Source organism: Fringilla coelebs, assembly GCF_963513975.1.
Source record: "Fringilla coelebs genome assembly, chromosome: 6".
Classification (NCBI taxonomy): domain Eukaryota; kingdom Metazoa; phylum Chordata; class Aves; order Passeriformes; family Fringillidae; genus Fringilla; species Fringilla coelebs.
This window is the reverse complement of record NC_140034.1, coordinates 6,431,236-6,503,324: the sequence shown is the minus strand read 5'-3', so window position 1 is coordinate 6,503,324 and position 72,089 is coordinate 6,431,236. Positions and strand designations below refer to the sequence as shown.

The 72,089-nt window shown below is 45.9% G+C and overlaps 1 protein-coding gene across 1 annotated transcript; it reads right to left on the bottom strand.

Annotated features, from left to right (window-relative positions):
• Window positions 1-31,646: 31,646 nt before the first annotated feature.
• SYT16 (synaptotagmin 16) lies at window positions 31,647-71,184 on the bottom strand (the record flags this gene model as incomplete). Its single annotated transcript, XM_084207882.1, has 6 exons — window positions 31,647-31,844; window positions 33,148-33,263; window positions 44,115-44,304; window positions 45,369-45,812; window positions 49,675-49,931; window positions 70,626-71,184. 6 exons carry the CDS (start codon window positions 71,182-71,184, stop codon window positions 31,647-31,649), a joined length of 1,764 nt encoding a protein of 587 aa, XP_084064008.1.
• Between the last annotated feature and the right edge of the window lie 905 nt (window positions 71,185-72,089).

Genomic DNA, 72,089 nt, shown 5'->3' with positions numbered 1-72,089 from the left:
TCTGAGCCTCCTGGCAGGGGTCCCAGCAACTCCAGACTCCCAAAGGATGTCCTGAGTTCTGACAGTTTGCTGCTTCTTCAGGTGCTTCAAGAAGTGAAGGGAGAGAAAGAGCCCAAAAAGAGACAACCAGAGGAGAGGGTTTACACCAATCTAGCAAGATCTGGACCCTCTCTGGGGCCAAAAGCTACGGGAAAACTCAGGATGATGCTGCAAAGAGACAGCCTTGTTTGGGGGTGACCTGTCCGGGGTCCTTTGAGCCCCGACCCAGCCGGAGCCACCGCTGCTCCCTCACCTGAGCTCCCCTCACCTGCTCGGCCCGCCTGCTTTCCACGCAGCTCCACCACGGCAATTTTCCAGCAATCCTCCAATGTAGCAGTGCCATCTTCAGGCCCAAAATCCACCCTGCACCGCTGGGAACAGCGACCTGCCCGGGGAGGAAGGGACAAGGTGTCCCGGAGGGCAGGCTCAGTCCCCAGCGTTTGATTTACCGCAGCCCTGTGCTGTCTGCAGCTTGCCCTCACTTTCCAGGGGATCCCAGCCTTGAGAACGGCAAATGCAAGATCCCCGCGGGCTTTTCCAGCCTCATGACAAGCCTCCCTTCCACCACTGATTTTTTTATCCCATGTGGAAACAGAGGAGACACCTCTGAGCCAGTCCATCAGCCCCAGGTCATGTCTTCACTCAGACCCACCTCCCAGAACACAAACTGCCAGGTAAAACAACCCCAGGAGAAGAGGAACTCCTTGGTAGGAAGTGCAAGACTTTTGGGAATTGAGAACTTCCAGACCAGGTTTTTTTTGTCCTATTTCAGGTGCTCCCAAACCTCTGCATTCTGCAAAGCACCTGTCTGAGCAGCAGCCAGACAATCTCTGGCTCTCCTCCAGGGCAGACTTGTCTTCACCACAGCTATCTGCAGCTAAATCTGTGCTCCTAAAGGGTGCTGAGGTGCCCCTTAGCCTTACACACAAACTTTTGCAGGGAAAAAAATAAAGCTGTTTACACTAATGCTGTAAGCCAGTGACCCATCTCATTGGGATCATCAGGGACAGCACCCTGATTCCATTATCAAAGGGTGGGATATCCCATGGTGGGATAGCTTTGTGGGGTATCACACTCTACACCTGGCCATGCAGGACCTTATGGCACTGCCACACTGGGTGCATTCAGAGTCCCACCCTGCAGTTCCATCTACATACCAAATCCCAATGTTTCCCAGGATAACACCACATTGAGATCCCACCCCTGCCTTCACCAGAGAGCTCTTGGAGAGACCCTGTCTGCCTGGGGCATGGTGCATCCAGCCCTTTGGAAGGCTGTCTGGGTGTGGGACTGATGAGCCCAGAACTCCTGTGGCTCCCCCCAGCACGGGCTGTGGGCTCATCAGGTGCCCAGACTGTGCTGGGCTGCCCTGCCCTGGCACTGCCAGCCCAGATTCACAGAGCAGCTGGCACAGAACCCAGGGAACCCTGCAAGGGGAAGGTCTCAGCCCCCCTGAAATGTCTGCATGGCCCTGAGCCTCAAACACAGGAGGGCAATTACAGCCTCCCCACCAGGAACAGGGGATTCTGGCACCTTACAGGGAAAAGCCACCTTTTCCTTTCCAGCCATCCTCCCCCTCCCCTGGCAGCAGATGTTACACACAAACCTCCTCGCAGCAAATTGGCATTGATTTCCACTGAGCAGTTTATGTCACAAAAAAAGACTCCTTCAACCAGTAAGAGCTACAATTTGGCAGCACTCAGCCTAACTGGGGACAATTTCCCATCCAGCAGCACATCAGCTGTGGGCAGCAAGGCAGAGCAGAGCCCCCCACTGGACCAGGAGAGCTGGGAGGCTGCAGGGCTCTGCTCAAAGCATCACCTGGTGTGGCCACTAGCACTGCTTATCCTGGGGCCTGGATTAATTAAGCCCTGAAATGCAGCCAGGGTGGGATGCAATGATGAGTTCCAGCTCTCAGCTGGGTTCCCTGGGTCCTGTGCCAGCTGCTCCATGGATCTGGGCTGGCAGTGCCAGGGTAGGGCAGCCCAGCAGCAACTTCAATTCTAAGTGGCTGTAAAGAGCTAAAAAGAAAATACAGCTGAGTGCAGAGCAAGCCCACAATGGTCTAGCCATGGTGTTTTCATCAGCTCCTTAAACAGCAGAGGAATTGGCATAGAGGACCCTACCCTAAATCTGCAGCTGAATTTGCTTTGTGGCAGGATGAGCTACATGACCCTGAAAAGATCCATAGGGGAAAAGAGTTTGCCTGTGTTGGACAAGCCAGTGCCTCTGTTCTGGGAGGTGGGAAGGTGCTCCAATGCCTTTGGTTTCCACACCAAGGCAGCTCTCCCCACAGCTGGGCCAAGGAAGCCTCAGCACAGCTTACCTGAGTGGTGAATCCTCAGAGGTGGCAGCTCCTACCAAGGTGCCCAGGTGTCACAGTTGAGACAGCCACAATGCACAGAGTATCACCCTGCAATTTCAGAAAGCTTCAACCCACACAGGACAACACCACATCACTTCAGAAGCCTTCAAGCACCTCCTCCTCTTGCTCTTCAGCCCATCCTTCTATCCCCTCCTGTTGATGCCCTGCCCCTGTGTGCCCTCTGTTCCCTTTGGTGTTGCTCAGTGCCCTGGGCACTCCCTGGCTCATTGCTGTCAGTGCTGCTCACCTGCTGCTCACAGCTGTGCCCATGGGGATGGGGCTGGGCCAGCCACACTCCCAACCACCACAAACTGTGTGCCTACACCCAGGAGGAATTTTGGACATTGGAATATACTTCTCTATGCCAGAGACTCTTGGTCAGTCACACAAAAGCAGGTTCAAACTGCAGACGTGCAGCAAGCCCACTCCTCTAAGTCATGCAAATCCCCAGGCCAAGGTCTAGGTATTGATTTTGGTTAAAAAGAAGAGTGGTTCACAGGTAAAGGGCTGTGTCTGATAAGGAGCACCCCAGGATGTGAGTGGTGGCTGTGATCCTGGCAATGCCACATTCACATGAGGCACGTAGGGGGCTCAGGATCAGTGGTTTCAGAGCTGCCCTCATGTTGAAACATCCAGCTCTTGTCTCCTGATGCAGCAGCTTCAGAGGAGGGGACTGGTGTGCTGCTGTGCCTGTGGCCCCTGGTTGGGATGTTCAGTCTTTACAAAACTTGGATCTGCAGCCCAGGTGGTACCCAAGTCCTGGCTGGACATGGGGGCTGAAGCACCTGGCCCTAGAAGATGTTTTCTTGTGGCTGCCTCAAGAGGCTCCTGCCCACAGGGGAAAGCCCATCCTTTGAAATATTTCTCCTTTTCAGTATCTCTTCAATATGTTCAGTGTTTCACTTCAGCTTCTTCAAGAAAAGAATCCTAAAGAAAATTCCCGAGGATAGGGAAGATGGTGATCTTTCCATCATAATCAGGATTTTTAGTAAAAAATCCCATTTTTCTGAAAGGCTTCAGAAGCTATTTTAACTTTGACCCTTTGGCAGCATCTGGAACATGCTCTGCAGAAAGGAATCATTAGGAAAATGGTTCCTTGCAGATTTTGAAATAAAATACATAAACAAGGAAAAGAAGAAGGGTCTTGCAAGTCCAGAGGCAAGCTGGGATGCAAATAATAGGACCAGGGCAAGACAAGTGAATGACAAGGAGTTATCCCAGGTTTACTCTCTGATCCAGGTCCTTCAAAGAATCTGTGGTTATAAGTTTTTTAGGGGGTTGATTGACTTAGAAATTTTTCTTTAGAAACATTTCATGTTACCTTGTAAACCAAACAACATACAATCAACAAGAGTCCATCTGGTTCAATAGAAATAGATCTTTATTAATAACATGCACATCATACGTATATTTAAAATACATATACATTTTTTCTACTATTCACTTTAGAAAACAATTTCATAAAAACCTTCAGTCAGGTCCAAGGTAATTTTAAACATTAAAAAGTTTTATTTTTTTGTTACAGAACCAGTAGGTATTATTCCAATTATTTGGTGTATAATCACCATGTATTTAACATAATGCAGGCTCATGCATTTCAATAGAAATAGGTGTTCCCTTCCCTGCTTTGTCAGTCGTGTCAAATATATTATGATATACTTGACAACACCTGCCACAGTTGCTATGTGCAGCTGTGATTCCCTCCTGGGAGCATTCCACAGGTGGTGTTTAAAATCTGGAGACAACTTTTTTACAACTTTCTGAGTTCCTACGAGGGGCTCCTGGTGCTGCAGGCGGCCCAGAGCCCAGCTGTGGCAGAAACCAGAAAAACAGAATTTCATCAATGTCGGAGAGGAAAGCAATCTGAAAAAAGAAAAGAGGGAATTGGCAAATCCCCTCTGTGCTCATGGCAAACTGAGGTCAGGGTTGGGTTTCCCAAGGTCCTGCCAAGTACCAAATCAGATCTGGAGAGAGCGCACAGAGATACCAGCGACGGACGCTTTGCAGATTTACAGAACATTTACAGAGGCTCGTACGAGGATGGGACTTTAAGGCACAATAGTCCAAATACTCAACACATTCATTGGAAAACAGAAGTTCAATTTACAGTGCAAGAGAGATGTGTTGGAGAGCTGAAGCAGCAGCTCGGGGGTCACCGATAACGCGGCGATCGAGGCGGGTCTGGCAGCCCCAGCCCCGCACAAGCTCATGCACATGCTGAGCATCAAGCACACAAGGAGCCTCTCAGGCTCCAGCAACAGGCTCTCAGTGAGGAAACTGGGTGATAACCCAAGCATTTACAGGATCAGGGCCCTAATGTCACAGGATCATGCAATCATGGAATGGTTGGAGTTGGAAGAGACCTTAGAGACCGTCTGGTTCCAACCCTCCTGCCCTGGGTGGGGACACCTGCACTGGAGCAGGCTGCTCAAACTCAGTGTTGGGGCTCTGCACCAGACCCCACCATGTCCAGCCAGAAAAGCAGCACAAAGAAAACTCAACTCCTAGAAACACCAATTACAGCCGAGCGTGCTGCTGCTCGAATGAAATGTCCTAAGCCAGTCATTTTCAAAATGATCAGCTCTCCTCATCAAGTCTGTCCTTGTTACCCAGCTCATCTATATTCTCTCTGATGAATATTCTATCTCCAAGGCAACTGAGTCAAAGGGAAGCAAGGACTTTCTTTACATCCAGTGCAAACATAGCCCATATGTAGGAGTTCCTAATGCAGTCATAATACAACATATATATATATATATAAAATCTATGTCACTGAAAGTTGACCACCTACAGACAGATTCTCACATCAGAAGCCAGAAGAGCTGAACTGTAGCTACAAACCCAAAAAAGAAAAATCACTGTATGTAGCTGTATTAAAATGCTGGTACCCAGTAACTTGGCAACTAAATGTTAAAATCAATATAAGTATATAATTCAAAAGGTGTCAAATATTTCGGGAGTCACTCGCAATGTTATTGCACATTTGTACTTCTTTATCACCCCATAAACTATTTTTAAGCGCTCAAATCAAAATTTTCAGACCCACTTTTCAGCAGCACCAATCACTGGGCAAAGCAGAAGGCAGTAAAAACTGAAGCAGACTTAAAGGATATAGAATAGTGAACCTTTGATTCAATTCCATATCAAAAAGTCAACTATAAAAAACTCAATTTGTTCTCCAGAAAGAAATAATCCATTTTAACAGCTCCTGGAGCAAGTGAAAATTAAAAAAAAAAAAGACAATGTGTTTTCTTCAAGAAAACAGCACATGAGAAAAACATGACTAAATCATCATCCTCTTTCCTAGGTAGCCCAAGGAGTTTTGTGACCTGATGCAGATTTTTGTCTGTTATATCTGTTCAGTTATCACAATGCCTTCACAGAGAAGCTTTCAATAGGCAAGAAAGTATCTGCCTCTTTCAGCAGGCAAAGAACCTCTTCAAAGGTGAATCTGACAGGGCCAATGTTTTTTTGTTCAGGTGAGGTTAAAGACTTTGATCCTACTGAGCTTTTTCATTCCATGGAAACGTTTCTAATTTTAAGTTAAAAGAGTTGTTTATTCAAGCCAGAGCCATCCTGTGACTATAAAAAGTCAGTCAGCAAGAGAAAAGAAGCGTTTAAGCATTTTCCTGTACATGCTAGATTGTTATGAAATCAAGTGAAAATGGACACGAAGAGAAAAAAAAAAATGCATAAGTCAAACCACTTCAGAGTGGAAAATTACATGGTTTGAAAAATCAGAAGACAGGAGCAATTTTCCTTCGCCATTCCCCCAGCCCTGGGGTGGCACGAAGCGTTCCTGGAGGCCAGAGAGCTCCTGGGGGACAATGGCACCTCTGACAAGAGCAAAGGGGCTTCTCTGCCAGCCCTTACTGGTCATACTGGGGCTGTCCTACAGCCCTGATCAGCAGCCTGGGCTCCCCCAGCTCCCTGTTGAAGTGGGCATGGACCTTTTCCCCTGGAAATTTCTCAATCCACAATGAAACCATTTCTCAAATCGTGCAACTGGACCAGCTGCGTGATTTTGGGGGGCTGGTGCAAGCCCAGGGACAGCAGGAATCAAACCATGCACAGCCAGGAAGCTCTGAGGCTGAACTGCACTGGCTGAGGAGTGAAAGACAGCCTTTTCCAGGAGATAAGTAAATAAGACTTGTCTCAAAGCAAAACCAGAGATCTGAACATTCATCATGACTAGCAGCTCCTCCCAAACAGTACTGCCCTGTTTTTTCAGCCTTCCCACAGTATCTGAGATGTTTATATTCTCCAGTTTGCAGGTTATCCTTGTTTTGAATTACACTGCTGACTTTTTTTTTTTAATGAAAAAAAAAAATCTGGATTTTACTGCTTTCTTCTGTCTCCTAAACCTGTACTGACTTCTAACTACTGATACCAGAGTTAACTTTGTTCTTCACACCTTTCTGCTTTTGCCTTTTCTCCAGCACTAACACGTGCCTGGGAGCTGTGATGATATGTGTGACACACGACCAGGGTGCTCTGAGCAGGGTGACAGGAGGAATCTGACACAAAAAGCACATTCCTGGCAAGCCACAGTATTTGTTCACACTACATAATGCTTCAGAAATAGCATCAGCCACATCTGCAAGAGTAAAGCCTTTCAAAACAAATAGAAAATTTGGTTCTTAGATATATATGTATATATATGTGTGTGTGTGTGTGTATATATATATATATATATATATCTGCCTCCAGCTGAGTGTGCACGATTATTTACTTTGCTTTAAAGCTTTAAAGTGGTGATAGCCAGTGAGGCAAAGCCAACAGACCTGTAGGACTTTGACAGGCTTTGAACCATCTTGTGTATTTGTTCAGCAGGTCTGGGATGCAGGTCCCTGACAGCTAATTTACAGCTCATTAATCACATTCCCCCAGATTATAGTGCAATCTCTGCTTCTGACCCCATTGCTGGAGCTTCATCTTTTCCCTAATGTTACTCTTTGGTATTCTCATGACGTAGCTTTGGCAGCTATGAAACTTTCCACTTGTAGTCATCCCATTTGCTGAACATCCCACATGCCATAGCTTGTGAAATATATATATTTACATATTTTAAAGTTAATTCCCAGATTGAAGTTAGACATTTCACTTAACCTGAAACATTATTACTAATGCTGAGCAGTTTTATCAGGAGAGCCTCTGAGGTCTTACCATCATCTGTCAGATACATTCATTCTCTATCTCTGAGAGTTATCATTGTTTTTCTGCCTTTTATAGTCCGCATAAAAAGAAATTGCTGTCTATTCCCTAGCACCAGTGTGAACCTCGGGCCAAACAGCAAATTAGCATGCAAAGAAGGATTCAGGGAAACAGCTAGGGAAAGAGGCAAATGAAGTTAAGGGAACACTGATGATGGGCTGAAGAAACAATCTTTCCTGTGAGTCATTCTGGTTTGTATTAAAATAGCAAAGTAGATACCAGCTAAGAGATAATATAAGTAAAAAGTGAATGCAATTTTTTTTAAAAAAAAAACCAACCCACAAACCCTAGCAAATCTCAGTATAGAGCGTCTGTAAGTAGCGAGCGAGTTCAGTCTCTGAAAATCCTACGCTAAAGACTGATTCCTTTGGCACTGACTCCTTCATGGTCCAAGCAATTCTCAAAGAAACTTTCTGTCTATACCTTTACAGCAGATAACTTGTGTTCTACTCCTCACTGCTGGACTACTCCACTGCTTCGGGGGCTCCCCTTGCACCGGGGATGGCGGAATTTAACTGCGAAAGGGATTCGGAGCATCCGTATCTACACACAGGTGACTTCAAGCGCAGCTTTGTTTCTACAAACCGCCTTGCACGCAGTCTCTGCAGGTTTAGGACCTCTGCATTGCACCTCTCTGTGTGTACAGCAAGGTGCTTCACACCGGGGGGGGTTAACAGAGCATTATCCAAAGCACCTTCCACTCGGCTCCCTCTCCGCCTCCCGATGGCAAACACATCTGCAATATTAGTGCCTCACCTCAACAAGCAGTCCAAGCATTCAGAAACAAACATCAGTGGGTCTAACAGCTACTTTTTAATTCATTTTATAAATAAGCAACTGAGAATTTTGCTCCAGGTGGCTGCCCGTGTAGCCCATGCCGTAGACGGCGCTCTCTGCGGAGTAAGGCACGATGCGATACGAGTGCAGCTCTTCATAATAGAGCGACTGGGAACAGCACTCCTGCACCATCAGCTTCAGCCGTTTTCGTGCGTCAGAGTAGGCAGTCCTATAGCACGGAGCCTCCTTAAAGTATTCATAGCTCTCCCTCTCTGTCTCTAGGTGGATCTTCCTCAACAGATTGTTAATTAATACAGACCTACGGAGATAGGCTTCGGGGTCGTCCAGGAAGCGGAGTTTCTGGAGAGACAGTTTTAGGATACAAGTCCGGTCCTCCGGTAGTATCAGGTGCTGGGGAGTAAATGGGTGGGTCTTTAGCATGAAGGAATGAAATTAGGGGGAGGGTGGGGGTCTGGAGTGAGGGAGATACTCCCTTTTGGACAATACTCATGGTAATCTTTCAAGGAATGAAATTTAGGGGAAGGGTTGGGGTCTGGAGTGAGGGAGATACTTTTAGCAATACCCATGGAAATCTTTCAAGGAGTGAATTTAGGGGAAGGGTTGGGGTCTGGAGTGAGGGAGATACTCCCTTTTGGACAATTCTCATTGTAATCTTTCAAGGAATTAATTTAGGGGAAGGGTTGGGGTCTGGAGGAGACACTCACTTTCGGACAATATTCATTGTAATCTTTCAAGGAATTAATTTAGGGGAAGGGTTGGGGTCTGGAGTGAGGGAGATACTCCCTTTTGGACAATACTTATTGTCATCTTTCAAGGAATTAATTTAGGGGAAGGGTTGGGGTCTGGAGTGAGGGAGATACTCACTTTTGGACAATACTCATGGTAATCTTGATGTAAATGTTCTTCTTCTGCATATTTTCTCTTAAAGTAAGCTACTTTCGACGTCGTTAATGTCTTTGGTAAGCCCCGATCAGATCAGCTCTGCACAAAAGAGGAAGAGGAAGGTCAGTAATGGCCAGGGGGGCTGCAGCATCACAGTCTGGGGTGTGTAGGGCAAGGAGGGATCCAGAGGGGGTCAACACTCAGCCTCAGCCTGCAGCCCTCAACCTGCTGGAAAAACAGATGAGAGGCTGGCAAATGTGAAGCTGTCTCTGAAACAGCCACCCTGAGGCTTGCCAGCACAGCCAGCCCCTCTCCCCTCTCTGGAGTGACCACCACAGCCCTGGGCACAGGCAGGGTCTGCTGGTCCTACAGCTGAGTGGGGTGTGGGGGCCAGCCACAGCCCCACAGAGCAGACAGGAGATGCCTGAGATGGGAATGTCACCGCCCAGGATGGGGCCACCTGTGTGCAGGACAAGGCACCCTGTGCCCTGCTGGGGGGTGTGGGCCGAGGATTGGGGTTTGATTTCCACCCAGCGCACACGGAGCTCCGCGGCTTCCCTGGAAAACCAACGCAGAGTGCATGCACTAGGTGGTGGTGTTGTCTCAGAAGAGCCCCAGGTCAGTGGGAGGGTGATGGAGTGGGTTTGTTCTCCGGGTGGCTTCACTTTCGCAGGGCACAGAGTACGGAGCCTCAAGATTTGGGATAAGAAAAGGAATTATTGGGCTTTTGTCCTGTGGCAAGAGCCCAGGGGAGGTCTGTTCCTCCAGAGCTGAGCCCTGCAGAGGACCAGGGCTCTCTCTGGGCTGCCTCATTTGAGCTTGCTCATCTCCCTGGAAAGGTGACATGGTGCTAATTCAGCATCTTAATGAGGTCCATAATTCTAGTGGTGCTCAGCCTGGAGAGCACTGGGTCCCTGTGAGAGCCAGGACTGGGCTTTGCTTGGCTATTCACCAGAAAACACGAGGAGCCCTGTGCATTTCTGGGATGCACAATCTCCTCCCAAGCCCTCCTTTTTATAAGAAATGTCTGTTATTTGCTTTTAAAACAACTTTATTACACTGATATCTAAAGGCAACCCAGGAGAAGAAAGTATCCAGAGACACTTCACACAATAACCCAAAGTCAGGTCCTATGGAAAATATTTTCTTCCCAAGATTGGGATCTCTTTATGGGAGCATTTGAAACCTAAATTTTCTGAAGAAATAAAGGGTTTGGTTCCCTGACACAATAGAAAAGCAAAAATGTATTATTGCACAGCCAGAACACAGATGTTGCTGGAAGGATCCTTCCATGGGGCATGAGGGGCTCCTTGATTCTCAGCTGCTGCTGGGGGTGCTGAGATACCCCCACAACCATTCCAAGCACTGACAGCTTCTCTCCTTCCCTGGCAGGAAGGAGCAATGTGTCCTTCCTTCCTTCCTCTGCATCAAAAACCCCAAGAAGGGGCTGAAGAAGAAACCCCTTCAGTGAGAGGATTCTTGTGTTTTCTCACTGAATTTTAGGTCTGTGAGGATGGAGGTTTTGCATGAAGGATTCTGCAGGTCTGTGCAGAAAGCTGACTGGTGGAGTAACACCCTGTTTGGAGTCCAAGCCCCTCAGCCCTGCTCTGGGACCCATCAGGACATGGGCTGCACTTCAGAGCAGCATTTCTCCAGGAGAGGGACTATTGCTCTCACAGTGGGACCACACTGCCAAGGTTCTATCTGCCCTGGACCATCACACCCATCAGAGATGCTCCCAGCACCCACCTCAGCTCTCAAGGGCAAGGGCATGGCTGTGGTCTTCACCACTCCCCTGGCATTGAGTTGCTGCAAGCACAGGTTTAAATTCAGGTGCAGCAACCTTCTCTGCTGGCAGGTTTCCTTCCAATATTTGAATTACACCAGAGCCTGGGCAGCCTGGATATTTAATTACTCTGATATCATGTTCTCCTAGGTGAAACCCCACTGTGCTGTGTTATCTGAGCACAACAACAAATGCATTTATCTCCCAGTGCCACGGGATGGGAGAACATTACAGCTTTCCTCACACTGCTCTGAGGAAGACAAAGGTGCAGACACATGAAGTGACATTCCCACAGCCACCCAGGCTGTCAGGGCTGGGAAAGGAGCCAAAGCCAGCACACAGGTAGGTCCCTTCCCTCAAACCAAACCTCTAAATGCTAAAACACGCTCCCTAGTGCTTTTCAGGGAAAAGGCTGGAAGCACAGCCCTATGTGCAGAGGAAGCAAAAAATCACCCTGAGTACAGACAACCACAGCATGCTGAGCATCCCAGCTGAGTTCTGCAGCTCCCCCAGCTCCATGCAAAACTCTCCCTTGCTGCTCCAGGCCACGGGAATTCTGCTCCCTGCCCCAGAGATGGAGGGTGACTGAAATTCAGCATCCCCTGAGCACAGCTGGGAGCTGGGACAAGGGAAGGAGCTCTGGCAGCCTGTGGCTGGGAGGGAAGGAGGGCTGTGGGTTTGCACATGCCACAGGCTGGAGGCTGGTTCTGGCTGGCAGGAGCAGACAGAAAAATTGTATTTGGCTGAGGGACACACATGACCATCCTGGCTGAGGGTTCATTGAGCACCCAGCTGGCATCCCCTTTCTGGGGTTAGGTTCAGCCCCAGCCTGGGACACACCCTTGGTTGGCTGAATTTAAATTCCTAAAGACCTTACGTCGGCTAAAGCAGCAAAGTTGTCACGACCCCCTCACTCCGACACCCACAACTTAGTTTAGAAGCAAGGAAGGGAAACAACAACCAAGCAAACACCAAGAGCATCCCTAGGCTGTAAGTTTGAGTTGAAATGCGTTCCCAGTTTTAAATGAAAGACTACATTTGAGGAGCAAAGTCGCCCCAAGCTGCTCAACACCACACCATCTGTCAGCAAATCCCAGCAGCTCCAAATCTGCAGAGCTTGGAGCACCCACTTCCCCAGCTCAGCAGCTCCCAGGGGCTGTCACAGGTGGCTCAGCTCCCCGGGAGGGAAGGGGTGCTGCCTGCACACCTGCAGGGTGAGACAGCGAGCTGGAGGCACTCAAATCCCACCCCAGGGCTGCTCAAGAGAAGTTCAGGGTCTGCTCTTGTGATCAGTGCAGCTGCCATCCCCCCACCACCCATTTCATCACCATCATCTTTTCTGGCTGCTGCTGGTGCCCACACATCTGTCTGCAGGTGAGAGCACCCGCTGTGCCCTCAGCACCAGCAGCGATGCTAAAGCCCTCGAGGGAGCCCTCTCCATGCAGGAGTCTCTCAAGGACCCAGCCTTTCTCTAACCCTCGCTGGGAGTCAGCTCTCCGCGGCTCTGTGCGTGCCTGGGAGCCGCTTGGCTGGGGTTACAGCCACCCGAGGCTGTAGTAATGCCGCAGTGAATCAGACCCTTCGTGTTTTGTTTAAATATAAACATATTGAATCAGTGCTTTTTGTGTAGAAGGCTATTCCCGCGAGCCAAGTGTTTTGACAGCTCCGGCAAGGTGCTATGAGTCACTGCCTCTGCCTCACTCAAGCTCAGAGACAGATACATCTTAATCACATTACGTTTTCTCCAGCGCTACACCACAAGTCAAGGCACGGGGCCAAACCTCCCCGCGGGGACCAACCAGCACAGCGCTGAGCCCGAGCTTTGTCCTTCCAGCCTGGATGAGCGTCGGGAAAGCGCATCCAGCATCCCGGCAGCGCTCAGCCCCGAGCCCTCCGCTGCTCCCCGGGGGCTCGGTGCAATCTGCACCGGCGGGCGGTGCTGGGGGGCTCGGCAGCCCCCGGTGCCGCTGCCCGGTGTTTGCATCCCGCCGGTGCCTGCTCGGAATGCGCAGCGCATCGGCTGGAGCTGCCATTAGCGCTAATGGAAGTTCGGAATAGAAATCCCACGCGTGGCAGTGGGGGAATAGACGCCTCTTTCTCAGGCTGGGAGCTCTCAGGGTCAGCTTTGCGAGGGTTTTAATTGTTTTTTCAACAGAGCAAAATGTGTCCGTTGCTGTTTATTTCTCCGGGAATAATTGTGGCGCTCTGTGGTGTGGTACTCGCAGAGTTATTAGGCGTGTTTGGACAGAGGGCTGTCTTATCTAAATTGGATTGGAAATAGATTTATATCATGGCAACTTCCCATTTGAACTGCAAATTGCAGCAAAGTCACTTCACCTGCGCTCCTGCATCGCCCCAGTGACAGCAGCCCCTCCTCGGCATGAATTAATGCCGGGCGATTTCCACGGGGCTGCAGCCTAGCCGAGACAGGAGCTAAGAGGGAGTTTAAAAAATGATTGAACATCCAGGGAAAAAAACACCTGAGCTTGTGCTTTCGCATCTCAAACAACAGAGAGGGATCCGCAAGCCCCGGCTCTGCGCAGCAGCCCCGTCACAGAACTTGTTACGTGAGCCCTCGGGAGCATCCTCTCACCTGCCTGCTCCCGCACCTCCCCTGCCTTTCCTCGGGAAGAAAATTCCCCCCTGCCTGCTCAGCGCTGCGGAGAAAGGGCTCGTCCGAATCGATGCTGTCTGGTTGTTGATGCAGACATCTGCAGGGGGTGAGCACGGAGCCGGCTGGCCGAGCCGGCCCCGCCGAGCCGCGCACCGAGCTGGTGACTCAAATGTGCCGCTGCCCTGCAGGGCTCCTATCGCAGCCTGAAGGAGAGCGATCAATATGCGAGCTACAGCTGCCTGAGACGGAGACCTTCGCTGAGCATCCCTTGCGTGCTCAAACACAAAACCTGAGGCTTCTGAGCGCACAGACACCGGCCTTTATCATCAGCGGGAGACGTGACTTTGACATGGCAGGACGTATCATCCTGTCCTTGCTTCTGCTGTCAAAGTGCGGTGATAAACTCCCCCGTCTCAACCTTCAGAGCACTCGCAATTAGGGGGTGCTCAGCTGAAACGTGCTCCTGGTTTCACATGCTCTGCTGATGCTTTTCTCCTCTCCTAGGGCAGCATCAGCAGCTGGTCCCACTGTGGGATTCCCAGCTGATAATGCAAAGCTACCAGACCACAGGCAGATGAACATGTGGATCGAAAACACATGCCAGCCCCAGGATTTCACGCGGCTGCCAATCGATGGCAGCCCTTCTAGCAGATCGAGCCTCATCAGCCAGAGCAAGCCCCCTCTCACTGCCTCACGGGGAGGTGGGGACCCCAGCCGCACTCCTGGCTGCTGGCTTTGCACTTTAAAACCGCCTTTTAGTTTGCTGATTGCTCTGCAGACCTCCCTAATTGCACATTCTCCCTGGGCACACATGTGTACAAGGCACAAGCATCTGAATAGCTCTCGTGAGGGCATGAAGGCATGAGATTAATGGCTGAGCGACTATTCCTGTCTCCCTCCTCAGAGTCCCACTGCTTTCCCCAATGGAATAAAATAGCAATTCCAGGTTCGCCCCCTTTTGACATTAATCCCGGTAATTTCCCTCACTCAGCCCAACCAGCTGAAGTTTGCAAACTTGTTAGTTACCTGAGGATGCGGAGTCAGTCTGCAAAGGGTCGTTCTGGGGTAATCTCAGCAGTTCTGGTAAGATTTCCCCCTCGCACGGGCTCAGCGAGCATTTCTGGCAGCACGGCACTGCTGAACGGTCACCTGCCGTGGTGGATCAAGGAGAAACACACATGGCTCAGGTGGCAAAATCAGGACAAACACGGCGAGCAGCTGGAGCACAAGAGGACAAAGTGCTATTTCAGCATCCCCACAGGGCTTGCTAACAGGGATAAATAAGAGTTCTGATGTTACACCCAATTCTCTAACTTTGACCTTGCTTTCTGGAGTCCCTTTCACACATCAGGAAAGCAGATAAAACATTAAGGAAAAAAAAAACAAAACCAAAACATTTCAGTCTCTCAGTGGTGTAGCTCTAATCCACTCAGAGCAAATGCTGCAAAAATACAGCGTGCTCCTCTAAATATCTGGATGTTTCTGGAGCTAGAACATTAATTCTGCCCCAATCACCTCTTAAAATGGCACATTATTTTCTCCATTAATTCTTGTCAACCTCAGAGAAAAGCTAAAGGGCTACTATTAAAACCATGCCATTATTTTGAGTAGCAGCATTAATTTTCTATCATAGACACTCACACTGCCTGCAGAGCAGTACAGGTCTGGGGAAAGTCAGATTCCCGTTTCTCTTTAACAGGGTGCACATTTCAGAGTTTGCCTGACATACATTTTCCAGGCTGATGCCTTGCCTTCCGGGTGAAATATTTGGCACACTGTAGTAAGAACATCTCCCACTCTCGTGGGGGAAAAAAACCATCACAGATACTTGTGAATACCTAAACTCTTCACTTTTACACATGTGTGCCAGAGACACTCAGACTTTTTGAGTACATGAACGAAATTAGACATGTCTAAATCCTGCAAGAGAGAAAGGAGAGGAGAGCTGCTATGTGTGTGTACTCGTGTCTCGCAGCTATAAGACAACTATATTTAGACAGTTGTGTCATCCCAGAGGATGACAGCATTAACAGGCGATGGAAAGAGGAGCTGTGGTTACTTTTCAGAGTCCAGCTCTGACCCTAAAAAGAGGACCCTGACCGAAATGACCTTTTCTAGAGTCCGGCAGAGCAGCAGCACCTCTGCCCGTGGCACTGCGGGACGCGCCGAGCCTCCCTCTCAGCCCTTCCCTCTCCCACGCTGCAGCAAAGCCACGAGAGCTCCCAAACAAACGCAAAACTTACTCCACGCCAGCAGCCACCTGCTAAACCCTTTGGAGCAGATCCCACCAGCAAAGCCCCGCACCGGCTCGCTGACACGGGCAACCCCGCAGCTCGCTGCCCGCGGGCAGCGCCGGCTCAGTGGCACTCACCCAGCGAGCCCCGGCTCCAGAGGGAGGGCTGCTCCGTCCTTCCCTCGCTGCTCCTGGAGGAGGTGGCGGCGGTGCTGCTGGCGGCGGCGGCGGCGGTGGTGGCAGCTCCTGCGGGTCCCTGCAGCCACTGAGGAGCGCATCACCTCCCGGCCGCAGCCCGCGGAGGTGGGTGCCCAGATGTTCCCCGCGCGGATTGGTCCAGCGGGAGCAGATGTTGCCCGGTTGCTAGGAGCGTTGCTAGGAGCGCTGCTAGGAGACGGTGACGCTCTCTCCATCACTGGCGCGACTCGAGGCCGCGGGGAGGGAGGGAGGGAGAGGAAGGGAGGAGGAAGAGGGGAGGAGGGAGGAGCGGGTCCCGCCACCGGGATGCTCCGAGCCGGGCCGTGCCGGGCCAGGCTGCGGGGTGAGCCGGAGGATGGAGCGGGTGCCGCGGCTCAGAGCTGGACAGGCGGTGAGGACCTGCAGAGGATGGGGATGTGAAAGGCCAGAACCGGGAGGGGGGAGCAGCCCGGGGAGGGGGCGGGCGAGGGGAACCATGAAATCTCCCGTCAGGGCGGGCTGAGGGACGCGCGGAGCGGGCCGGCAGCCGCGGAGGTGCCCGGCGCTCGTTGCGGCACTGAGAGGGAGAGAGCTCTGCTCGCTTCTGGGCAAGACCGGGAGAAATACAACCCAGTGCCTGGAAGGGCTGGAGGGAGAGGAGTCCAATTTGGTTCTTCTGGCAGAGAGCCGAGCTCTTCTGCTCTCTTACTGGGTCATGTTTCTCCTCCCTCCTGATTTATGATTCTCCCTTTTCCCTTCATCAGATCCTGGCCCACTTTTTCCCCTGAGCTTTTGGGATGTTCCACCACGGCGCCCTGGGTCCCACCCTGGCACTTACACCCATGATCCCATGGCCAGAAATTGGATTGCTGTAGGAAAAAAAGCTGCACAGCAATACAACCCAGACTTCTTCTCAAATAAAAGAGCAGGTCACTGTGAGGTAGGACAGCTCCTGCATCTCAGACAGATTTTACTGCTGAGCACACTCCTCGGGGCAGTGGGTGGGATACCAGGCTCAGTCTATCCTCACAACCAAGGGTCCACCCAGAAAAGGATTAAGAGGAGTCAGTAAATCTTACCTGTATAATACAGCGTGCAGAAAGAGGGGAAATCCCTTCTCCTGAAAGCCCAACTCTGTATGTAAATACTGGCAGATAGGAAAGTAAAAAAAAGTATTTTTTTAAAAAAATACACCAGCTATGTGTAGGGACCCTCCCTGGGAGAAGTGGGTCACTCCCAGAGTGAAAAGGAGTTGCACAAGATGAGCTTTTCTGGACAGCCAGATTGGTACCAGTGGCTGCACTGGAGTTACTGGTACAAGACTGGCTTAGATCAGCCCCAGCACCACGCCTGGGCTTTGATCAGGACTTTTCTGCAAGAAGAAACATCTCTAGACAATAAATTTTCTTCTACACCTGTCAGCTGTGTCTATTTCCTCACAACTACCACGGAGGACACTGCTGCTCCTGACAGACTCACGTTCATGCCACAGCCTCCCTATCCAAGCAGCCCAGAGAATCTCAGAATGGTTTGGGTTGGAAGAGACCTTAAAGATCCTCTTGTTCCACCCCCTGCCATGGGCAGGGACACTTCCCACTACAGCATGGTGCTCAAAGCCCCATCCAGCCTTACCTTGAACACTTCCAAAACAACTACTGCCACCTCCCATCCTGGTACTAAAGGTGACTCAAAGGCCCAGACAGTGTCAAAAACAAAGCAAGGTGCAATGGGAATATATTCATTTTGACAGCCTTTGGAGCTCCTGGGCAATTCCCTGTTCCCCTGTGATCTGTAAGATGTCTAATGCAGATTCTATCAGGTCATATCACTGCTGGAAGGACACAGGAGTTCCCCTCCCTCTGGTTGCTCCATGAAGGTTGTGCAGAGGATTTTGCACCTCTTCCATCTTAGACACTGGGAATGGAGGCACACTGCATTTGGCATCCACCTGGATCAGTACCTCACCCAAACTTTAACAAACTGGGTCTTGGCAAGGCTGAGACTCAGCTAGCACATGTCAGTGCAGCAGCCTCAGATCAGTTATTCCCTTGACTTGGATGCCCTGGCTGCATTTGGTACTCAGTGTGCACAAACATGGGCACACACGGCTCCCCTGGTCTTTGCAGCTTGAGGAAAGATCACTCAGGGGCACATATTTACTTCAAATTATCTCTGAAGCTCTGCTTCTTTCATTGAGTAGTCAAATGAAACTCCAAGTAATTTCAAATTTGAATTTTCTAGGACAATAGGAAGGCACTAGAATTTAATTGATTTTGATTACCTGCCTTATTATTATGCTGTCAGTAGCAGTAGTTCAGGTTGGTGTAATGTTAAATTTACTGTGAGGTGAATCTGACATTTCTCTACTGCTGAATCGAGGACTTGAGCAATTCTTCAGCTCTTCACAGAGATGTTGTAATTAATTCAGTAACATCCCTTCTGTAAGCAGAGATAGAAAAGGAAGACACAGAAGCACCTACTCCATGCCTAAGAGCTGAATGAGCGACAGCATCACTCACTCCAATCTCTGTGGAATTTACTGTGTTTTTTTCTAACAATCAAGACAATTTCTACTGCAAAGACACATCTTCCCCTCTCCTGTCAGCACAAAAGCAGGACTTGCTAGCAGGCAATAATCATACAGCCAAAAGGTCAGCTGTGTTTCCTCAGCTGGATCCAAGGGGTGTTTCCATCCCCTGATCAGCCCTGAGGAAATTCTTCCACAATCCAAGTGTAGCTGCTTTTCTTTGCCCACTTTCCAAGGGGGCAGAGAGTGCAGGGAAGCAGATCCCCTGCCAGTGGGAACCAGCTCTGTCCTGCTGCCTCAAAGGGACTTCCATCAGGAAGAAGAGAAGATGCTCCATGTCACCACATCCCATCTCCTTCCTCCTGCCATGGAAGCTCAAGAAATCACCTCCCTCCTTGTCTGGAGAGTTTTCCCCTCTGCCAGGGGTGCCTGGTCAGGAATCACTGCCCAGCTGACTCACACAGTGTTTTAGTGCAGCAGAAATTAAACAGACCCATGAACTGGGACCAAAGTCTCTATTGACAGGGATATTATTGGAGAAGATAAGATTTTAAATGTGTACTGCACAAGATAAATCCTGGACAGGCAGAAAATAGAAGAGCAGATTTTTCCTTTCATTTTAGTTTTTCGAAAGCAGGATTGCCTGACATATTCAGTGCTGTAACAAATAGATGTTTTTAAATGGTTTAGAGCAATTGGAAATATAAAACCCTAGGACATTTGCATTTACTTTAACTGTCTCACAGAATTAGAAAAAAAAAATCAGTTCCTTCATTTCAAAGCAGTTATGTCTTCTCAAGTCAAGTGTTTAAAAAACTGAATTAAATTAATGTGCCCTTTTGAATTCAAGCACCAACCATTCAAAAGATGTGTGTATAAAAGCACCAGCCCTCCCAGGCTGCACATCCCTACACAGGTGCTGCATTTCTAAACACAGCATGCAGAAGGTACTTTCAAAAGATAAAATGCACCCAAAATGTTCTGTATTTCTACCTGAGAAGTTTCAGATGTGAGGAGCTGCGGTTTTATCCTTGGCCTGGCCCACTCAGACACAGACCCTCAAAAGCTCTCCCAGCCATTGGCTTGTCACAGCAAATGAAGATGAGTAGCTCCAGTTTCTGGACCCTGTTCAAGCCTCCCAGTGGCTGGCCAGCCTCAGAAGGACCAGATGCCTTCAGAGGCTAATCCTGTCTCCATCTAAAATGCAGACAGCCCTTTCTTTCTGTTCTTTCTGTACTAGAACACTATTTTTCACCACTCTCTTCCAAATCATTGTACAAGTAAATTTGTTGTTATTTTAATTTTTTTTTCTTTTACCTTTCTACATTTGAGAAAAAACTTTTTAAAACCTTCTGAAACAAGCTGGGGAAGAGCAGGAAAAGGGAAATTCATTTTCTGACATATCTGTGTTCTTTACCCCCTGTACTCTCCCCACATCCCCAACCAAATTCCACCACATTCCCTTGGACACCCCCAGCTCGACCAGAGGCAGCACATGCTGGAGCTGTCACAAGGAGCCAGCTCACTGACCCTTGGCCATCAAACCCACTCCTTTCTGCCTCTCTGGAAATGATCCTCTGCCAGCTGACAAAATCTGTGGAAGCATAACTGCCTTTGAGACGGTTACCCTGCTCCCAAATGTGATTGAAATTGGCCAACCTGTTAAAAAGTGATGGTGGTGGAAGAGAGACTGGCGAGGAGACAGATGGCAGACAGCTCAGCTTTAGCCTCCACTGAGCTGATTGAGAAGTGGGAATGCTTTCACCCTCTCGTGAAAAATGATATCACTCTTTCGCTGAAATTCAAAACTTAGTTTCCTGACATTAAAAATGTGACTTTTCCAAGTGGTCAAAATTAGGATGAAAAGAAAAAAAAAGGATGTCTTGACAAAACAGCGCTTGGTGCTTTGCCAAGGGATGAAGTCATTCTAAAGAATTAAAATGCAGCTGGAGGAAGGACAGGATAATCAGAACGATAAAACACAACTCAGCCGGGGCCCGCACGTGCTCGTGCTGAGCAGCGCTGTCCCAGCAGGAGCAGCAAGTGGAGTGCTGAGCCCTTGCATTTGCAGAGTGGTGCTGTACACAGAGCACAAACCCGGGGTTTTACTCCCAGATTCATGGGCAGCCTCATTTGGGCCAAGCTGACCAAGGGCTGGCACCAAGAGCTCTGGCCCAGCCGCCCCTCCCCGAGCTCAGTGCCAGCAGCTCCATCCTGGTGTGTGCTGGGCTCACACGGGGTCACAGGCAAGTCTGCCTGCAGGAATGAACCCAGCCCTGGGCTGGTCAGCCCTGAACTGGGAATCAGCCTGGGAAAACCCTCCCGAGGCTGAGGACACTCCACAAGGACAGGGTGAGGCTGTAGGAACAGCAGTGAGAGCGTGGTGTTCCCAGCAGTGCCCAAAGCCACCACCTGCATCCCTCAGCACTGGGGAGTGGGATTCACATTCTCTGAGCCTGAGAGGAGCAGGGAAAAGAATGATCAAAACAATTCTTACCTAGAATGATCAAAACAATTCTTACCTCATTTGCTGCTCCTGTGTTTTGGAACATGTGGAATGTGTTGGTTATTTACCTGAAGGAATTTGGTAATTGGATTCTGGTGTGAGTGTTTTGTTTTCTTGACCAATCTCTGCAAACTGTGTCCTGATGGTCAGTCAGGAGAAAGATCTGGTTGAGTGCTTGTGCATTTTCAGTTTAGATGCAGTGTAATATAATATAGAATAATAAAGTATGATAATTAAATTAATTAGCTTTCTGATATCAATGGAGTCAAATGCATCATTTCTCCCTGCCACGGGGGTCACCTTGAGTCCCATACTGGGGTTACTGGGGAGGAAGGAGTAGGGTGAGATGCTGGGAGAGCTGAGGCTGGTTGATTGGGCAGGGAGAATTTTAAGTGGTTTTCAGAACATGCTTTGGGTGAAGCAGTGCTAGCATAACCAAGCCAGGAAAACACTGTCCTGGTACTGGCTCAGACCCTGGCAGCAGCACCCACCTGAGCTCCCACAGCCCTGAGCAACCTGCAGACAGTGCCTGGCTCTGCTGATCCCCCTCTGTGCCTGGAGGAGCTGCTGGGGGACTGCTGCTACCCAGAGCAGACCCCAGCCCACCCTGCAGCCCTCACCAGCCCTCCCAGCTGAGCCTGGTCACCCACAAACATCAATGCATTTCATCCCCAGCTCACACCAAGGAGGGTGAGTTTTTCCAAACTCCCTAGTTTCTCTCTGAGCCTCCCAGCATATCCCATTTCTCTACTGTCTTTAAGTCTTTAAGATGAAGGGCCCTGGGCTGGGTTTTGTGTGTCCTCAGACATGTCTTGTATCAGCTGCCTTTGCTAAGGTTTCCAAGCACTGAAGCTACCAACTGTTGCCAGAAAAAGAAACTCTATTTCGGGGCTGGTCCTGGAAAGCCAGCCCTGTGGGTGCCAGCAGGGCTGCAGAAATCGTGGTTTCTCATGTCTCCCTGAAATCTGGCACTGCTATTCTGAGAGGAACAAACTAACCCCAGTTCAAAGTCACCAATCTGGGAATTTTTAAGTTTGTATCTCTCTCCATCCTAATGTGGGCAGGGATTACAACTGCACCCTGCCAGAAGTAAACCACTCACTAACACATCCTGACCAAAGGTAGATGCAAACAAAAGCAGCCACCAGACACTGACACACCCTTTGTTGGCCCAATTTCTCCTCTCCAGCTCATCATTTGAGCTCTTACCTTCTTTTCCACCAAGTGGCCACCCCAGCTTCCACGGGGGCATCCCTCCATGCCCCCTGCACGCAGCCAGGATGGCAGCAAGGCTGGTGTCTACACACAGCAGGGACACTGGGGACACTGACTCCACGTGCCCACACATCCCTGGTGGGCAGGAGAAATGCTGAGTCCAGGGTACCACCACAGAGGGTCTGGAGGGGCTTCTCCCCCAACTCCTGCCAGGGCTGGATGGGACAGCAGGGAAGATGCCAAAGGCACAGCCAGCACTTCTGCTTCCCCACACAGATTTGGCTGAAGGGCTCCATGCAGAGGGAAGCAGACACATGATGGTGATGCCTGAGGATTTAGCTTTTATATTTTTCAGGTCCTGGACTGCTTTAGTGTGGAGCTCTAACACTCCATAGCCTGTCAGCTGCTGCTCTCCCATTTTGTTCAGACAAAACAATTCCTCTCCAGGCCTGAAAGCCAAGGACACCTCACTGTCTCAGGCCCTGAGAGATGCAGAAAACATTGAATTGGGGGGGCAAACTTGGAGTAAATTAATTCATTACCTGAAACTGTAAACTGAATGGACCCAACTTGTAACTGTATGAAAAACTTGTGGCTGTTGGACATCTTGGGTGTAGCCCCTCAGAGGCTTTGACTGCCCAAGGTGTCCCTAGTGAAGGCCTTCAATAAAAACCCCCTTTTATTCTCTTAATTTTGTCTAGCCTCTGTTTCAGACAGCCACTCCAAGGCATCAGTGGGAGATGGGAATCTCTTCAGCCCCTGAAACACCCCATCCTGCTGCCCCTGTGTCCTTGTGGATGGACAGGGGGACCAAGGGCAGGGCAGACACTTCCCATTCCTGCCAGTCCTGCATTATGCACCAGGCACCTGCATCCCTGCTCTGAACAAAGCACATCCCCCTCTCCTGGATGCATATTCACTCCTTTCTGCCACAGTGAGAACAAAAAGGAAGAGAGGCTGGGTTTGCATGTCTACATGAGCCATCTGCTTCTATTTTATTGATAAAACCTGTAACAGCAGCATTCTCCATAACAAAATAAGACTGTTTCTAAGGTGTGGACAGCTGTGTGTGTGCAGGGGTAGTTTCAGCCCAGGATTCTGCAGAAGCTGGGTTTAATGCTGATTTTTTTTTCCAGTCATACATCATCCAGACATTAGTATTCCTAACACAGCATATAATTAGCAAGAGGCAATATATTGTATGATCATGCATGTTAGCACTTAAGTAAAATAAAAAATGTTTCATTGTCAAATACATGAAAAGCTAAGAATAAACCCACACCAGTTTTCCAGTTGAATGTCTAAACATCTTTTCCTTGTACTTTTCATCTCTTTCAATCACATACCCAGCAAGTGAAACAATGCTCACACCATCCCAGTGGCCCCTCACCACTCAACGCCAACCATGCAGTAACTAGATTCAAGGTACAATTTTCAGTGCAAATCTTTGATCTTTACAAAAGTGAAAAGGACATATAAATTTGTTTCTTATAACTTTCACAGTAGGAAAAGTTTTCCCTTTGTAGATTTATTTACCATAAAAATAATTCATCAATAAATGTAAGCTCTAGAAAGCCTTGCCTTTGCACCAACAGAAGTTAAGGACGTGGCATTTTTATTAATTTGCCTGTATTGTTATATTTTTAAGTAAACAATTTATAGATAAATTTTGTGCTTTTCCAGAGTGGTTGTTGACGTGGATGTGCTCAGGGTTGAATGGGGCTCTGAGGAACCTGCTCTAGTGGGAATTTGCACATGGCAGGAGGTTGGATGAGATGGTCTTTAAGGTCCCTTCCAACCCCAAGCATTCAGTGGCTCTGTGATCTCAGGCTGGGAAAGGGGAGCTGAGATCTCCATGGTGCTCCTGGTGCTCCCTCAGCCACGGGGCTGAATCACTCCAAACCCCAACCAGCTCTCTGTGCTGAGGAGATGGCAGCAGAGAAAGAAGAAATATGAAATGTTCTACTGAACACCGGGGGGAGGTGCAGTAGGAGGCTCACAACGCTGTCCTGTGGCAGCAAACCCCAGCAGGGAGATCTGTCCACCCACAAAGCTCCTGAGGGGAATGACTCCCACCTCATGGAAAACAAGGAGGAAACAGGACAAGGACACACCTCAGTGTCCAGCTGTGCCCACAACAGAGACAACAAAGCCCTGCCAGAGATGGTATATTGTTCCAATATAGAAAGAAGTCAATACACACTAAAAATAACTTATTACATACTGTGTATTTAAATCAACAGTCAGAGATGTGCTTCATGCAAATGCCCCGTGGCACTCTGCCATAAAAACCATTTTTTATATATACACACACACATATAAATGTCACACAGTATTTAAATGCTAAGTCTACCAAATGATTACTTCATTTACTCTTCTTGACAAACAAAACTCTCTGCTGGGAAAAGTCAATGAAGTTACAGCTGAGAACAAAGCCCAGCAAGACACAAACCACAGCAATGCCAGCAGAGGAATACAGCAGAGATGTGATACCAGTTTAATTGGAAAACTTGTGCTTGAGCTGCCACAAAGTGACAAGGGGTTGGAGGACAGGTTTTATCCTGAGCACCATGAACATAAAATATTGCTACCAGGCACTGACCTGCCTTGGACCAGACCTCTGTAGATATTAATGAGAGGATGGGAGATGCAGTGATGGAGACAGCATGAAGGAAAAACACCTGGAAAGTGCTAACAAGACATAACAGGGAAGAGGAAAACTGGCAAAATTATATTTTTTTTCCAGGTTGTTAATGAAGAGAGAAATTTGCAGTATTACCCCAAGAGAAATGGAGGGAGAGGAAATATTTGGCATGATGAAGTGTCTTCCCTGGAGGTCACAGCTAATTAATGGTTGTGGGGCTCAGGAAGAATCCTGCTTTTGTGTGAACCCTGAATCCTTGTTCCTCACCCATGGCCAATATCAGCTTCTTATCTCTTGTTTTTCAGAAAGATCTGCTCACGCTGGGAATGACTCTACAGGGGACAAACACCTCCAGAGTATTTGGTGTCTATGTGATGTCCCCCACCACAGCCAGAGGAAATACAAAAGCAAGGAGGAAACATCCTTAGCTCCTCACACCTGCAGCTGCCAAAGCAGCTGTGATTTCTGTTACAGCAAAAAAAAATTGCTTTCCAATTTCCTTGAGAGATGAGCAAGTAACAGTTCTGAATGGAGTTTCACAGCTCTTGTCTGGCTTTGTGTTTCTTCCTCAACTATTTCCACCCCCAGCTGCCCAATACTGTCTGTGACCCAGTGACCATACAGGTCTTTGGTGTGTGAGATCAGACTCTCACAGCCTACCTCCATCACTTCCTGCAGTTTCCTTCTGCTCCACCAGTGATACCTCAGGGGATTCAGGGGTTTATGCTCCTGTGATAGGCAATACCCTAATCCTATGCAGGTTCCCAAATTAAGAGCAAAAAAAGTCCCATCACTGGAATTTTGCCTGTCTGCTGCCAGAATTAGGTTTTCCCTGCTCTAGGTGTAAAGACCTGTCTAGTGACAGAGCTTTGCTAAGGTTGTTCAGCTTTGCAGACAGATCTCAAAATTCATCCACCCAGGACAAATTCAGGAGCAGAGAAAAGGGGGAAAAATCTCACCTTCAGCCATCTGTTTTGGAGGAGCAGCACAGGGAGAGCCCAGCCCAGAGCTCTCCTCTCACCCCTTCATTTGTATAAAGGGTTTGTGTGGAGAAGAGAGGGACTGTAATGCCCATAAAGATGAATGACATCTACCAAGTTTTTTATTGAGGCTACAATGTTGACCTATATCTGCTTTACAAAGGTGAAAAAACATGGATAGCTGTGTGGGTTGAGCAGGAGCATCTTCCTGCTGCCAGCTGGCAAACAGCTTGGGGATTACAGCATGAGGATTAATAGCCTTTGTCATTTGTAAGTGCAGATGCTAACCTTACTCATATGACAGACTGATCTTCTTTGGATTCTGTGCCTGTTTGCTGTTCCAGAAAGATGACCTTGGGCTGCTGTGAGAGACAAAATATTTACACATTCATTTCTTAGGGCCCACAGCGTAGGCTGCAGGAAGACACAAGCTCACTCTGCACTGAATAAAAAAGCTGTGTGCCTTCAGCAGAGCTGGAGCTCAAGAGTCCTGCAGAGAAACTGGGTTTCAGTTCAGGCTTGATGCCACTGCAGCCTGGCTGTGCTGCTTTCTGGAGTAAGGAGTGAGCAAATTCCCAGCTCTAAGCAGCACAAGCACACCAAGAGTCTTCTCCTCCTGCCTCTCTCCCCCTCCACCACCTTCCCACCACTGCCTGGGGTTTTCATTTCTTGCATGACAGCTTGTTAAATCCTCACCAGATCCCAAATAAACACCCAGACCAGCTCTGTGGAATTATCTTGGATGCCTTTCCAAGCTTTAGGATCTGTCATCTTCTGGCTGCTTGTATCACAGAAGCAGATGAGCTCAGAGCCAGCACTGCTTCCTGGGATATGAGAATGTATTTGTTGGGGTATCACATGCTGGAGGGAAAAACCTGCCTCATTCAAAGTGTGAGCTTCTCTACAAACCCTGGCTGCTTTGTTTCTTCCCCTCAAACCATAGCTGCAAACATCACACTTAGCACATTTTAAATGGAAAGAGGATGTTCCTGCATACTAATTCCTGCAGGCTCCCTTGTCCTTTTGCAGAGCACAATGCCCATGAGAAAAGGCAGAAAGCAAATACAAATCAGGATCTTTCTTCTGTCATTAACTTGGTCCACATGGAGGTGAACAGGTGTCACTCTGTAAATATTTAGGTATCACAGCCCTACCAACAAACTCCAAACTCCACAAGTGGACAAGAGAGCAGGGAGGCAAGGTCTTGATCAGGAACATCACAGCTTTGGGATGAGCCCTCTGGGAGAGGAAAATATGATGGAGAAGGCCATATTCTTTGCTCAGCCTTTCATGCTGAAGGGCAGAAGGCAGGAGAGATGAGAGAGAGAGGCAGAGAGATGAAGTGCTGTGATCACACAGATTAAAAATGATGATAAATATGGGAGTGGAAAGCAAGCACTGCAGGCACGCCAGCTCCAAGGTCACTGCCAGCTCCAGCTGAAGGGGAAAATGAAATGCCACCAGAGGAAAAGCCTGCTCCTCTGCCAAGCTGCCACCTTCAGCTTTATGCTGGGAAAATGATCAATAGCAGCTGGCAGCCTTTGGATCTGTGCATCCAGGAACTTCTAAGGCCATCCATGACCGAAGATCAGTCAGCTGTGTAAAGCACCAAATAACTCCTCGGGATCTGCAGCTGCTAAAAATACACCCAAGCATTGTCCACCTACCCAGGAGCTGCACAGCTCTCACTGCCCCTGGAGGGAAAGGAGACAAGGCAGAGCAACAGGAACAGGCAGGCCACAGCAGGGTCCAGCTAATTAAAGAACCCGGCAAAAAGGAAACCCAGACAAATCAAAGGATGTGGAAGATCATCCAGATAAAGCCTTTGCAAATGGGCACTTCACAAAGTGAGCCATTGCTGCAGCTCAGTGGGCTAAAAAAGGAGCTCATTTCTGTGGGCATCAGCTGAAGATCACCATTATCATGGGGAGTAGAAACACGGTGAGATCACTCTGTTCTGCTGTCAATAAACATTAAAAAAGCAAAAATAAAATAGCAGCAGAGAGCTTGGCAGGATGGGGGCATGGTGGCTGGGGAGAGGACAAGGAAAGAACAGGCTGCAATCAGCTGAACAATGGTGCTCAAGATACAGAGATGTATCCAGGGCACTCGCCCATAATACTCTGGGCCAATGCAGTTCATGCCTTACCACATTTTCAGGCCTCTTTTTTTTTTTTTTAAGAAAATTCAAATTAACTATAAAGAGATTACAAACAGTGGTGTCAAAAGGGAACAAATTATCTTGGAAAACATGAGTGCATTAGGAAATATCCATACTTTGGACCTGTAAATTCCCAAGCATCCCAGAACCAGGTTATCCATTCCTATCCTGCTCCCTGAAATCCCCATGGCCTTCTCAGAGCTGTTCTCCCCACCTGGAACCCCACAGGAGCAGAGAGCATCAGCATCCACATGGAGAAGGCCAGGGGAGCACAGGGTCTACCAGCCATCCACGAGTCAAATGACAGTCAGGATTCCCAAGGAATGGAAAACCTCCTGGAAATTCAGTCTTGTCAGCCACTTCCAAAGGAAACAAGGGGTTAAAGCAGTGACTAAAAGGGCAGTGGTGTTTACATAAGAAAGACCATGAGCACAAGCCCAGCCTGTATCAATATTAGCAATGACTAATTCAATCTGTCAATGGGAAGAATTTACAGGAGCTTTGGAATATGCCAGAGCTGCTGCAAAGCCTCCATTTCACAGACAGTCAATAATGGAAGGAAAAATAAACCACAAAAGCAATAAAAATGCCAAAATATAGCTAGCAAACACGAGTACCCCCCGCACCTTGTTCATCCCAAGATTCCTCAATTTCTCCATTGCTTTAGTAGCAACATAAAGAACCTCACAAAAGCATTTCTTGTGGCATGGATGTGCCAAGAGTTTTGGCAATAGCTCTAAAAACCCAGTGGTTTTTAGAGCTGCCACAGCCTTTGCCCCCTCCCTCCAACACTTTCTGAAAAAATAAAAGGGTAAAATGTGGCAGCAAGGATGCAGCAACCTGCTTCCCTTGGACAGCAAAGTTTTAACACGTGCTTAGGTATTGAGTTAGAGTAAGCCATTTTCACTTGCTTTTCTCTGACTCCAAAAACTCTACAATGAAATTATATATTAAAATTCAATTCCCTTAATGCCATATCTTCAGGAAAGATCTTAATGTGAAAACAGCATGGAAGTCCAAACCCAGTGTACTTCATTGTTTTTTTTAAATTATCTTTTTCATTAGTTTTTTTTTTTTTAATCATGCTGTTATAAATCTGGGTTATCTCCAGTTCACTGCTGAAATGTATTATGAACTTACACTTTTTCCTTAGCTAATCATGAAGCATAGGCAAGGCTTTGCAGGTTCAAGGAGTTCTGAAGAAAATCTCACTAAGTTTATTACACCCACACATTCCAGGTAATAAAAATTAATTATAAACACTTGCATATACATTTTATGTAGTTCAGAACAAAAGATGGAGAGATTGGAAAACAACTAGAATCAGCAAATGCACCTTTTGAATTGGGCTGTTTCCTCTACTTTTTTATTTTTCCCCAGCAGAAAAGTGTATGATAAATGAAATTCTATTCTGCTGGTTATCACTCAGATGTTCACTTTTTCTTGCATTGATAATACAGCAGCTTTAGCAGTGCAGTCAAGAACACATTTGCTGGATGAGCTGCATTTGGGTTACACCCTGTTTTGTGTTTCAAAGCCTCAGTAGTGCAAAGCAGACGTGCCAGCTTATCTAGACAGTGGAGGAAAACCCTCCTGCATAGGATACCCACCAGTCTCCCTGGAAAAATGATGCTCAGACAGGTGATAAGAAGATACAAAACGTGGTCTGCAGAATAACTTGTATCACCTGCACCAGAAGTGGTTCTCTGTGCAGATTATTCTGTCTGCCTCCTGAGGCCAGACAGAGCCTCTGTGACACCAAGTGATAACCTGTGAGTGTCACAGCAGTGCCCTCAGGGCCTGTCTAGCCCAGATGTGACAAAAACCAGCACCAAGGACCAATTTTGGTCAAACAGCCAGTGCCAAAATTTGCATTAGTTAGATTTGCACAGCACCATTGAAGCAAAGGAAGTGGCTGTGGTGCAGGAGGCAGAATTTGGTGCCAGGTCTCTGTAAATGGCAAAAACAAACCATGAAGTGACTCAGTACAGACAAACCTCTTCAGCAAAATATTTCCTGTGTCTTGCTGTCATCAGCAGGAATGGAGAAAAGACAGTCCTCTCCTAGAGAGTGTCGGAATGGGAGATTGGGCAGCTGATAGCATTTGGAGATCTCAGCACCTCACTGCCTACATTCCACTGAGGAGGAACATACTCCTTTGTGTCACACACAGCACTGCAACAACAACCACTTAGCCAAGCAGCAGACTGAGACACATCCTCCATCCATCATCTCCATGACTTCAGCTCACAGAGACAGGAAAAGAGATTTAAATGGAAAAGGACAGAAAAGGAACCACGAGACAGTGTCATCACCTCATCCAGCAAGGCTGCTCCTTGCATTGCTTTCAGTTGGAGGCAGGAAGCACAAATTCTTTTCTCCAGTGCTAGTTCAGCAGAGCCAGCAGCCCCTCTGGATCCTGTTCCTGGCCTGCAAGAGAGCTCCTTCCCTAGGTTAGGTGACATGGTCTGGCATCCTCTACTGCTCAGCATGCCAAAACCAGTCCCCTTCCATACCCCAAGGAGATATTACAGGAAATTTGAAGAGCCCTCAGCAAACTGAGTAGTGCTTTGCTGAATCACAGAAAAACCACAGGTCTGAAGCCCTCTCCTGTAATGCTCACAGGAATGCTTTTCTGAATGTACCTCACTTCTAAAAATCACATTAACATGTGGGCAAAACAATGCAGAAAGGAGTGATTCAGGCACAAAGGTGGCTGTGCAGTTTGTTCTGGTCTTTTTTTGGTATTTGTGATGACAGAAGCCATAACTTCAAGTAAATATCTAAACATGCATTGTATAATGCAACATAAAACTGATGCTTGTTATCTCTTGTGCAAACCTAGGTCAGTGCAGGCTAACAAGTGCACAGGGTGCCTAATTAAAAATGCCAGTAGTATTTAGTCCTTATATCAATTGTTAGTACAGGAGAACAGTAGGAATGTCTAGGCACTTAAAAGTTGACAGAGAATTCAAGAGTGCTTTCTCATGCTGCCCAAAAAATATATCATCCAGTCTACAGTGGTATCAAATGCTTTTTTCTAGGACTTAGAAACACGATAATAAAAGGGAGAGGATGTGATCTGCATGCAGGTTAGCTTTTCTGTGAGCTATCTGCGTGGCAAGAATATTTGCAAACTTCTTCATTAATACAAATAAGGGAAAAGGGGAAAGTGAGAGTTTACCCCAGAAGAAAACCGCATCACATCAGAATCAGTCTGTGGTGATTAAACCTGTGGAAAAGTGAGCAAGACAATGTCCAAGGAAAGGATTTTCCAAGAATTCCCGCTGCTTCTCCCTAGGGTTGATAACGTTGATGCAGAAAATGCAGGGCAAGCTGGTAAGGCAAGAACTGAACTTGCTTCCCAGGCCTTGCCACCTTTGATACCCACAGCTCCTGCCACGGAGGGGGCAGGTTAAAGCTGTGTGCCCTGCCAGAGCTGGCTTCTGCTGGCAGAGCACAAGGGGAGACAGCCCTCCGTGCCTGCAGGCTGCACTGGGCCGCACTAGGACTCCAGCAGCATGTGCCACCTGCAGACCTGTGTCCCCTGGGACTCCCTCATCTCCTGCCAGTGGCTCTGCTCCTCCTCCCCGCTGCTGCTGTGGCCCATGGAGATCCAGCCCAGCATCTCCTTGCGCTTCAGGCCGCGCCTGCTGTAGATGGAGATCAGCAGGGTGACCTCAGAGAGCTGGAAGAGGGCGACCTGCGTTGGGGAAGATGAAACAGGAAAGCCTTATAAATATGATTGATTTTAAGAATATAAAACCTATAAGCAAGAGTGAAATGAAAGCAAGCTTTGAGATACCTTAGTTACTGAACAACTGGAAAACAATGGTGTGGCCGGCTGAAGGTAATCCCCTTTTGATGAAACAATACCCTCTGCTTGCAGACAGGTCCGAGGGTCAAAGCAGACCCTACTAGCTTAGCAGAAGGAGTCCAAAGAGGAGTTTTTAAGGTTTAAAATGTAACACAGTATGGTAATGTAATGATTCTTATATGCTGTATGTAAATGCTGTAGGATTTGTATATTGTACTAGACTGGTTAGTGAGAATCGGAATATTCAACACAGAAGATTTATTGTATTGTAATGGGAACCTCACCCTCTGATCCCCTCTTTTACTCTGTCATCCTCTTTCCAACACTCTTGCCTTCTCTGTACCACTGTTCCAAATTGCAAGGCAAGATGTGTTCTATCACCATCTCCATGGCAGGTGTCTTTTGTCAAGTGGGCAGTTTGCCTTATCTCTCTCTCTCTGACGACCACAATCACTCCTCCCTTGGGAGGGGACATCTGCTGATAACAGGCTACTGAATGTCCCTGCATGGCTGATAAGAACTACAGCATCCCATTGGGAGATGCGAGCCCAGAGGGAGGAGCCAAGCATTCCTACCCAGATATAATCTGGAGATTCTGGAATAACTGCACAGCTTCTCCTCTGGTTTTCCCAGAGGAACAGCAGCTGCCTGTTCTTCCACTGGATCTTCAGAGAAGGACTACCCCCTTTTCTACAGGATCCCTGCTCCAGCAGAACCACACCTGACACTCCAGGAGGGCGGCAGCCACAATTCCAATTGGACTGCTATTAACACCCTGACCCACAGGGTGTCAGGTCTGACTCTGTCAGTGTTGTTCTAGTGCACTGCATTGTTTTATTTTATCCTTTTGTTTTTCTTCTCTATTAAAGAACTGTTATTTCCTGCTCCCATATTTTTTGCCTGAGAGCCCCTTAATTTAAAATTCATAGCGATTTGGAGGGGTGGGGAGGGTTTACATTCTCCATTTCAGGGGAGGCTCCTGCCTTCCTTAGCAGACTCCTGCCTTTCCAAACCAAGACAACCACTCTCTTTACTTCTCTCGGGCCTGCTCCGAGCTGTGGCTGGCAGCTCCCAGCAGAGCCCCTGCACCCAGGCCCTTTGCAATAAACCCCAGGTTCCACAACCTGGCTTCAGAGACTTCTCATCTCCATCTGTCCTGACTGTCCTACCCCCCATGGCTCCTACAGACCTGGAAGATGAAAGTCTCCTTGTAGACAGGGTTGGGCTGTGCCCGGCGCAGGGAGGTCTTGCAGCGAGACATCTCCTGACCCACCGAGTTGCGCAGGCAGAGCTTCCCGTAGGTGTCTAAGACAAAAAAAAGAGGAAATTGCATGTTTGGGGCAGGTGACAGGCTGAATGAAAGTCCCAGGCAGTGAAAACACACCCCCAAGAGCCATCCAAGCACAGCAGTTTAGTCTGCAGTAAACAGCAGATGAGGGCTCATGGTAAAATCCATGGGATGAGAAGCAGAAGATGAAAGCACCTCTTGGATTTTCTCATATTCAGCTGAGCAGAAAAGAAAACTGATGCATGTTTCAGCCCCACTCTGTTGCAGTATATATCACAGCTGAGACAGCCACCATACACAGAGCATCACCATGCAATTTCAGAAGGCTCTAAGCATTCCCCCAAGCAGAATAAACCTTACCACACCAGTAGGCTTCAGGAGCCTGTCCATACAGAATACCATCATACCATTTCAGAAGGCTGCAAGGGTCTGCCCTTTCTTGTTCTTCAGCCCACCCTTTTATCCCCTCCTGTTGATGCCCTGCCCCTGTGTGCCCTCTGTTCCCTTGGTGTTGCTCAGTGTCCCTGGGCACTCCCTGGCTCACTGCTGTCAGTGCTGCTCACCTGCTGCTCACAGCTGTGCCCATGGGGATGGGGCTGGGCCAGCCCCACTCCCAGTTATCACAGACTGAATACCTCCACCACTCTCTTGGAAAGAACAGGATATCAGGTATCCAATCCTAGCAAACTTGTCTAACCAAGACTATGAGCATCTCTCTGGATTCTCCATTTCAAATGGTGTCTCCACCTTCCCTTCCTCTCCCTCACAATCAAGCTTCATTGGGGCTGTCTTACCCAGGCTTCCCTCAGCTGCCCTTGCCTCTCCACCACTCCATGATCTATTGTTTGAGATACCAAAAAATAAGGGTCTTAAAAAGGAGGGGAAAAAACCCTGCATAAACAGTGAAATTATTTGATCTCACATAATAGTTTCATATTTCTTCCAAATTCACATAATACTTTTTTGGTGGGGTCAATTTTATTTACAATTTAAGCCCATACAAGGAGCAAAACACACTTGCAAATACAAAGAAGGGATGGTCCAATTTAGTGCTCCTGTAAATCTACTCTTTAAATTCCTGCTGCCTCCTGTATTAATCAGTTCTCTTCTGTTACAAGGTTGCTAATACTGCGGTGTCAGAGCTCCCAGTGCTCCACAGACCCAGCTCAGTGTAAGTTTTCACCTCGCTCTGCACATGACAGTGACAGATTGCTTGGCTAGACAAGTCCTCTGCTAACCTCTTCATAATCTGTGCCTGGGTTCCTGCAAGTGAGTATTATTGCAGAGTGTGCTGAAGATAGGAAATAAATAACAAGCCTCCTTCTCTTGTCTGCAGCATTTCTATCCTCTCCTGTTCCCGTTTGATGTGCTATTTTACGCACTTATCTACTGAGCAACACAAGGTGTGAAATTACACTTCAGGTGTGAAAACGCTTCCACGTCTCCAAAGCAGGGCTTCCCGCTCCTCTCAAACTGTTCCACTGAAAAAGCTGTCAGGAGGCTGACAATCAAGGAGCAAATTGTGAGCCTGCACAGCTGTACAGCTATCGAGTTACTGCGGGGAAAGTTCAGCCCAGTCATTAGCTGGGGGTGCCAGCTCGGCTCCCAGCACAGCACTGGGCACGGAGAGGATCTTGCCAGCAAAGACCAACTTGTCACACAGAAAGGGAAAGCTTTGGTTCAATTTCCTCATTGTTTCTGGGGAGGAAAAAACCCACTTTATTGAAAGGTGTAATTTCCACTGATTTCCACTGTAATATTCAGTGTTGAGGGACTGAAATCTGTAACAACTTGAGGCCCATCAGGAACACAAAGCCCAAGAGAGGACCCTCTGTTCCAGCTTGACTCAATGTGAAAGCAGACACAACTCCTACAGTATTTGTAGGGATGTCACTGTACTTGGCACTGGCAAAGCACAATGTGCACTGAAGCATGCCTCATGTGTAAGTCCTGGCTGCTGGTCTAGACTGCAGGCAACTCCCTGAAAATAAGATAAGTAGGGGTTTTATGGGTTTTATTTTTAATGTATTCATCAGGTTGTTTTTTTTTTTGTTGTTGTTGTTGTTTTTACTGAGAAGGGGATTTCAAAATTTTGGAAGAACTCCACCAGGATGATTTTTAAATACAAACAAGCAGGTAATTAGTACAATTCTCTGTTTGAACTTCAAATTTTATTTTTTTTTTCATGACCAACCCAGCGTTACCTTCCTATGCTATTTTAGGAAAAGGTGTCCCACACATGCCTGCATCTCTTTTTCTAAGAAGACAGGGAAAGCACTGAGGTGTAGATTTTACTTTTAGTGTACTTTGCTGTCATACTTCCTTCTGACTTTCACCAGTTCTGGCAGCTCAGGTGGGATTCATCACACCTAACTGCAGTGACACATCCATCTGAACAGTGGCCAAAGGAGTCAACCCATTCATAATCCAAAAAGCAGATGCCATAATTCAGCACTGATCTAGCAGACAGTGATACCAGTACAGATGATTTAGGTGTTAACAGTAAAGCAGGTGCCACAGCTAGAGCACCTCATGGGATACTGTTTCAGCATGTCCCAGTTAATTTTATAAGCAATGAATGGATGAGAGTCTTAAAGCATAAACTCCAGGATGTCACATCCCTGACTGAGGCCTCAGCTTTTGCAAGTGAGGGATAACACAGCTGGCTTTGAGGGAAAATGACCAGCACACCACCAATGAGTTAAAGTCAGAAAAGCTGGTTTTTCTTTGATATACCTCAGATTTCTACATAATTCTACACCAAGACCCTGTCTGTTCAGTACCAAGGTGGGTGGGGATTCTGCATGCATCCTCTGGATCAGGCTGGAAGGAGACTGTGCTCAAGACAGAGCTAATACCAGGAGCCCTATTCACTCTCAAGAAAACACAGGCACAAAACCAGTGCAAGTCACAACTAAATCAGGCTGCTAATTCTCCTCAAGTTTATTCCACTGGGTGTATTTTACCAGCCAAACGAATCAAGCTTGCCTGAACAGAAATAAAAGAGTAGGTGTGGATCATATATTTAGCATCTGAAATTTGCTTTGCAGAGTTGGTACATATGAGGCTGAGCTGTTATTCTGCTTCACTAAATTTTAAGATTGTAGTTTTGCCTTCCTGCACTGTGCTCTCTGCAGCTTCTTTTTAGGTATCTCATCAGAAAATACAGCTTTTCTTGTGATCCAGTCTGATCCTCTGGGATGGAAAGCTCTCCCCTCCTGTTGACTTTGCCAAAGAAAATCCATCCCCAGTTACACAGGGAAATTAGTGTAGCTACAGCAAGGATGAACTTGACGATTTACTGAGGAATGTATGTGTAAGAGCATCTATTCATTATGAAGGCAAACATTTTCCACCTAATTACATGCTCAGGTTCAGTAATGGCCTCATTACCGTGTGTCTCAGCACTCTCTGCTCTTCAGAGTGTTTACTTTTGTGCTACCTCCATCAAGCACAAAAGGAAAAGAGATTAGGGCTGACACTCTTTAAAATGCCTAAGTGCTCACCTTCTGCTTAGGCACCCATCTCACCGACACGGGGAAGAGTGAGACCTCTGAATATCTGGGAGTGTCTGAGACTGCAGCTTGCCCACGGTTACACAGACGTCTGTGAAGATTCAAGAACAAAGTCTAATTTTGCCAAGACCAATTTTAGCACAGCATCTACCAGGCTCTCCTTTCCATACAAGTTTTGGAAGAGTTCTTGCTGCATTCAGAGCATTTTTACTCTGAACTCATCTCGCCTCTCTGGTACGAGTGGACGGAACAATGTCCACGTATACATAAAATACCAACATCTCAGCATTTAATACCAGACTGAAAAGCACTAAATCAAGGAATGCTGTAATAAGCCAGACACATTTTGGGCTCGTGCTGCATCTTCTTACTCCAGAGGGTTGGGCAAACCTCTCCTCGTGCAGACTGCTCTGTCTCCATCAACCATCAAACACCTCTGGAGAGCTCATCTGCAAAGGCAATCAGTTTTTCCAGGATTCTTCTAATGACCCATTTCTGTCATGATTCTTCTGAGGGAGCTAACTGATAATGACAACTCAGGGGAATAATCAACTGTAATTTATGCATTCCTGTTTTTGGAGCAGGGACCATAGTGAGCAGCCTTCTGCTTTCACTTACACTAAGCACCACCATTATTAGTAAAGCTGACCCGTGAGCAACAGCACTGCAAATACAAAAGCATCCAACCCCCCTGCTCGAATTTATATTTAGAAAGGAAGTAAACAACCAAAGACTCCTGACCCCTCACGTCTGAGGACTGCAGGGTACCGCACAGCGCCGCGCGGACTTTCCCACCCGCGCTCCAGGCAAGCTAGCTCATTTCCAAAAGCAGGATAACCATGTCAGCATGCTGCAATCCAGACTAATAACAGCCACAGTAGAAGAAAGCCTTGGGCCTGGAGCTTAATTTCCCCCAGCTGGCAAGCCCACGCTCTCAGCCTACATAATAAACGGCAGCGCCGCGTGGCAGAGCAGCCCCAGAGCTCCACTCTGTGCTGCTCTGTACAGGCAGCCCGACGTGAGGTCTCAGTCTGAGGCCCCAAAGACCATTAGTGCTGGCTTTGCCTCCCCTTTCAACCAGCAGTGGGGCAGAACACTCAACATTCACACTCTGAGCCGGGCTCACTGCAGCTGGATCAGTAAAATAGCAGGGAGGAGGATTAGACCCAAGCTTTTGATCCCAACCCCACGTCATGAAAGTCTGGATTAAGGCAGTTTATGGCCTAGATCATACAAGAGCTAGGAGCTGCCTACTACATTTGCTGAGAAGCCAACTTCCCTTTCCCTGTTCCACCAAGCCTCATCTCAGGTTCCCTCTCCCGGGGCTGGCAGCTCCCTCACAAGGGAGAGGCTGGGATCTGGCAACCTTCACAACATGTGAGTCATCAGAGAACAGACCAGCAGTGCCTTTAATTTAAAATGCAGCAGAAAAGAATGCCCTGGTCCCTGGAAGCACTGCTCCAGGGAGGGGAATTGCTGGCATCAGCGACATGCAAGAGGGGCAGGAGATGAGGGCTCCCTGGAAGCAGCTGCACAGGTCTCTCAGGAAGGGAAGCTCCTCCTGGAGCACCTAGGAGCTCAGTTCTTCAGTGATCCTCCTCTGCTGCCTCAACACTCCATTTCACAGCACCTGCCCTCTCCTGGGACACGTGTCAGGCTGCAGAGCCAGTTCACCACCTGCCCTGAGGAGGTGCAGCTCCAGCCCGGGCTGACACAGCTAAAGCAGAGCACAGACCCCTCTCGGGATGCACAGCGTGACTCTCCTCTAATAAGGGCATTTCTACTCCTTCCCATATTAGTGCATTGCTGCTGCCTCAGAGAGGGGGTTGGGGCTTTGCCAGAGAAAGGAGGGATGCTCAGCCAAGCAGATCAGGAAGGATACACACCTGACCAGCCACGGGAACAGGATGTAAGGATGCTTAAGCCCGGCTTTTGTCACCTCCAGCAGCAGTGCCCGCAGGCATGGCTGGATTACACAGCCTGTGGTCAGATCTCCTGCAAACGCTGCTGCTCGCCAGTGCCACTGCAGATTCCCACTAAACACCCAGCTCCAGCTGGAATTTGGAATTAGGATGGTTCCATTCTGGTAGAAATGGCTTTTTTTTTCTGCTTCTTTTGGGAAGGGAAGAATTTTCTTGTTCACAGACACGGGACTGGGAGGGTATCGCCATCCATCCACTTCAAATGCAGTCATTTAATTCAAAAAGATCTTCATTTCTATACCCAGCAACTCTATCATGGACTATGCTTTTCACAACCTTTTAGAAACGTAGAGCTATTGAAAACATTAGTGCATAACCACACACTATCCCAGGAAGTCTAATAATTATGGAATATCCCTGCAAAAATCTCACAGCTGCTCCTTGAAAGTCCCTTTTTCACTTGTTTTGACTGTGACATTTGTTCTGAGCCTACTCAGTCCCAGGTGCCACATGTGGTGAGGAGAGCTGTACCCAGCCAGCCCATCCACCCAACAGCACCCAGGACCACACACACATAAATCCATGAAAATTTGGCATGTGCTGGTTCTCTCACAAATACTCTCAAATCTCCAGCGATTTGTGACTCAGGAACTTCCTCAGCCAGAGGCTTTGTATTTAACAATCCTCTGTGGATTTCTCCTGTGCTGCACAGAACTGAAGCAGGCTTCCAGCATCCATGGCATTCTCTAGTGAGGAATTTCACAGCTCAGGCGAAGAGCTGTCTCCTCTTCAGAACCCGCTCCCTCCTCACTTCCTTTTACCATCCTTTGGTTTTGTATTAGGAGAAAACAGAGAATTTCTGTTGTTAATTCACTTTCTCAATGACACTTAGAGACCTCCGTGAGTCCTCCCCCACCTCCTTTTGCTGTAGCATTGTAGGAGGCACAGCCTATTCAGCTGGAAGCTGTTCCCATTCCCCTGATTGTCTCCAACGCTCCTCACCACATCTGTGCAGTCCTGCCATATTCTGTTTGAACAGAGGAAGACAAAACTGTACATGGTGTTCATTACACCAGTGAATGGTTACAATTTTACAGTATTTACAATCAAATACCAAATTTCCATTTTGTCCACCTTAACTTTGGGAGTTTTTTCACTACTATTGGTGACCCTTGAGATGACATTTTCCTGCAGCTATTTACCATAAGCCTAATATTTCACTCCCAAGTGGCTCTGAGTCCATCTTGCTCACGTTTGAATTCCACCTGTGTCCCCATGCAATATCTTACACTCATCCACACTTCCTCTTCCACCTCACTGCCCAGCTGCTCATTACTGAGACATCCTCCTGGGGCTCCTTGCATCTGGCCTCATCTTTTCCACCCAGAACAAAGCTTCCTCAGCTGTTCTTGTTATAAGCTTATTCCAGCTACATTCGTGGATGGGCAACAAGAATGTGCAGAAAGAGAGGTGCTTTTCTACAATCTTACAGTCGCTGACTGGCAAGCACTCAGCAGCAAGAAGCTTCCCAGCACATCTACTGCTCTGTTATCCAGTGTCTGGAGGAGTGAATCCATCCCAGCTTGCCCTGGCACAGATCCCTCTTCTATTACTGATGACATGGGAACATGAATCACAAAGCTTTAGGAGCTCAAGCAAGTTCCCTGTTCAGAGCAAGATATGCAGGTTAAAAGTTAATTTATTTTATTCAGTTTCCTGGCCTGCTTTGAAGTAATTAAAGGAATTAACCTGTGCCTTTGTTCTCCAGGAATGTAACAGGGATAATAACTTTTCTTCTCTCAAAAATAAGCTGATAAAATAAAATCCAGTAATGGCTTTCAAGCACTCTGATCCCAGAGCAAATAGGATCCTAATTTAAAGATCCTAATTTTCCTATGGGAACATTTTCTGTACTTGTTGGCATTGTTACCTGTGGCTCAGGTAGATGTTTGTTTTCAGGCAAGTCTTTACTTCAAGAATTTCTCCTGTTCCCCATAGAAATCCTGATAGCTTGTTCTCTCCCCTCCTGTCTTTTCCAGCATCAGTGTATTGTATTTGTTTAATGGGGTTAATATGCTGCTGGTATAATAATGATCATGCACAGATGCAATTATTATGTGTGATTAATTCTGCAGCTGCCAAAAAGCTTGGAGGGCTTTTCTTAGGTGAGGGAATAACTTCACAATAGTTCTTCTCACACTGAATTACACACAGACATAAACCCCATAAGAAATGCAGAAGGGAACAGAAGGAAGGCTGGATTAGGGGAGACAGAGCTGCCCCCAGCAGAGCAGCTGATGAAGGTTTAGCATCACATGGGCAGACACATTTCTGTGCTTTGTGTTTGTGCACGGTCTAGCTCAAATGATTCCTGGTCCATCACAGTGATCCCAAGATATTACTTCCATGCACATAGTATGTAACTGGTTATAAATTTTTAAAGACATTTCTGCCAGTGGTGTACCCTTCTCTGTTTTGTTTGGGTTTTTTTTAATAAACAGCCTTTAAACGAACACACTGCATTTTGTTCTAAGAAGATATAAGACCACAGACCAAAATATGAACTCCTACAAAATGCCAGCCCGGGTTAATGATTTTTACAAGAAGCAAGGAGAATGAGGTGCACAGCACACAAGCCATTAGCACTCAAATACCAACAGTGTCCACATCTGACAAAGCTGTGGATGCTTTTCTGCACGAGGCTTTTTGGCACACCCAGATAATTTACGGTCCAACGCTGGAGCCACACTCTTGAGTGCTCTTAAGTGCTCTGAGTGATAATGGATCTATTTGTGTGATCAGGGAATGTAAGCATAGGCCTGTAACTCAGCATGTTCCCCAGAACAATACCTGGACACTTATCTTTGACCAAACCATTCTTAAATCCCACATATGTGTCCTGAAGAGAAGACACTGCCTGCACGATTTAAGTTTCTGTAAGCTGCCCAGTTGTTTTCTAACCCATTTATTACCCACATAAGCACCCATGACTTTGACATTTACCTGACTCAGTTTAAAGGTTTAAGTGAAGGAGAAAATGTGCCCAGGAAACAGAGACATGCACCATCTCCCTTTTCTTCTCTATAAAACCACCTGTTTCAGCCTCTGCAGTCTTCAACACCAAAAATCACCTTCCTAAAATGCCCCAGCCCAGTTCCTTGTTCTGCACACAGTGAAATCCCTCTGCTTTTACGCCAAGAAGGCCTCACACATGGGGTGGGTCTACAGGTGGCAGAGAAAAAGGTCAAGGTGGGCAAAAAGCACAGCTGGAGACTTTGCTGTTGTTCAAAACTCCTTTGCCATTCCTAAAAGCTGAGAGGACCACATATGGGTCCTGAACTGCGTCTGTGTATCCAGGGCTGGGGATGGAGAGGAATTCTGCCCCTTCAGTCTTACCATAAATGGCTGCCCTGAACAGCAGTTTAGGCTGGCTGTTTAAGTGTTCCACAGTGCTATTATATCCAAAATTTCCATGATACTTTAAAGAAATCACTCCCTCTGAGCCTTGAACAGCAGAACTTCAAACAGCACCTATTTAAGAAAACACAAGGGCTCTTTGCTCACCCTCCAGAAAGGGGCTCAGCAGTTTTAGCTTCACTTTGTGAAGGACTTATTGAGCATCTCATTCAGCCAGCAGCATGTTGGAGACAGTAACAAACTGCTCTGCAGTGCCTGGGGGTTATCAGTGAAGTGCTACTCCAGCACTGAGACAAGGGCTGGTTTCCTTCCTCCTTTTTAATTTCCTTCAGTTTCTGCTTCACTGGGTTTTCTTTTTCTCTCACCACACTACTGGGGGCTTTACAGGCACAGAAGAACAATTCAGAAGGCAGAAGCAACACTGTGACTTGGAATAAAAGAAGCAGATTTTGATAGGTTCAGAGTTTGCCTATAATAATTTATGGATTTCTGTGTTTCACCTAAAAGTTGATCTAACATTGAGAGACAGTGGTCTGACACTGGTCTGTATCATCTGGATACAAAAAGGATGAAATTCCTTTATGGGAAAAAGAAGTGGGCATTACAGTTGCCTGAAAATTAATTTGGACCTATATTGGGACTACTTTAATTTCATTTCTGAGAGTAAAACTTTAGGATGTACCTACTCTGCAGCACATGTAAACAGGAGAGCTTTCCTGCTGGGGCATGGTTGCCTTAGTTTACCTTTGTTTTAAATTAATAAAGAAGATCCCAGTTTAAAACCTTTTATTAAACCAGGTACATGCAAACAAGAACATGCCTTTAAGTAACCCATGTGGAGAGGTATCCTGTCACAGCTAATAAAAGACAGGGAGGGCTACACAGGCTGGGGTCAGGGGCTTTACTGTTGCACAGAATTGCCCTTAATTCTCAAGGGACTGACTGATGACAGATTATTTCTGTAATCTACTTAAGTATAGTTTAGTGTAAAACCTGAGTTTTCACATCCATGTACTGAAATTTTTCATAAATATTTTGCTAGATCTGAACCAAAGAGCAGAGCATCTTGTAAAAGCCATTTCAGTGTTTTGCAGCTCGAGATACTCTGTCAAATCCAGAGAAGGCAAGGAACTGCCAAAGGTTTACCTACTTTGACAAGCAGGCACACATCACAGACACAAACAAAAAGGCTGTTTCACGTTGCCATTAGCTGCTGGTTTCAGACAGGAGGCAAAAGGACAGCAGGAGATGAATGAAGCACCGCTGTTCAACCCCTGAATGAGGCAACCAGCAGCAAACTGTGGCTGTGACTCCACCTCTATCATGGACATTACCAGCACCATCCTTCTCCAGGACTTATTGCAGCTCAGGCACCAAATAAACTGACTTTAGGCAATTTCCATTTTTTCCTTTGGGACTGGAGGAAGGAAACTCAGCTGTTGCAACAACTTTCAAATCTTCTTTCTGCAGAAGATTTCCTTGTGCAGCAATGGAGAATTCACAGCAGGAGGGTCCCCAAAGGGCCCAGAGCACCAGCTCACCTAGCACTCAGCAGCACAGCAAGAGGACTAAACCAAGTGTAGCCTTGGGAAACACTTAATGGTACCAGGAAGGGCTCTGTGGGTCACATGGTAACATTTAAACACCTGGAAAGTGTTTTTTTATGGAAAAACACTTGGAAAGTAGTTTTTTATTCACTTTTTAAAATGGATCTGCTGGGAATTCTGTGTTTTGGGTACAGCAACATTTTTGCCATAATCAGATATTGTAAAAGTTTGAGGAATAAAGAAGATATTCAGATATTATTGTCCCATCAGCTGAGCCTTCAGATGATTCCCTCCAATTGCCCTGTACTATTTATCAGCCCATGGATCTGAAATAATACTTAATTTTCAATCAGGTGCTCTGCAAGGGGACCCAGCTCAGAAACACTCTAGTTGATTATCTTGAGGAAGAAAATAAAAAAGCAAATTTTGGCTCAAGGGTGCTATTTAATAGCAGTAAAAGTACTTACCAGGTGGCCTATTAATTGCAAGGTTTCTGAAATGGCTGCCTTTGATCATCTCCACTGCCAGCCTCCCTGTAGTGGCATTGTATGACAGTCCCACGAGCAGCTCTGGCACCCCTCCATGCGACAGGGACTGTGTTGAGGAAGCGCTATCACTGTGAGAGATTGCTGACAGACTCAGCTGAGAATCTGCACTCTGCAGGGAAAGAGCACTGAGAGAATCATCAGGACATTCACCACCCCTGTCCCCCCCTTAACTGGTATCTTGTGGCCTTGTTTAGTAAGATCTCTGCTAAGAAATTACAATAACTGAGAATTAATTATGCTGGGGCACCAGAAGAATCAGAGCGTCACTTTTGCAAAAACACAGCTCTGAGCTTTCTCTTTAAAGATGAGGAACTCTGAGTGAAGTGTTATCACGAGTGTAAATCAAAGCCTCTGAGATAAGCAAACATCCTGCTACACTAATACTCTGTACATCTCCTTGATAATGGTTTTTGGATGGAATACACTTTTCAGTTTGGCAGTTTCTGGCCATATACTGTGCATTTTCTTACTTTCCTTGCTACCACAACTCTTTCACTATTCTCCACTTCACCTGAAGTAGGATGTTTTATTCATTTCACGTGCACAACCTCTCTCTGAGCTTTTGTAGACAATGAATCATGACAGAGCTCATCTACACCAATTGATTGGCATAGCCAGAGCTGGATACAACTGTGATGTGCATGGAAAATTAAGAAGTAGCACAGCCAGTTCCTCTTCACATGACCCAGCTCTCCACTTCCATCTGTCATGTAGAAGAACATTACTAAGCATTTCTGGCAAGATGGAAACTGCACAGAAGAAATCCACAAGCTGGTATCTAGGGCCAAATGAGGTAACTTCTGCACTCTGGCAGTACCAACACAGTGGGGCACAAGAACCACTGCCCTTATTGGAATTAAGACTAATGATGCCTTGGTGGTTCCCAGACCAACCTGCTGTATCTGAATGGCACAGCATGTGGTGACTCATGCAGATGTAGTAGACCCACACAATTTTGTGTGAGCTTTCTAGCTGAGCTGTTAATAAAACACAGCTTTGCACAGGCAAGAACTGCCCCGAGCTTCCCCTTCCTGATAATTTTTTAAGTGACAGCAGGTCAGATCCACCAGTCACACGCTGACAGCCCTGAATGAATGAAAGACTCCAGGAACACCATATTCACCAAAAAAACAAACAGTTTTAGGGACTCCACCTGCCCTTCATCAAACTTACACTCAGGTTACTCCGTGGCTCCAAGAGCAGTGTCACCTTCACCTCCCCTTCCTGGCTGATGCCTCTCAGGTGGAACAGCTGCTCCCCCATCATCTTCTCCCCAACCACCTTGTGCACGGCGTAGAGACGGAAGCGAACGGCGTGGCTGCTCAGCTCCTGTGGTTCCAGCTTGCTGAAGGTGATTTTGTCCTGGAAGATGGGGATGGGTCCTCTCTGCACACTTGTCTTGCCCCTCTGCTTCTTGCCCGGCATCAGAACCGCGTGCACCTGCCAGGTGTTCACGCCACTGCGGTCCTTGTCTGGGATGTCCCTGGCCTCCAGGACGGTGGCTATCAGCTTTTGGCTTGAGGATTTGTAGGTGAAGATGACATCCAGGTCACCACATTTGCAGATGGGCTCGTGGGCACAATGGTGAGCTGGCGCACTGTTCGCTTCGTTGTGTTCCTGCAAAGAGAAGGAAGAAGTAAAACCTCCAGTGGAGTTCAACTGCCTCTATGAGTCCAATTAAAAAGAAATTGTTCTCCCCACTTGTGCCTGCAAGTATAGGCAGTTGCTGTGTGAAATATGGATCCAAACTGTTTCTGGAAAGGCCAATGATAGTTAATTGCCTGATTTCATGTAATAGTCCCCATACGCTCTAGTAAGCAACAGCACTTGTTGAAACATTTCCAACAAAAAGTTTCATCAATATTTAAGTGTTTTGCAGGAGATGGTTAATTTGGCAAACATTCTACATAGAGAAAAACTAAACAAAGGGATTTTTACATTTCATTCGTGTCAATATTGAGGCACTAGCAAAACAATTTGACCTGCATAACCTGTTACTTTGAACATACACTGGAATTGCTTTTCAAGGTGGAATTTTTTAACATTATTAAAATCAAACAATTCAGCCGAACCTGCTAACTTTTTTGATATTTTGTTCTACTAGAAATTTAAAAAACGTTAGGCACTATGTTTAATATGAAAAGGAAATCACATGTCAGAATTTCTGTGGAATGGAAATTCCATTTCTAGATGCTAACCCATAATTCAATACTTTTCCTACAGATAAATCAATGATAATGGGGATAAGCCATCTGATTAAATACATATTGATTCTTTATACCCTTCTAAAATCTCCCAAGAGAAGCATCTGTTCCTTCTGTTCAGTTTGGGTACTAATAAATTCAGAATAAAAATTCAAAATAAACAATCACAACATGTGCAGACCAATTCACACACAATCTTTTACCTACTTTTAAAACAAAAACCATCTTGATAAAGCACAATAAAACCATGGATGCTCACCTTACCTTTTGCTGAGTGGGTGTGTGGGTTTCTGTTCAACAGTGCTTTTTTATCTTAGAGCTAGAATGTGCTTCATATGATAAAGGGGTTGCTATAGTGATCAATGGTTTGTATTTAAACACGAGTATACACTGTACTAGGGAAAGATTTTCAGTTAATAGCCAGAAGGTGAATTAAGGCCTGTCACCAGCCTCTGAGTCACCCTCCTCCTCAAACATTTATCTTCTTTTCACATTTCAAGTAACACTTCTTTCCAGCACAGGAGTCTTTTTGTTCAGAGAACAGATGATGGGCCACGGGACGTCTGGTGTTAAGTCCCTTCAGAAGTGTCTGGGTATCTCAAACAGGGCCTCAGATAAACATCAAAATTTTTGTTTACTTCCTGTCAATCTGCTTTTGAAGTGCCCAGATTCATCTGCCATGACATGCAAAGCTCCAGATTTTCACATTTTCAGAGGTGTTTAAGACTTGTGCACATGAACACAAAAGTCCAAGTGTGCAGATTAGAGACCTGCTGTTGCATGTCTTGCAGAAGTAATGTCAAAGGGAGAACAGCACACAAAATTACTTGCTTGGCTACAGAAACACCTTTCTGTATGAACAGCAGGCTGCTAAAAACAAAAATGCAAGGCAGGCCAGGTTGCCTGGAGAGAGCATGGTGTTACAAAAATGTTAAGTGCTCCTGTGTAGCAGGCAAGTTATTTCTGTCTGGTTGATGAAATAATATTCAATACGTGATGGGGTTGAGCTTGACTCATATTTCCCTCCACACTTTTATCTGTGCATTTGCTGTTGAGGAGATGGAATCAAGGCACATTTATGGACTGCTGCTATGGTCTGGAGACAAGGGTGCTTGAGGCAAAACTTGGCTTTCATCTACATGTCTGAGCTGGAAAATGTGAACTCCAGTGCATCAGCACAAACCCACAGGAATGAAAATCCAAGAGACACTTTCCTGCCCCAGCAGGGCTGATATCATCGCCTTCTGGCAGTGTGTAAGGCAGACTGAAGGTCAGATATCTGCATTTTGACTGAACAGCTAGAGAAGATTTGCATTTCAGGAAAGCTCAAATTGTGCTACTAGAGCAGCGGCCAGACCCACTGCAGACAAAACTACATGAACTGGAAGCAAAGAGGGAAAGAGAAATGCCAAAGTCCTTAGCAGTAAGCTTTCCATGGGAAACCAAGGTTTGGAGACCTCACAGCCTGGCCCTTTCTGAGAGCATTGTGCTCTCCTGGACTCACCCCCACACAGGTTTGTTATCCACCTACAAATCCTCCTTCTGTGGAAGTCACTGACAGAATTCCCCCCTGCTTTCAGAGCCCAGCTGGGCTGCAAGTGATTTGTGAATGTGTTGGTTATACAGACACTTGAACTGAAATCCAAGGAAAGATTGGGGTTTAGGTACTTCATCTGAATTTCTTTCTTTCCCTCTTCCCAGCACAGTTATTGAGAGGCTAAGCCAAGAATCCTGATTGATACTGCACGTCTAACCCGGTCATTCAGGACAGCCAACATCCACTTCACTAAGTAAAATAAGTCCATTTCTGCCAGAGAAACCTGAAAGAGCAGCTAATTATGGACAAGGCTTGAAATGGTACTTGTGGTTCCACTGCAGGGGCATAAAATTACCATTTCTGTCTGTAAAGAGAGGTCCTTTGAGTGGAGCATAATAACACTTGGACATTTCTGGCATGTCAGAACATTTAGTTCCTGCAATAAAAAGTCTTTCATTAATCCACACAATACCTTTGAATGAGAAGCTGCTTGTAAGAGATAAACTGTGTCTTGGGCATTTCTGCTCCAGTATGCTGGAACCCTTCTTTGCATTTTTAAAATGAAGACAACCAGGAGTAAATTGAGCCATGCATTCCAAAGAAACACAAGAGGACACTGGAGACACTGCAGCACACGTGAACCATGGCAAAGCAAATCAAACATGGAAAAGGAGAAACGAGCCTCAGATGGGCAGACAAACAGTGTGTGTCAGAAACACAGCAAAGAGAGGGCAGGGCTGCTGCCACACACAGCTCCCATGTGGGATGTAGTGTTTTGTGGGACTGGATTGTGCAGAAAGCCAAAATGCTGCTCCAGACACCCCTTAGGGCTGGAGCATCTGCACCAAGGAGCTGCCCTCCAGCTTGAAGTGGCTGCAGGGAGCCTGCTCCAAGGACAGGGACCTTCCCTCAAAGCCTTGTTGCTGAGGGAGGTATGGATTTCCACAGCTGTCTTTGAACTCAGGCAGAATATATGACCTTTGTGCTGTTCTTTTAATATGTCTTATGCAAGCTGATATTTTTCCAGAAATTTAATCCTGCGGTAAGATAATGAAAATCAACACATCATGCAGAGAGATTAGGAGAGAAAAGGGGGATGCAAAGTCATCAGGTGTTTATAATGCTTTAAAATCCAAAATGCTTACTTGAGGATTCAAAATAAAAGTGCAGAACTAAGGGAAAGCAGACTCAGGTTCTTTCCTTCCCTCAAAGTTTGCCTGGTGTCAATGGGGACATGATTATGGTCACTTGGGTGGGTCACAGGCCATCCCCACCAGCTGCCTCCAGCTTTTCAGATTATTCCCATTGTCTAAGTCATAGAAAATATGAAATAGAAAAGACACAGATCTGACCCAGTGACCACATACCCTGTCCTGGGACACACCCTGCACGTACAGCCAGTGACCAAGCCCTGAGCCACCACAGAAAGCTCCTTCCTAAAGGTCAGTAAATGCTGCTGGGTAGCTAAGGTTCCAATTGCAGTTCAGAGACTGCAGTCAGAAATCAAGCAAGGGAAACCTTTCTGTGAATTAGTGTCAGTAGCAAGAGGTAAAATACCAGAAAAAAGGGGAAACACAAAGAAGAGGTGTATGGTCATTCATGCACGCAAGCATGCTGGAGTACCATTATCTTGTGCTGTGCTGACCAATTTTTCACTTCATTTCTCCTCTAACCTTTTTTGGTCCCCAATATCCTTCAAAAGCTTTCACTGTGTGTAATAAATGACAATCCATCATACCTCAGGGCTCCAAGCCGATGAGCTGTCAGTAGCATCATTTACTTCCAATCCCTGGTTGGCAAATGCTGTCTCCATTTCCAGACGTCCTTCCCTGTGTGACTGGCTGACACCATCCCCAGTTCTGGGCTCCATCCTGGGCCCTTTGTGCTGCCCAGTGCCCCTACTCCTGGTTGTTGTTCTTGAACCAACAGATGCATGGTCATCTTCACGGCAGGAGAGGTTGTCTTGGTAACTCAGTTGGCTTAGTCCATCTAGATCTAACAATTTTCAGCAAGAAAATAATTTCAGAAGGATTAAAACAAATTCCTCCCCCTTCCAAAATGCGCCTTTCTCTCCTTTCTTTTATTTTTTTTTTTAACTTTTCCCTTATCCCCAGTGTTTACAATAGACAGCTTCTGTTTCCTGCAGCACTGAACCTATAAAGAAATCAATCCTGTTTAAATCAGCATTTGATGGAGGGAACGTGGCTGTTTCTCACCCCTTCCTGAACTGAGAAACCCATTGCCTTTACTTGAAGGAATTATCTACAAAATTCAAGTGGAGTGTCTGGGATATTCAAGTGCAGCCCCAAAGCAATCTCTCCTATGAAAACACAAATCAAACTACAGAAAAGCACAGCAGAGGCCTGATGAACAAGTATCACAACTTCCTCCTGTGCAGGAGGAGGAGATGACAGGAGCTGGCATCGTCCTCAAGAGCATGGTGCTGGTGAGGAAGGCAGCTTCACAGACAGAACAGAGGGCCTGAGCATTACCCTCTCACCCATCCCTGAGAGCTCAGGTGAGCAGCTCCAAAAACCAACTAGGAATCTCTAAATCCCGCGCTTGGGCTGAATTTTCCTCCCAACGGCAACAGAGCGGAGATGTGTTACCTAATTTCCTAACTGATTTTATTAGTTTTAATTCATCTTGTCCTACACACACGTGCTCCATGGGCTAGAGTAAGCTTCATTAATGAGAATAAAATAATTCACACCACAGATTCTGTTTCTACACCACTGACATCTCTGTTGTGAACACAGGGCATTTTTCCCTACTTGAAAGCACCACTGAGAGCTCTCTGGATGGAGAAGCACAGATAATTGCATGTCTAGGGACGCAGATGAAAATAACAACATGATTTGGCCTTGGATGTGGCCTGCAAACACTTTCAGAAGAAAACCAGGGACATTCCTCCTCCTAATGCATCTCATGATGAGCCTTGCTTCAGGAACACAGAAAGAAAATTCTGCCTCCATCTCTTTCAAATAAGCAAAAAGCAGTGAAAGCAGTGAAAAAATGAGTTGTGCTTCCAGACAGCTGATGACAGCTATGAAAACATAACAATTCCCTTAGCAAACAGAGCTGTTTGGGGTTTGAAGGTTTCACAGAAGGAGGTGAGGTTGGAAGGAGCCTCTGGAGATCATCTTGTCCACGGCCCTGCTCAAGAAGGGCCACATGTTTGTTGCTATGAAGGTCACTATTAAAGAACAATAATTTTTCTCAAATTTGGTCTCAAATTCAAATTTTAAAAGATAGTATTAATTACTGGGTTTAATAGGAGAGTATTAGTTTGAGTTTGTCAAATGAATAAATTGTTTTATTCCCTTTCTGATAATTGAGATCAAGAATCTGGTGGCAACTGACATGGAGGAGACTGAGGTGCCCAACAATGACTTCTGTACTTCTGTCTCAGTTTTCACTGTCAGCTGCTTGTCTCACATCTCTCAAGTCCATGAATCTCCAGGCAGGGGCTGGAGGAATGAAGTCCCACCCATCTTAGGAGAAGATCACGTTTGAGACCCTCTGAGGGACTTGAGCATCCACAAATCTGAAGAGATACATTCCATGATCTTGATGGAGCTGACTCATGCAGGAGAGACATGGACCTGTTAGAGCAGGTCCAAAACAAAAAAAATTGTCTGAAGGCTGAAACACCTTTTGCATGAAGACAGGCTGAGAGACTTGGGCTTGTTCACCCTAGAAAAGAGAAGGTGTCAGGAAGACCTTATTGCTGCTTTTCAGTACTTGAAGAGGGGTTACAGGAAAGATGGAGAGATACTTTTTGCCAAGGCCTGTTGTGACAGGACAAGGGTAATATTTTGAACTGAAACAGGTGAATTTAAATTGAATATAAGGCTGTGAGGTGATGAGATCACTGATTAGCACAGGCTGATCAGAGGAGCTGTGGGTACCCCAGCCTTGGATATGTTCAAAGCCAGGCTGGATGGGGCTCTGAAGAAGTTAATCAAGATAGGGGGGATTGAACTAGATAAATTTCAAAAGTCCCTTTCAACCTGAGTCTTTCTATGATCCTCTACACATCCCTCTGTCTTAGAACAAAAACCCCAAATCTTTCTGAGTAGGAGAAATTCTATGTTTGGCCTTAGCAGCAAATGTACAGTTTCTGATGCTTATCTGCTCCGCACACACAAAATTCCAATGAGAGGAGTGGGGATTATACTCAGGAAACATTTCCTGCAGGTGAACAGATGTCCTTGTTCCTGTCCTTGGCTGCTCTTTCAATTTAAGAACTCAGAAATTAGGAGAATAACTTTTTCCCCTCTCTTCAACTATGAAGGATCTCCACTCTCCCTCCCAGTAAAATGCTTCAAGCACAGGCACTTCAACCAACAAGTCTGAGAGCATCTCACAGCTTCATAATTATGGTCCTCTTCCTCATGGGAGATGGTCCTTCAGGAGCAAAGAGGAATCCAAATTCATCTCTCTCAAATTCCAGGTGAGAGCTCTTCTCACTCCCTTCTGAAATGCAGAACCCATCTCTTCTCCTCTTCCTCATCCTCCCATCTGGCAGACCTAGTTCTGAACTGAGAGCCCTCATTGTCTCACCTGAGCAAAAAGTCTTGAGTGAGGGTAGAAAGTAATTTTATTTTTTTTGCCATTACTCCCTTCTTCTCTACAAAGTCAGAAAACAGAAAGAATTCAACATAGGAGCATAAGCAAGAAATAAAATCACAGAAATTCCACGCATTTACTGAGACTGAATGGATACAGGCACTCCTTAAGGCATTTAATTAGCAAGCCAATGTCTAATACACATTTAAACAGTGGGTCATCCATCAAAGCACACACCACACAGCAGGCTTTCAGAATAAAATGCTTCTGTAGTAAGAAATTATCCTCACACAATTGTCTTGTGGGTTTGACTCCTGCTGGGATAATATCTAGATCAATAATAGAGGAATTTTCAAAAACTACATTAAAGCCATAAAAGTCTACCCGTAACAGGAGAACTCCAGAAATATATTAATAGAGCAAGCCATCTCCATGAGACTCAGGCACAAAATGAATGTGTTAGGAAAGCAAAAAATGTAGTATTCAGGGGAAGTAAAGAAAAATGTGATTCACCCAAACCAATCAGTGAAACAGTCTGGCTTTTTCTTTAAATTTAAAGCAGTTTTGGTAAGAGATAATCACGTATAAATACCAGTATTGGATGATCATTACAGGTAATAGACCAACTATACAGACTAGAACAACTACACCTCTCCAATTACATCCCTTCCAACATTATATTCACAAAATAAATGTTGAAAACAAAAGTTCCTCCTGTAAAGGAAAAGGTCAGAGCAGTAAAATGCCTGTAATTTACCTGAGAGATCTTTAAGGAAGAAAATGTCAACCGTCTTATGAATACCTGACATGAATAAACAGCACAGCATCAGGGACAGAGGTTGAGAAAGCATTATCTGAACTTTAATTAGCCAAGAGTCCCTGCAGAGCAATAGCAGACAGTTCTAAGATTAAGGGCAGAAAGTACTGTACAATGGAAAAGTGAGATTTTTCTTAAGAACCCTGTCTCCCAAACTTTCCCTTTCAGGTCACATGTTCACAATCCAGGAAGGAGGCAAGGGGGATACTGGGTAGCAGAAATCACCAATAAATCACAAAAGTCTGTGTTCAGGGTTGGAGAACTGGCTGTGAAAAAACTGTGAGATGAAAGGATGAGCATGACCTCCCAGTAGAACCCTAACAGGAACTGGGATATGGAAGCCTCTCTCCAAAGATACAAGGAATGCTTGGCACATCAAACACTGAAAACCAGCTGGAAAAATATTGTGCAGTCCCTCCTCACACTGGAAGGCAAATGTTCTAGCAAATTTACAGTATCTTTTTTTTTTCAATGACACATAATCTCTCAGCTCTATGAATCATTGTAATGTGCCAAAAGAATGTCCTGAGAGGTCTCATCACTTCCTAAAGCCCACTGCCAGAGTTAAAAGATGGAGACTGGTAGATCTTGCTGAATTAACACCACATAGTTCATTAATCAGCAAGAAACACAGATGAAGAATTTATGTGTGCTTCTCACCTGTGCTGACCAAGGGAGTGTTTGCTATGTGAACTCTAAGGAATCACTTTGCTTCCATGCAAAAAAAAAAGAAATTAAAATTACAAAAAAAAAAGTCATGTCTTTTCTTTGAAAGAAATTAGATCCTTTCTTTAAACTGTATAAAAACTCATGATGAAAGCTAAGAACCTGTTTAAATTTAGTCCAGAGGAAAAAAGGATTTCAGTATTGACCAGGGTACCTCTAGACTTGAAATCCTCCTAGCTACAAGCAGTGCTTTTTCAAATCCCTCTTCCCATAAGACAGCAGAGCTATGGCTTAGTGGGCCTGAGGAATATTTGCCCTCACACAGCAGCAATTCTCTTGCCTGGCCCCTGCTACAGCCCCAGTTCCAGACCACTCTGCAGTACCTCTGCACCCTTGCACTGAGACCACCCCATAGGGATACCAAGCAGTGCTCCTGCCCCTGGCAATTTGGAGATTAGCCAGCAAAAGAGTGCTAAAAAAACTTCCTAGAAGAGCCTCAAAGGAGCAGAATCATTATGTAATTATAATAAATCTAAACAAAAATGGCCTGTAAATTTTAGGGGTTAAGGAGAAAAAGGATCTTAAATTTCAAGTGACATTATGCAATCAGGCCAAGATTGTTTAATTTACCACATGCTGGGTAATAGCCTGAGAAGGCTCCATGTTTCCAGAAGTGAAATAGGCTCTTTATTAACAGGGTGATTTGCAGAGAGGCTGTGGGCAGAGCTGGCATTCCAGCCTGTTCCACTCCCCAGAGCATCCTGCAAACGCTTCCTTCATGCTGTGCGCACTTCAGGATATATTCAGGTTACTACAAAGATTTTTCAACAGGTGAAAAGTTAAAGCTAAATGAGTCCAAAGTGCAGACTGTCACAACAGTGAGATCAGAACCAGAGGGTCAAGGAAACTCTCCTACAAGAACACAGTGTGAGAAGACTCTGCCCTGTGCCAAGTCTGAGTGGGAGAGAAGTTATTCAGGGCTCTCCAAGGTGCTCAACTTTGCTCTGTGCCTGAGTTTGCTATAGATTTTGGATTATGTAAGAAATGAAAACTACCAGCAATATGTGTAAAAGGTCTGTTAAGAGTACACAAGGAGAAGAGAAGCCTCAGGCAAAGCCTGAACATGCCATGATCCCTTCCTAAATGTTCTTCATCCTTCCCACCCAGAGGATCTGCTCAGTGCAGGGTGTGATGCACCCTTGGGGCACAGGGATGGCTTTGCATCTACAAATCTTTGTTTTGTGATCGTGGCACCAGCTAGGTTCCTCTGAAAACAAAAGTAAGAGCAACTCTGCACCATGTTGTACCAGAAGAGCTAGATGGAGAGATCTTCAAATTATCTAATTGGAGGGTGCATTAAATTCAAGCAATTATATTTCAAAATTAAAACACTCTATTGAAGTAAAAACAAAGGGCACTTTTATGGCTCTTCCCTCTAATGAACTTCTCTGGATTTTAGAATGTGTTCAGGCCAATTTTCTAAATAGCTATGTTTTTAAATGCATTTCATCTCTGTTTGTATAAAAGAGTCATTACATTAGTCCATGGAAGATCATAAAATTCTTCCCTTCTGTGCCATAAATTTTTAGTTTCTGTCATTGCCTGACATTTGGCGTATGTGCTGGCAAATGATACAGCATAATTCATTCAATGTTCACCTTGTGTTTGTGAAGTTGTTACGAAAGGAGACATTCAGCTTCTGCTAAAAGGCTTGCTAAAGACATGACTTATGTGGCACAGATAAAAAATAATTACAACCAAGTCCTGCAGTCTTTACTCTGGAAAAATTTCCAATAAAAATCCATGAGAATCCATGAGAATGGGTTAAGGAAACAGAATTCAATAACAATTTGCAATTAATGGAAAGATCTTAATGGACTTCAGCAAGTCTTGGACCTGGATGCTTCCCTCTAAGTATTTTAGCTGCAGGTAACATCAGGAAATCAAGTTCAGTAAGAGAGAATGGAAGAGCTAGGACTTGTTCTCCACAGCAAAAGAACCTCTCTGTGTTGAGGCTACAGATCTCAGACTCCAGCTTCTTGAGGCTTTTTCCATGCAAGCAGTACCTCTGCATCCAGACACCTCTGTCCTGTGCTCCTGGGGGCTGGAGGGCAGGCAGCTGAATCTGGGTCTACACTCCACACCTACTTTTTATTCAGATACTTCTGATCAAAAGCTATGTGATCATGACACAGAGGTCTCAAACTGCCTGAAGATGCTTCCTGTTCATCCTCCTCCCTGCATCTGCTCGCTGGGAGAAAAACACAGCTCAGGCTTCAGCCAGCCTGCTGCTCCTGGCCAAGAAGCCAGAGGACACTTTTGGCTCTCAGGTGCATCCTCTGGGGAGAAAAAGTGACCAAAGATTTAGGGAGGGCTGGGGCATGAACATGAAAATCGCCTGCTTCTTCAAACCTCTGGAAAGCTTGATAGTGCCATAGTGTATCAGCAACATTTACATGTTATTAGAGCCTGCTCAACTCTGCCTCTTAACTTATATATTTTTTTAATGAAGATATTTAACAGAGCAAAACACAAAGTCACAACACACAGAAGAACCTTGTAAAATCATTTGCATGTGCTAAAATGAAGTAGTAAACAAAGGAGTTGAAAACTTTTTCCTGCTTCTATGCCCCTGCAGCCTCTGCTAAGGTGGGGAGAGAACTTTTGTGCAAAAAAAGGAGCTCAGATGTAACCTGCTCATGGTGGCACCACCAACACATAAATAGGGCACGTGGCTAACAGGCACTGCTGGCTCTGTCTGCCAGCAGCAGATGAGCTCTGGAGACCAATGGAAATTACAACCTTTAAAAGTGAAGATAACATAGCTGAGCACATCCCCATGCTGCCATCACGGGCATGGGGCATGGCTGTACCCTCAGCAGTGCTCAGCACCCTGCAGATAGGAGAAGGAGTGTGGTGTTTGTGAGGGTCCCCAGGACGAGGGAAGAGATGAATCTGACTCCATGTCTCAGAAGGAGGACGTTATGTTATGTTATGTTATGTTATGTTATGTTATGTTATGTTGTGTTGTGTTGTGTTGTGTTGTGTTATGTTATAATATATTATATTGCATTGCATTACATTGCATTATATTATATTATATTGCATTGCATTATATTGCATTAATACTATACTAAAACTGTACTAAAGAAAAAGAAAGGATACATCAGAAGGCTTAACAAGAATGAATAATAAAAACCCATGACTGACTCAGAGTCCCACACAGCTGGCTGTGATTGGTGATTAAGTTAAAACAATTCACGTGGAGCCAATCAAAGATGCACTTGTTGGTAAACCATCTCCGGACCACATTCCCAAGCAATCAGATAATTATTATTTTCATTCTTTTCAGAGGCTTCTCAGCTTCCCAGGAGAAGAAATCCTGGAGAAGGGATTTTTCAGAAAATATGACAGTGACAAAGGAGGGCTCAGGACATGCTCTGTATCCTTGGCCTGGCTTGGTCAGCATGGAAACACAGAGACTTTTTGCTGATGTCCCTGCCAGCAGCACCAGGGGAGCACAGCAGGGTGCTGGGAGCAGTGGGACACAGCAGTCACTGTGCACACTTGGGTTTGTGTGTGAAGAGCCCAGCTGGGAGCGGGGTCAGGCCACAGCTCGCTCTGCAGCACCCAGGGCATGATTTGGTTGCCAAGACTCACTTTGATAATCTCCATGGCAAACCCCAGCTGCTGAGCAAACAGGTGGAGAGGGAGGCTCTCCTGTTTTGGGAGGGAAGGCACCTTCCTCCACCTCAAACCTAACATCAGCCTCAGGTGAGGAAACAGGGACCTGCTTTTGCACGCTCTGCTTGGTCCATTAAAAATCTGCAGGATGAAGCTAATGGCAAGTGCTGTCAGAGCTCCATCACTGTGCCTGCTGCTGCACAGGAGGCAGCACTCCCTCCCAGGACACAGCACCGAGCAGAAGGCAGCTCCTTTCATGCCACCATGTTGCTAGGTTTGACCCTCTGCTCCGGTGTGCCACAGCCTGCTCTTCCTGCTGGAAAACTGCTCTCAACTGGAGGAAAAAAGCTGGGTTCCTACTCTGATAGAAGTGAAAAGCTTTTAAACATTAGTTTGTAAATGGTCGGTAAACAGCTGTCGTAAAATTTGATTACTTTTATGTAAGCTATTAAAAATAACCTTCTTTGAAATTTTCTTGGATAAAAATTATTTCAAGCTGTAACAACCCTATGGCCTAAATGTGATGCAGTCAAATAATCAAAACACATAAAAATAAACATTCCTTTTTCAGCCTAATACCTGCATTTCTGCCCACAACTCATGTAAACTCAACCAAATGTATCCAATTGCTCAGCAAATGCTATAAAATTCTTTTAATATGTGTATGTCTTTTGGGTGATTAGGATAAAAATAAAAAATTATCCCAGTTTGACCAAAACTCTACATTTCAACTTCCATTCTCACATTTCAACACATTCTCAGCTTTCTAAAAATCCTGAGTAAAATAACATCTTTGGTAATTAAGCCACACCTTTCACCATTTTCTCAAACAAGTGTAACATTAAAATCCTGCATCCATGGGCATGACCCAGTCAAATAATCAAAACACATAAAAATAAACTTTCCTTTTCAGCCTAATACCTGCATTTCTACCTGAAGCTCTACCAAATGTACCCAATTGCTCAGCAAATGCTATAAAAATCTTTAAATATGTGTATATCTTTTGGGTGATTATGATTAAAATAAAAAATTATCCCAGTTTAACCAAAAGTCCACATTTCACTCAACTGTCTAAAAATCCTGAGTAAAATAACATCTTTAGTAATTAATCCACACCTTTCACCATTTTCTCAAAAAGTGTAACATTCAAATCCTGCATCCATGGGCGCGAGGCTGCAAACTTAGATAAACGTGCCTTAACATAATGTGAAATTCTGATTATTACAAGAAATTTTCCAAAGGCCACGTGGATGCAGGACTCCTGGACAGCTCCTGTGACGACACTGAGCTACCTGCAGCCCCCTCCAAAACACAGCAGAGCCCTTTTTCCAAGAGAGGAGGAGAAGGGTGCAGGGATAGAGGAGAGAAGCTTGGCATGGTGTGATATTTTATTGGCTGCTTGACATTGATTTCAACTTCCCCAATCCCCAAGGCACGAGTGCATCACTTGTTATGACAGAGGCTGCTATTCCTCACAAACATTTGGAAGCACACAGGCTAATTAAACTGTGGCACTGGGGAATCTGCAGCAAATGCCTGATGTGCCTGCTGCTGCTGAATCGCTGCCTGAGCAGCGACAGCTCCCTGTCAACTTAATATCTCTGTATTAATAACAGTAACTTAACCCAGGAGAGAGGAAAACGAACACCATTCAAACACACAAGTGGCCTGATTAGCAAAGGACAAGGGGGAAGCATTTTCTACATCACCATGGAAACTTAAATAAAGGGCCCGTAATTACAATCTAAATTCTGGAAAGATAATGAATACATCTTGAGATCTGCAGATGTTGTGTAGCATATACATATTTCTAGCAACTTCAACTCAATTACTTCTATGCAGCATCTGTTTTACAAATCAACTTCCCACTGCTCATAATGAGGCATGTGGGATTTTTTATTTTTTTTTTCCCCAGAGGAGACAGTGGGGGAAGAAGAAGGGTGACCTCTTTTTTTTGGCAAGGTATTTCAAACCACCCCTATTTATTTAGAAATTTCAAACACCCAGTCAGTTACAAAGTTAGCTTACAGGCATCCAAATACACCAAGCTAAAATGCATGAAATAAATAATTCAAGAATTTGCTGCAGTGTTACCAAGTAGAAAGAATAACTTATAATTTGCTCCAAGCTTACCCAAGAAAAGAAAAAATTACTGAATAAAATACATCATGTAGGTGTGAAATATAGAGGTACTGCACACATCCTGTCTGCCTGCTTGTTAAAAAACAACAACAACAAAAAAGAATCATTTTGTCTGAACAATGGAAACTTCCCAAATGCCAAATTTCTGGTTTTCCTATACATTTAATGCTGCCTTTGTGCATCCACTTTTTCTTAGAGATTTTTGATTCTGCTCTATAGAAGTCAGTGAGAGTTTCAATGGGAACATCACCAAGCCCTGAAAGAAGCAGGGTTAGTAACAAAAAAATGTATTTGATCTCATAACCAAGACAATATCAGTACATCTCTGCATAATGCAAACACTCAGAGCATCCCAGGAGCACTCACTGCTGTGTTCTTTGCTTCTACAAAAGCAGTCACACAGGCCTGGCCTTAAAATTTTCATGATCAGGATGACAGAGAGGAACAGTGATCTGCAGCAGCTCCTACCTCAGCAAAACCCAGAACTGTGCACAGAAAGAAAAGCTTTTCTTTGGAAAACTGGAAAGGTCTGTGGCCAACAAGGGACTTGTTAAAGCTTCTCAGAAAAAGGAGGAACATTTTGTACAGGGAACACCCAGCAGCACACATGGAGCTGCTCCTACCAATTCCTGGGTGGCTGCAGCTCTGTAGGAGTTTTCAGTCTGGAGCCTTCATCCTGCTCTTGCTGTCAGCCACTTGAACTGGGAATTCAAAAGCACAAAGTATCAACCTGCCTGATTTAGGCTTGACTAAGGAGCAGGGCACCCAATCCCAGTTATTCCCTTAGATCCCAAATGTGTTAAAAAATGCTGGAGCAAACCCAAGCTCCTACACACTGGCAGGACACCTCTGACAAACAGCCACTGGTCATTTGCTGCTGAGCAGGATTTCTCCTTGCACCATCCCTGTGTGTTTTCACCCCTTCCTGCCAGGTCTAACAGCCAGGGAATATTTGGTGTTCAGTGCTGAAGGTGAGGGTTTCCCCTCTCTGCTGAGTGTCAGCAGACAGTGCCCTGCTTTTGCCTCTCCATCTGTCCTCACTCCATGACCAAACCAATGAGGAAGCTCCCCAGGGTGAGTTTATTGGGGTGTTTGCATGTGATACAGCTGGAGGGAATCACAGCTTGGAAGGCTTTGTACCAGGGATATTTACAACAGAAATAATTTTCAAGAAAAGAGAACAAAACAGCAAAAAAAGAGAGTAATCAGAAAAAAAAAAAAAAAGACATTTTTTGGCTCTAACCACCTCTACAGTGAAACAATACAGCAGTCAGAGCACTACACCTCAATTCTGTGCACACAGCTGTGCAAAGAAATAGAGGACTGCCCACAGAAAACAGCATGAAAAACAGCATATTTTCCTGTTGTTTCTTTCCTACACCCAAAATTGGATTTTAAAAATAGGAACATGGGATTCCACGTCAAACCGGCTCTCGCTGTGCTGCCTAAGGTTCTTCCATAGCTGTAAGAAATGGCAGCCAAGAGACTGAACCACAATCATCCCTGATTTTCCCCAATCACCTACTTTACATCTTACATGTGGAGCAAAAATGAGTCAGGCTGCATTTATTCTACTGGGTTCTATTAGCAGAGGCCCAGGATTTGTGCAGAAATGGAAGGAAAAAAGAGATTACACACTCTAGGAGACACTGCTAAGCCAGGAAAACCCCTGGTGTGGATGCAGTTACATCCATGAGTCAGCCTGCACCTCCCTGACAGCTCAGTTTGGGTTGTGTGCAGGAAACATGCAGCTGCAGAGGCAGAAAAGCACCTTCTGTCAGCTGAGTGTGCTCTGGGGTGTGGGGCTGGAAATGCTCATGGGCTCAGAAACTCAACATTGCTGGATGCCAATGGCTGGTGAAGTAGAAAGCGCTGTCCTTTCCTTCCAACCAGAAAACAAGAACTTTCCCCTCACCACTGTTATTTCCATAACCATTTTCCTGGTGGTTTTCATACCACAATGGGTTGAATTTCTTCAAGTTACCCATCCATCATTTCTTCATGTTGTTTGTTTGGCTTGGATGTGAACTTCCTCTAATGCAAGGCAGTCAGCTCCTAAACCTCCTCCAGTATGTTTAAGGAAGTTTCTCTGCATTAGGACTTATTGCTTTCAGCTAGCAGAAATCAAACTGGCCAAAGAAACATCCAGAAAACTCAGGCCACTGACTTTGCTCCTCTTTAAGGCAGTTTCACCACTCCACACAGGACCCAGGGTATGCACAGACCATTTGAACCATCAGCTTCACACCCACAGGGCTTTGTTTGCTGATCAACAGTGTGGAAATGAACTCCCTCCAAAAGATATTTGTTTGGATTTGATACAGAAAACAACTGCACTGCAACACGGCAGATATTTATTTTCCCACTGATTTTTCTAATTGAAACTTTGTTTGCTGCCAGAGGGTTGATTCACCACAGTCCCCCTTTCCTGTAACACCACAGCACTCCTGGGAAAATCACCAGCTTTGGGAGCAGCAGTGGGTGGGGATGTGGTGCAGCAAGGCTCACATGGTTCAGGATTGAAGCTGTCACCCAAAAGGGACATCCCTGTCCTCCTGCCCTTCCTCTCTTCCCTTTGTTTTGGTTTTAGCAATCACATGGCCAACTCACCTGGCTCAAAAATAACAGGGAAGGAGCTGCTGGCTCTTGTTGGAAGCAAGAGGCTGGGATGAGTCATGGCAAGCAGCTCAGCTGTGTGATAGGGGAAGGATGCTGAATTTCAGCTGCAGTTTTACTTCAATAAGTGGCAATTGCAAACCTCAGGCCCAAGGGGTTTGTAGCTACATTATTTATGGCAGTAAGTCTAACCCCCAAACTGACCTTGAGACACAGAACTCCAGCAAACCACAGGGCTCTCATTAATCCAAATTCAGGGCTTTCTCTCCAGCACCCCCAGTCTCATTATTTGCTAGAAAATACTCCCACACCAATTATGCTGTACAGACTGTACAGGTTTGAATCCCTCTCAGCCTGAGGAGGCAAATTCCTCCAAACACCCAGCTTGGGGGGGCAAGTCCTCATGAGTTCCTCCAGGGATGCTTCACCTCACAGGGTTCTGAGTTCTTGAGCAAGAGAAGCACCTGCCTGGACACGAGGGAACTTTCAGGTGGTGCAGTGATGCCATGAGAGCATCAGCTACTGTCATGGTCATGGGAAAGGATTTTCTACAGATTTTGCTATGGACTGATTTAAGATTCAACCCAAGCCATTCTTGTTTGTCTGCAAATAGGTACTGATGAAGTGTCCCTTAGTCCATCTGTGGAAACTGCATGAGAATCACACAAACAGCATCTGTGGAGGTACAACCCAACCACACTTTCCTCATTACCTGCCAGAGCCCCAAGTCCCAACAGTGACATTCTCGGTCCTTAAAACTACACAGCTTTACCTCCATGACCGTAATCTCCATATTTGCTTTCATTGCAGAAAATTAAGTTTCCTCTTGGTTACTAAAACCACTTGAGGTGTCTGTGAGGCCACTTAAAATGATGGCTGCTGCCACCAGGTCATTACAGCAGCCAAAAATTACCTGGGCACAGGGAAGTCATATCCACACCCCTGTCTGGCAAAGGGTGAAGATAACACCAGCTCACCTTCTGGCAGAGTGATCCCATCGTATATAAGTTTACATTAATGGGGTTTGTGCTGTTAAGAATTGCAAGGAGGGAACAGGGACGGATTACCTGTGCTTCCTCCAAGCCCCTGTCTGGCATTCACATTCTCTGAAAAAATCCCTTCACCAAGGATTTTTCTCCTGAGAAGCTGAGAAGCCTCAGAGAAAAGGAAAACAATTCTTATCTCATTTGCTTCTCCTGTGTTTTGCTCATGTGGAATGTGTTTGGAGATTGTTCACCCACAGGTGATTGTTCCATTGGATTCTGCTGTGAGTTGTTTTGACTCTTTGGCCAATCAGGGCCAAGCTGTGTCTGGACTCTGGAAAGAGTCAGGAGTTTTCATTATTAGCTTTATAGTATTCTGTAAGTATCCTTTCTGCATTCTTTAGTATAGTATAGTATTCTTTAATATTATATCATAAAGTAATAAATTAGCCTTCTGAGAAGATGGAGTCAGATTCATCATTCCTCCCTACAAATACAACACCCCTGCAGGCCAAGCTGGCAACAACTGCAACAGAAAAGAAAAACCACACACACACACACACCAAAAAAAAGACAAACAGTAGTACTGTTTGTGTCAGCACACAGAAATACTATGTTCCAGCCCTGCACAGAGTGCTGCTAGTATTGCCTGCATGTCACCTCCACCACAACACAATGAGATCATTCACACCTGCCTCGCCTGTAGTAGGAGAGGGAAGGTGAGGAGGCAGGGTTTCTAGGAGAAAGGCAGCATTTCCCAGATGCTGCCAAGATGCTGTTTATTGGTAAATGAAGTCTCTTGAGTCCTAAACAACCTTCCCAGAGGAAGATAGAGTCGCAACTGCCATATGGAGAGTGGGAAGAGGATGTCACTTAGCGAAATGGATCAGAAAATACATGCACAAACACACACGCTCACACACAATTTGTTCTGTAACTGCACAGAATGGCAAAAGCCATTTCATCCTCTCAAATAAATCCCTCTCTATACAGCTTATGCAACCTTCTAGATGACAAGAGCAGATGACAAGTGCTCCTGAACACAGCGTCCTTCCCCATGCCCCAAGGGAGATGGGCACGAGGAAATTCTGCTCACCAGACAAGGAACTTGGTGAAAACCCAAACCCCTGATCTCCTGTGGCCTGACAAAGACACTGTGTCTAAAATCACTGACTGAGGATGAACAGCAACGCTGACGGGCCCAAAAAGAGCTGGTAATGGTACCACCTTTGAGAAATTGTGGTTTGAACCACTGTTTGGCTTCACTTCCCCAGCTGTGAAGCTGACATGCCACAATCCACCCTCCTTCTGGTGCTGTTGTGTTCTCTCATCCCAACTCACATGTGACATCCTGCAAGAAGATCCCTCATAATCTGAAAATTTGAAGAGACAGAACTGCAAAGGAATACTCTAAATACAAGTAGGAACATTGCACCACCTTCTCAAGGACAAAAGTCTGTGCATAAACACTTGGAGTGGTTCTGAGTTTCCCAGAGAGAAAGAATTCAATGCAAACTCACGTCTGCACTTCACTTCAGAAAGCCACGGGCTGGCATCACATTCTTCAAACCAGATGCTGTCCCCAGTCACGTTTGTGCTTCATCCCACTCAAGCTTCCAGGAGCATTTTGTCTGAAGTGTTTTTGTCCACTGTCTGCCTTTGCTTTCACCCCCTTAGTCTTCCTGGTGGTATTGATTCAGTGTAGCCTCTTTGAATGTCCTTCTTGGAGTACAGGCAGTGATTTTTATAGGGTTACATTCTGGCTAGAACACTGGCTGGCTCCATACCCAGACAGGTGATAAAATTCATAAACACTTCACTTCTCAATGTGGAGACTGGCCATCTATCTATTTTAGTCTCAAGTTCAGGCAGAAATTTAATTTATCACATAATGAACATCTTCTTCTTAAGGGTATTCTTTGCTATATGGGTTTACAGGACCTAATGAAAAACTCACTTCTTGCCTAGGATTTCCTGCCTGTATGAAGGGTCATTTACTGAGGTCAGGAGTATTCATATAGTGCAGAAAGTATAATTTCCTTTACTACAGAAATTACTGGCAAAAATCAATGACCCCTGTTAAGTTGGAGGCCAAGGTAAGTAAAAGCAATAGTGCTCTGTAGATTTAAAAACTCCCAGAGCCTCAGAGGTGTGCTTCCCCTCACACACATGCTGGGGAAAACTAGCCAGCCATCTAGACAGGGCTGTCACACTTCCCGGCATGCCAAGGCCACAAAAATTATTTAAGTGTAACTGGAATGCAGTCTTCAGCTGGCTCTGAGGTTGTCCAGTTGATGGAGGAGAAAAAATCTCTAAGGACTTTTTGCAGTGGAAGTGCTGTGCTCACCTATCCATTACAGCAGTGCTGTGAGCAGTGCCAGACAGCCTGGGAGACTTCCACCCCAGCACTCACTCGTGCAAAAATAGTTCAGCTCTCACTCAGAAGGCTCAGCTCTGCTGCTGTGCCTCTCCCTGTGCCTTTTCAGGGCAGTGTCTGGTGAAAATGAGAACTTAATGGTCATTTGGTTTTTTGTTTGCAGAGGACACCAGCCCAGGGGGAGAAGTGGGCTAAAGCCCTTGCTTTCACTGCTCACTCATTGCTTTCTTCACTTTTCTCATTATTGCTGTTTTTTCCCTTTTGACTCATGCTGGGAAGCAGAAGCACTGGCCACCTCTACCCTTCTACTTGCAGTGCACTACTTTCAGACGTGGTTTTTTGCTCCCCTGTTTGTTGGTTTGGATTTTTTTATTTTAGTTCTCAATCCAGCTGTGCAATTATAGATCTGGCAGCCACCCCCAGTCAGCTGAGCAGCAGCATTCCAGCCATGGGGGGATGCAAAGGCTGCTCTCTCCCTGCTCTGTGCTGTGAGGCAGCTCCTCTGCCACAGACACTGAGGTTAAACAATGGACAAGGCTCTGAGAGAGAGAGTTCATCTGTTTCTGCAAAAATCACAACTACACCATTTGCCACTGGTGGCAGCAATCTGCATACACAGAAGGCTCTGCCTCGCCATCATTAACTTCTTAAGCCAAACACCTGGCACTGCAATAATTCCTGCTGAGCTTCCTTCTCAGTGTTGAACTGTGGACCAAAAGCATTCAAAGTAAAACAACAAAAAACCCCCACCAACTTTTCCTTGCATTTGTTTGAAAACTTGCTACAACTTCACTACCATCTTTTTATTCCAGAGCAGCCCTGGGCAGCAGCCAAATCTGCACCCTGTGATTAACCTGCTCATGGTTTCTGATGGACATCTGACTTAAAAACCCAAGAATTTCCTTGCTTAAACAATTTATTAGATCCCTAAGCCTAAAATAGGTTTTCAGTAATATGTGTGCTGCTTCAGAGCCTAAGAAAATCTACTCTGGGAGCCAGGAAACATTTCCTAAGATGCAAAAATGGGATCAAAAACATATTTGATAAAAAGGAGAAGGAGTAATGATGGTTTTTAACTACAGTGTTATTTTATTTCATCTCAGAAGCATGCTGACAGTTTAAGAGAAGGAAACAACTATTGGATTTTGTTTGCATCTCTTTTAACACAAAATTATTCTCACCTAGGGCTGCAGGGCTTTTCCCCCCTAAACCAAATAAACTATATATTGGAATGACCTTGTAACAGGTTTCTGTGGCTCTTTAATCACCAGTGACTGCTAAATGAAGCATATCTATTTTCTCTGCTACATTACTATTGGCAACCAGGTCTTCAGTAAGTGCCCAGAAATATTTCCATGGCAACAAAAAGCATTCAGCATTGCTACTGTTTTGTGCCAATTTAGCTTTAAAATATTCTATTGTGGAGAGAAATATGGTACATTAAGTGAAATAAAGTCAAGATGCAATGTTCTGAAAAGAATACAAGGATAAACAGGAAATACGTATTTTGCAGAAATGGGGGGGGGGGGGGGGGAGAAACCTGCCAAATGGAAGGAAAAATGTTCAAAGCTCATTTTGATGCTACTGAACAGCTTTGCTGAATGTCAGCAAGTCCATGTGTCACTTACATTGTCACTTAGGGTTAGGTAAAAAGCTAACAGAAATAAGGATACCTCGAACATCTTCTCTTGATCATTTTAATCCATGACTGAAATTTTAAGTTGCCAGGTTATTACAGCCTCTCTGCATGTCTAGGTTACCATCAGAAGAGTTCACACTCTTGATGTTAGAGAATGAATCTAAAGGAAAAAGAGGAAATAAAGAGCTGAAAAATAAAACACAAAGAGCATGTGTGTTTTGGAAGTGAAAGTTCACTTAGAAGAGCAAAACGAGTTCTTCCACATCAAAGGGTCTGTGGAAAACATTTTCAAATCACAGTTCAGCACTTTCTCTCCATTATACAACTTAGTTCTGAGAGAAAAAGGTATGAGTTCCCAGCCCTGTAACCCTCAAACAGCCAACTTTGGTGACTATGAAGTCTTGAGACCATTGGCTGGCCCTTTTTGCAGCACATTGCAGAGATAAAAAGATTAAAGTCTGTCTGATACCATTTGGAATGACATTCCCTAAGGTGCAAAAAGCTGTGCAGTGCTCCCTGAAGTGCTTGGTGTGCAAGCAGAGAGCTCTAGGAAGCAACACTGTAGGTGCTGGGAGCTCCATGGGACCAACCTTCCAGCCCACAACGGCTCCAGGAAGGTTAGGGAGAAGGAAAGCCAAAAAACATGGAGAGAGTCAAACAGCAACTTGAGCAGGACCTGCTCTCATCTGGGAGAGATGCCCAGAGGGACCCTCCCTTGATCTGCAGGGATGGGTCACTCTGGCATCTGCCTGTCACTAAGTGCCTCACCAGGACACTCCATCTGGTCCATCCCCCACCCCTCAGAACCCTCTTTCTCAGAGGTCCCTGCAGGTGACAAAAGCTCTGACCAGGACAGCAGCTCCTTCCTGGGCCGCATTTCCTTGAGAGCTCCCCAGCTTTCCTCCAACCACTGTGAGCAAGGGTCCTGTGGCCCAGGGACAGGGGGCTGCCCTGGGAATGCTGCCTTTGGACCTGGCTGAGCCCCAGGATTTGCTGTGGGTTGCTCCAACAGCCCCTCCTGAAGCTCAGGGCTGCAGGCTCTGCAGGAGACAGGTTGAGCCCTGGGACAGTGTCACTGTCATATTCTCTGAAAAATCCTTTTGCCAGGATTCCTTCTCCTGGGAAGCTGAGAAGCCTCAGAGAAGAGTGAAAACAATAATTATCTGATTGCTTCTCCTGTGTTTTGCTGCTTTGGAATGTGGTTGGAGATTGTTTATCCAACAGGTGGTTGTTTGATTGGTTTAATGAGAATTGTTTTTATTTAATGACCAATCACAGCCAGCTGTGTCGGGACCCTGGAAGAGGTCACGAGTTTTTCATTAGTATCTTGTTAAGCCTTCTGTTTGTATCCTGTCTGTATTCTTTAGTATAGTTTATAGTATTCTAGAATAGAATAGAATAGAATAGAATAGAATAGAATAGAATAGAATAGAATAGAATAGAATAGAATAATAAATTAGCCTTAATAGTATTCTTTAGTGCAGTATTCTTAAATATAATATCATTAAAATAATAAATTAGCCTTTAAGAACATGCAGTCAGATTCACAATTCTTCCTTCATCCTGGGGACCCCAAAAATACCACAGGACAGCACTTGTCCAGGAGGATGCAGAGCCCCAGCACTCCCTGAATGGACACTTTGTGCCCTGCTCCATGACTTCTGTGCCCACACTGCTCCCACAGTCAGGGCACACACACAAACCCAGCCCTGCTGCACTGGCTCAGTGCCTGGACAAACCTGGGGGCAGGATATTGCCCAGGCAATGCACAGGGTACCAGAAGGGAGGGGCTGGCCTCCAAGAATTATAACTCTGAGATCTTTAATCTGAGAACTGGCAATCTTTCATTTGGAATACGAAACAAGCAGTCCCAGTTTGGGAGGCAGAACAGCTAGACCAAAAGAGCTTTTTAATTATTTACTCCCTGGCCATAACAGAGTGAGAAATAGCAATAAAGAAAAGAGCTAATTTTACAGTCATTAAAGAGCACCATCAAGGTTTATACCCTCTCAGTCTGATATTCCTGTTAAATACAAAAACAAACAGGCTGATCTTCCACAGTCTGCACAGAAAAGGCTAAATATGTAAGACTTCCCTAGAAGCCAAGAGTGAAGAAAAGCTCCTGGTCATAATAAAACAGACATTTTCAAGAGCACTTACCGCCTGCTTAAAAAAAAAAAAAAATTAGATATTTGAAGCCAAACTCTGTAAATCCTCAGTGAGCCTCAACTTCTTAATCAGCTCCATATTGTAGAACCCAGCCCCCCCATCCTCTTTTCACCCTCATTCCCTTCCTAGGATGTTTGTTAAGAGCAGCCAACAAGACCCAAGGATGGTGTCAGCAGGACTGCAGCTTTCCTGGGTACAGTCAGGATCTGTGTCTCCATCAGACCTCTGTGAGCCAGGAAACCTCCAGCCACACTTGTGGTGACACTGAGCGAGCACAAGTCATGTGGCTGAAATTCAGTCCTGGGCACAATCCCCTGAAAACACTCCTGCTGTCATTTAAAGATCAGAAGTCATAGTTAGGCCTATTTAAAACTGAAAATATCAAACTCAGTTCTCCTTCCCATAATCTCCTGCCTGCTGTCTCCTCAGTCTTGTTTGAAAAGGCTGTGGGGGCGGTGGGAGGGGAGGAAAGTGATTTGGGAGCCTTTCATCCATAAAATCATGAGATACGGCTGGCTTTTTAGTACAGCATTTCACAGCACATGGCACAGTAACATCTTGAGATTCCTGGCACAAAGAAACAAGGTTTGAGATTACATATATATAAATATATATATATATCTTTAATAGCAATGACGCAAAGGCAGATGGTTCTCAAAGCAAAGGCTTAAGGCTAAACATTCCCTTTGAAGGGTCCTGCTCCCAGAAACTGAACAGGGAGGGAAGCAAAACACTCCTTGCTGCAGCAGCAGGGCCTGATTGCCTTCTAATACACAGAACTGTCTTCTAATACACAAATCTCACCCTGGAGATCTCCAATTCTTTCAATGAGATTAGTCTCACAAACGAGGGAAGGGTTGGAAAGGTTAGATTTTTTTTTTTTCCTTTGGGATTTGGGGAGTTTTATTTTAGCTGTGGGAAACAGAGACAACACAGAACATACTGAGCAGATTAGCAACTCAATGAAACCAACAGCAGAAAGGAAGGCCTGGGTAATGCAGTCAGGGTGGTGCCAGCTGCTTACCTGCACAGCGTGCCGTGCCATTAGCACTGCTTAAGGAGCCCCCCAAGCTGAGGCTGTGCTCATGAGCTCCCATCCTCCAAGAGGGCTCACCTTCTTCCTCAGCAATGGGAGGAAGCCGATCAGGAGGCTGGAGATCATCTTCACTCATCCAGTAGGATCCATTGGCTGTCAAGGTCCTGCTGCTTTCAACGCCCTGCTCTGGCAAGGTGCTGCTGGTTTTAACCCCTTTGTGCCTCTGTGGACCCGTGTCAGAGCCTTGGGGGAGGTTTTGTGAAGCAAGATCAGGGCCTCCAATGTAGCTGTCATCTCTAGGATAGAAGTAGTCCTCATCCCAAAGGTCCAGGTCTTGTTCATCTTCTGATCCCTCAGAATAATCCTCATAAACTCCTCCATTATTCTCCAAGTCCTGGGTCTTTTCTCCTTCTGGCTTTCGACCCACTCCACTCAGATTCAGCAGAGAGGCAGATATGGAGTCTCCTGCTTGTTGGATTGCTTCATACACTTGAGACATCCAAGAAGACAGTGGCTGGAGGAAATTGTGAGCAGCCTCAGAAGCCATGTTTAACACTATGCCAGTGTCTGGTGATCAGTTCTTCAGCTTTGCCAGCATGTCACTTACAATTCAGGGAGCTACAGAATAAGAAATTACTGTAAATTGCTTGTCCATCAACACCTGTCGACACACTATCTATGTAAGATGACTAGAACTGAGAGGGGGAAATGGAAAAAGCACTTCTACCCATTGAGAATACTACCAGAAATCCAGAAATGATGGACAAATTGCACATATTCCTGCAGAGATCTGGAAAGCTCTTATTCAATTGCTAAACCTTAGATAAAAATAAGAACACAGAACCTTGGAACACAAGTAACTTTTTGAAGTGCACACACTCTGGATACAGCTGTCAATAGACCTGGGGGAAAAAAGACACAAAACAACCTGTAATCAAAAATCTCAAATAACCTCCTGCCCCAATTTCCTTAACATTAGCATGAGCAGGTGAGAAAACTGAAGGGAGGAGAATTTGGGGAGAATTATGTTTTGAATAATGAAAATGACAGGCCTAAAGCTTGCAGTAGCAGCCCATGGCAGACAAGCATCTTGAGTGCTTTGCTCCAGAAAAGCTATGAAAAAACTCTCTCTGCCCATAGCCCAGAGCTGTTTTGACATTCACAGAAATGGAAAAAAAAAAAAAAAAAAGCCAAACAGAGGAGGTGTAATATTACAGGTACAAAATTACTGGGAACAGAAGCAAGTTAACAAAAGCACTGGTGTCATCTCTATATGATGCTTTCTCAAAATTCATCTAAACTCTAAATAAAAACATAACTTGCAGAAAGTTAGCATGCCTTTTTGCCCAATATACATCTTCCCACAGTATCACAAGACAGATATTCTTTTAGGAACTCTGAGAAGGAGAAACCTACAAATAGGATGATGGGTTTAGGAAGAAAGAATTAAAT